Raw genomic sequence first — 60,827 nt, forward strand, 5'->3', positions numbered from 1 at the left:
TTGCCATATAGGTTGACAGCAAGGGAACCCGTATAGTCTTCACGAGCCACCTACGGGCGACTCCTAGTGGATTCTGATGTAGAGTGGAGGACTACTATACAATTCTGTTTTCAAACTCTCTCACTATGTCGCTTTCCTGTTATCAAGAGTGGTCACCTCCAAAGATAAGTCACATGCCAATCCAAACCACCCAACGAATCAAGGGGCACCAAGATTGGCTGGGTTTGGGCATATGAAGGACTTTAGATTGAGCGCACACTATTTGAAACAGAAGAGAAACAAGAAGAGGTTTTCAAAAATTGATTTTTTTTTTTCAGAAAAAGAAGAGAAAATAATAAACTAAAACACTTCGAACTACTTAAAAATCAGAAAAATAAAATGGACTATAATCTCCCCGGCAACGGCGCCAAAAACTTGTTTGAGTTTAAAAATTATACCGCAAGCGTATGGGTCAATCGTAGCTACGGGTCGAACACGAGGAGATATACGCCACTCTATTTAACTAACTTAAAAGTAATGCAAAGTGAACCAAATTAAAATGTTAAATTAAACTAATGAAACTAATGAAAATTAATGCATCTTAACTCATTAGCATCTAACAAAATTAAGGGATTAAGTTGGCGTCCTAACACATGAGCATCTAACCTATCAAACTAACGTAAATTAGAAGGAATAACAAAAATGCAGCCACACTTCATAATCACATAAAAAGAAATAAGGGAATAAAAGTGCATCCACATACACAACCATATAAAAAAAATAAAAGAAATAGAGGGAGAAGAAGAAGAAGATAGAGAGAGATAGAGGAGAGGGAGAATGAGATTGAGAGTTTAGATAGTAAAACCTGGATATGCTTGCATGAATGTAATTGAAAAGCTTAAATACTTGCATAAACTTATCATGGCCTCCTCTTCTAAATCTTCAAGTCTTGTCATCAACTTAAGAACTTAGACTAGAAGGCTTAAAACCTAAACTAGAATTAAGAAATTACAACCCAATTGAAGACTTAAATTGAAATTAAAGTATAAACTAAACCTATTACAACCATTAAATGAAAATAAAAAAGCAAACTAGAACTTAGAAAAGCCAAAAATCACAACTTAGAAAGAGAAGAAGAAAAGAAATTTTACTAAGTGAATGAACTAAAAATTACACTAAAAACTGAATTAAAATTGAACTAGAAACTAACTAAAAACTAAACTAAAAAAACTTAACTTCTTACAACCCAAAGGGCAAGAGGTATTTATAGGGGGAAGAGAGGAGAAGAGAGAAGAGGGAAGTGTAGGAAAAATATTCCCTAAGAAAAGAGAATATTCTCTTCTCCTTCCTCTTTTACAATGCCTTGAATCCTAAGAAAAAAGAAACAAATAGAAAGAAGAAGAAGAGAAGATTGTTTACATAGACCTTCTATTTCTAGAAAAGTAAACTTCCAATTCTAACAAATGCTTCCTTTTCTTTGTAGATATCTTCTCCAAGCAATACAATCAAAGCATCTTTGACTTTTCAACTTTCCATAGGTGAGAGAATATCTTTCAAAATAAATCTATCCCAAGTAGAATTCCAGAAGTGACCTTGAGAAGTTGGTGGAGAGAGAGAGTAAGGGTGATGACTAGGATTCCTTTAAGAATAAATAAAATACCCATTCTGTCCTTCAGAAAACGTGGAGCACGGGGTGCTTATATAGGCCTCACCATTGTGTTCCTTGCAAAAAATCACCCAAAATAGACCCAAATTTCATCCAATTTGGAGTTGGGGAGCCCAAGATATCTCAAGTTGAAGTTGGATTGTCCAGAGCCTTTCAAATGGAATCTTTCGGGTACAGTAAAGTAACTTCTGATAATTTCATTAAGGCTCCTGAATCCAAACTTCCGCTTCACTTTGTCCCCATCCGACTGTCAATAATTATAAATAAACCCCTGTAGACCATTTTCACGCGTCGTTACGGAAACGGCCATAACTTCTTCGTTTCAACTCGGAATTAAGTGCCGTTTGAACCATTACGAAGCTGACTCGATGGGCTATGCATCCATTTACACTTCTAAAAAGCTTAAAAAAATCTCCTTAGCATAATCTCCTCCATTTTCACAATAATTCACCTAAACCCTGAAAAGCACAAGAAAGCACCGAGTAACTCTGTCTAATGTGGTAAAATGTATGCTTTATGTCCTAAGATTTCACAAATAAATGTGCTCATCAGATAAGAAGAAAGAATGAAGGGCATGAGACAATTTTATGTCTTCTCTGTTTTCTTCAAGGAGGTCGCTACCCTCGAAGTAGTATTTTTCCTGTTCTTGATTACCGGACTCTAACAGTCAACTTACCCAACAAATCAACACCACCGCCTCCACTATGGAGTCTTCCACTCTGGGCCGTGGTATGCCCCGTGGAGGTGGGGGTCATGGTCATGTTGGTCATTTTAGTCAATAGGGCAGTCTCTTCTGTAACATCTGCCATTGCACAAACCATTTGGCGACCTCATTCTACTATAGGAATCAGTAGTCTAGCACTAACCCTTCCCCATCCTGCCACTTCTTCCGACCCCAACTCCCTTCGCATACATTATTGTGGTTATAGTGGAATCTCCGTACCGGGGGTTTGATATCCGCCTAGCAGATGGGTCGTCCCTTGGCGACAGGGGCTTGGGGTCATGTCATACATATACTAAAATAAAAGGGGTTGCCACACCTAGGATTCGGGCCTAGGACTCAGTGGGAGTAGCCCCCATCTAGGGTAAGTAGAAAGGGCTACATAATTCTACATGGTCTGGTCAGAGACTCTAGGTAAGTGGTCAAGTTACGAGAGTAGGAAGGTGTTAGTACCCCATCTCGCCTAGTTAGACCGATCTTTCTTCTAGATGCTTCAAACATTCTCTCGTAATGATGTGTCATATACCAATATGAAAGGCTAACTTGTGATACATCTAATATGTGAAAAAAAGCTAAACATGTCATTTTTACAACTAAAAATTACTAGATATACTAAAATGAGTTACTTTAATGGTCTACATTGTGCCAGAAATAAAGAGAAAAGTAAAAAATGAATACCTAAACCAAATTCAACAAATAAAGTAAAACGAAAAGAACGAGATATGCGGAGTATCTCTTGGCTCAAGTGGAGACGGACGAATGAATTGTCTCTCTTTTATCGAACAAAGTAATGGCTATGTGAAATGGATTCAGGTTACTTGGAATTCAGGCAGAGTAACAACTATAAAAAGGGGTTTTGCTACTCAAACTTTGGGAAGAGTGATAGTGTCATGAAGAATTTTGGGAGCATGACACTCGTACCTCGAATAGAGTAACGACGTCTCATGGGACTAATGAGATTAGTGTATCAAGTAGTGCACTTTATATAGCTAGGGGGATTGGTGAAAAAGTAGTATAAAATGGGTAAAAAGTAGGTGAATGGGTGGTTTCAGATCACTCTGGGTGCGAAGAGTAACAGTAGCGCGAATCTTGAAGTAGGGGTGCGATGGAATGTCGGGACGGGTGAAAAATGAACTCATGGATGCTAACAATGATAGAAAATCCTTAGGACATGATTCCCGATGTTGTGGAACTCTTTCCAAGCCTGGGACACGATTCCTATACTCCCTTCAATGCATTGGCACCGCCACTGAAGTGTGGCCATGTTTGAGTGTCGTGTAGCTCAGACACCCCTTTTTGGGGATTTTTGGGGATTTTTGGCCATTGTGGGGGATTTTTGGGCAAGTCCATCTACGAGCGAGGTGTCAATTTTTGTCTGTGTTCAGTTGTCGTCATAGTCGGGGGAGGGTGGAAATTTTCAGCATCTACAATTACCCAACCTACCCATCCCTCAGCCTCCTACCCCACTGCCTACCCGCCTTAACAAAAACCTTAACCAGCTAACTCGTCCACCACTCTCCCTATCCTGGTACCCCGACACAAGAGAAACTCATCATGTAACTCTTGATCTTCAATCCCAATCTACTTTTGAGCCATACACAAATTCCAATCAACTACAGGTTAGCAATAGTTAGGATCTCTCCATTGCAAAAGTTGGCTCTACCTCCTCTTCCTTGCATTCTTTCTTCTGTCCAATGTTTTACATGTTCCTTCTCTTACCAACCCATTACTTTCCATTCAACAGTTTGCTAAGGAAAATAACATATTTTTGTAATTCCATGCTTCTCATGTTTTTTGTTAAGGATTAAACTACCAATTGTAAACTTCTCTCTAGTCCAAGTAATGGAGGTCTCTACACACTCTCCAGCTCCACTTGTCCTTCTCCATCTGCCTATCTTATTGAACAAATCTCCTATGATGGCTGGCATCACCGTCTTGGCCATCCGCATGAACTTGTCCTCCACCACATGTTGTGATCCTCCAATCTTTTATATTCTTCATGCAAGTCTAGTTATTTATGCTTTGCTTGTAGCTTGGCAAAGCTAGTAGTCTATCACTTAATTCTTCCCCTTCCCGTAGTCTTTTTTCCCTAAGATTTAGTCTTTAGTAATGAATGGGGACCCTTTCCTAATCTTTCTTCCAATAAAATAAATATTTTCTTATTCTTTTGAATGATTTTATCAAATTTATTTGGCTCCCCTCCCACAAATTTGATGTATTTCCTACATTTCACAAATTTCTTGTCATGGTTGAGCATCAAGTTTTCATGCCAATTAAAATTATCCATACGGTCTAGGGTGGAGAGTATCGTACTCTGCCTACTTTCTTTTACTCCATTGGCATTCAATTTCTCAAAATCATGCCCCCATACCCATGAGCAACAATGGCTCTATTGAGCGCTGTCACCGCCACATTGTGGAAACAGACCTCACCTTACTTGCTCTTAACACTACCCCTCATCTTTATTCGGATTATGCCTTTGAAGTTGTTGTGTACCTCATCAACCAAATTCGCTCTCCAGTGACCAACATGGTCTCTCATTCCCAACTCTTCCATCACCGTCCTCCTGATTATTCCTTTCTTCACATCTTTGGATGCCTCTATTTTCTATTCATTCATCCATATACCCAACACAAAATGGATTTTCTGTTCGTGGGCAGAAGCGAATCGATTCAAAATCAAGTTCAAAAATTTTTACGCACAAGGATCTCATTGAATACATGAACATCATACTAACCTTGATGGGGATGGAATGGTCACCTAGAACACACAAGTGGCGTGTTCCTCCAAAGGAATGCAGCACAAAGTCACAAACACCGAAGCTTGCTTTGCTCTCCAATGGCCAAAGCTTGAAGTTGAAGAAGGAGACTCTTCTCTTTTCAACTCTCTAAAATTATTAGCAATTGAGAACTAACGATTAGTCCTTAAAATTGACCTAAGCCTTCTCTTTTAAAGAGAATGCTTATTTTGGAGATTACAATCTAACGGTTTAAATTGTCCCAAGTGGTGTGATCCTAAAGGGTAGCCCTTTAAGTTATCCATATTTGTACATAAGAAAATCTCTAAAACAAATTTTTTTAATTGCATAAAAGGACATCTCTATAAAAGACGTAACCTGAAAAACCTCAATCGATAGATGTTTTATTATACTTTCTCCCCACACTACTAACATCCATAATAGACCCCCGCAACCATGGAATAAAATTCACCGTCATGATTCCGATCTACTATAATTAATCATGAGAGTGTCTAGGAATGGCCGAAAAACATTTGAACTATTTTCAAAATAATTTAATTTAATAATAATAAAATAAAATTCTCTTTTGCAAACACTTCGCAAATACCAAGGCCTTGGATTTGACACAATCAAATCAGACAACTCTCTTTTGGATGTTATCCCTATACAGCAATGGAAACCCTATTGAGCATCATGTCTATTACTATTCGGATTGCATACACCGAAGGGTCGATATATAGTCAGTCCTTTCGGTAAACATCAACTATTGACTCATCACAAATGCACACAACACAAATAAAATAGCAAGTAGCTCTCAGGTATGGAAAAAGTAACTACTAGATATTCCCATCGCAGATCAAAACATGGCGGTAAATAATCCAGGAATCACTGTGGATCAATATTCAACACTAGATGTGCCCATATTTATATTTTTGCCTAATCCCTATTGAACGAATGTACAATACGGCAACCATAGAACAGATTGCCCAACTCTGTCCAAAGTTTTGAACAACAAATGGTATAAAGTGGGTAGTTGCACTGAATAACAATTATGACAAGCACATAATATAAATAAATCATTTAATTAATTTAATCAAATTAAATCGGATTTGATGGACACACATCAATATGTAACATATCTAACATTTTTGATTTACACCATGTGCCTTCCTTGGCTATAGTCCCTCCCATACTGGATACCATTTCATGGGCATTACAAGCAAATGTATCTACATCACCCGCCATGTCCATTTTGACGGGTCCATATTCCCCTTACATTCTGCCTCTATTTGTTCCTCGCCCTCCCAACTTACCCTTCTATCTCTCCCTTAGGACATGCCTCCCAACTCCATCTAGCCTTCCCCCTCCCTCCCTCCTTCCCTCCCCCAGTTTTATTTTCCCCTCCTATCACCTCTCCCCCATATCGAGCCCTTATAGTTCTCCCACCCCCTCTCTCTCCCTCCCCACCAACCTCTCCCCTTCCTCCCAAAACCCATCCCATCCTGGACCTCTATTATATTGCCCCTTCCACCACACTATTGGAACCCTCCCCGAATCCTTAAACCGACCCCTTCCACCACCTTACCCAAACCCTCAACCTTGCACCCTCCCCCAACTCATACCATAGTCATGGGTCCTAGGAATCCACCACCTCAAGCACATCTCTTCCATCCCTCTAACCCTCTACACCACCCCCACCCCCACCCTTGAACCTACTTGTTTTCAACAAGCTAATAGGGTCCCTGAGTGGGGCACCGCAATGACTAAAGAATTTAATGCATTAGTGCCGAATAATACTTGGTCTCTTGTTCCCTTCACTCCACACATGAATCTGGTTGTCTGCAAGTGGATATTCACATCAAGTGGAAAGCAAATGGTTCCCTGGAATGGTATAAGACCCGCCTTATGGCTAAGGGGTTTCACCAACAATAGGGGTTAGACTCAACTAATACATTTAGTCCCATCATCAAGCCGACCACAATCTACACCATCCTTTCTCTGGCCATTTCTCAAGGTTGGTCCATTCGACAATTAGATGTGCATAATGCCTTTCTTTATGGCATTGTCACAGAAGAAGCCTACATGTCCCAACCCCCAAATTTTGAGGACCGCACCAAGAAAAATCATGTATGCCACCTTCACAAGTCCCTATATGACCTCAAACAGGCACTCAGGGCCTGGTTCCATTGGCTTTCCCAGTTCCTCATTGCCTCTGCTTTTTAGGCATCCCAAACCGACCCTTTATTGTTTATTATCAAGCAAGGTAACACTACAACATTTGTTCTTGTTTAAGTCAATGATATTCTTATTACAAGTAATTAGGATAGTCAAGTGGCATATCTTCTCAAACAATTGGCTTCATAATTCTCTATAAAGGATCTTGGCCCACTTAGTTTTTTCCTGGGCATGGAGGCTATTTCCCACCTCCACAACTTGCTTCTCTCTCAATCGCGTTATATCAAGGATCTCCTTCAATAGGTAGGTATGGCCGATTGCAAGCCCATCCTCACCCCTATATCAACCACTGCCAAAGTCTCTTCGCTAGGGGTGCCCCTCTTACCGACCCCACTCAATACAGGTCTCTAGTGGGTGCTCTTCAGTATGACTTACCGATCCCGATGTGGCCTACTTTGTTAACAAAGCATGTCAATACATGCAAAATCCAACTGTAGATCATTGGTTTCTTTTAAAGCACATTCTTTGCTACCTTAAGCACACTAACAATCATGGTCTTCTCCTTTAGAAGAGTAATAATCTTAGTCTTCAGGTGGCATTCTCTGGTGCCAACTTGGGGGGGGGGGGGCATTCAATTTTTCTAGATTCCAATCTTATTTCCTGGGCTTCTGAGAAACAGAAGACAGTTGCCCCCTCTTCAATCGAATCTAAGTGCAAGGCCTTGGTTTATGCTTGTGTAGAGCTCACTTGGATCCAGTAACTATTTCAGGAGCTCGGCGTCTCTCTTTCTCTCTCAACCACCGACTCTTTGGTGTGACAACATTGGTGCAACGCATCTATCCGCCAATCTAGTCTTCCATGCAGGCACCAAACATGTGGAGCTTGACTTCCACTCCATTCGTGACAAGGTCACCAAGCGTGAATTTCTTGTCCAATTCATTTGCACTAAAGATCAGCTAGTTGATATCTTTACCAAATGCCTATCTACTACACGGTTTCAATGGTTACAAGACAAGCTGAAGATTCGAAGTCTCAACTCTTTTACTGGAGGGGGTGTATCAACCAAATATCTTGATTCCCGTTCTATATGGAAACTAGATGTTCGAATTTCCATTGTATTGTTGTCCTTATCTATTTAGATATTTTGTATTGTACTGTTTTATTTTCACGAGGATTCTATTATCACATGTAACCTCATCTATTTATACATAGTCGACCAATATTGGAGGTAATGCAATCAATGACAATACAATCTCTTGATCCAACAGGCTACAACCCAAACCAAAGCATTATTTTACCACTTAACTACTCTTTTGGTTAAAACTTGACATGTGAACACAGGACCTTAAGGTGAACAAAATTTCAGCTCTATCGAATCTGCCATGTGTCAGATATTATCTCCGGTCTCTAAACCCAATTTGGATTCTCTATTGCCGAGCTGCCCGGTAGGATCGTGCTGCCCAGACACGACGAGGCATGTAATGACCGCCTTACCCCTGCCCAAGGGCCTTGCCCGAGTGGGAGTAAGGCGGTCATTGCGCGCCTCACCTTGTCTGGGCAGCACGGTCCTGCCGAGTCCCATAAATAAATAAATTAAAAATCTTTAAATTGGGTGAACTCAGCTTTTTTTTAGCACTCTTCAAATTTTCTCACTCAAATTTACAAACGAAAACATACACACAAGTATTAAAACAAAACCAAACAAAAGTGGTGATTACTGATCCAACCTGCAGAAGTCCACTTGGTTCTTCCAGGTTATGGCATTTCATGAACCAACCTCGTTCAACCTCCATGGCCTGATACATGCAACCCAAGAATAAATTGTGGCTTTTGCAGATTTTGAGTTAGCCAATCACAATCCAGATTCTATATTTTCTCTGCTGGCTTAACCTTTGCTATAGGCAGAACCCAACATACTGCCTTCCACAACCGAACTAAGTAACTTGGCAGAAAATCATTTTACCTTCCATAACCGAACTCTTCCTTTGCCCCTTAATTGAACTGAAATGAAAAGTACTCCTTTATGGTCAACTGCCTGTGGATCCAAAGGTTCAGTCAATAGTTTGAAAGAGATGACAATAATTTCAAGACAACAAATAATAAGGGTTTGGTATTCCTTCGGTGAACCCTCAAGATAAGCTTTATATACATGGCCTTATATATTTTTCAGTCTAAATTTTGTGGAATACAACTAGGGCTGCAACCGAGTAGCATTGGGCTGGGCTTTTTAAAACTCAGCCCAATCTTGAGTCCCTTTAACTAGGCTCAGGCCCAGCCCGGTCCTGACTCAGGGCCTGAAAAATCCAACCCTGATCCTGAGTCGGGGTTGGACCGGGCTGACCCAGATTGGCCCTGACCATTGGGAGGGGGAAGGGAGATGCATGGACTGGGCTGGGCTAGGGTGAAAATTATCGAATTTACATAAAATAACACTATAATAAAATATATTATATCATTAATTATTATCTTCATATATAATATATTATATAACTAAATGTGTGACGTTTAAAGTTTATAATATATATATTTTACCGTATAACTTAAAATAGGGGCGGGCCGGGTTTAGCCTGAGGCCTCAACCCTAGACCGGCCCAATCCTGATTTAGGGCCGAAATTTTCAGTCTTGACCCGTTCTCAGAGACAAGCTCTCTCAACCCAGGCCTTGTTCAGGCTCAAAATGAGTTCGGCCCACAGGGCCAAACTTGCACCCCTATCTACTCACTCCATCATCCTAAACTCGTGGGGTAAGTTTCAACCCCAGAACCTTCCACCAAATGGAACACAATCAACATGTCAATCACAGTTAAGATTCATATATATGAGGCTCCATTTGGCTAGATGAACAATTTTGTAAAAATTAAAATATTTAACAAGAAAAGAGCAATAGTAACAATGGGAAATTATAGTGTGTTAGATGATAGATTAAAGTGACGTAAGATACTTCCTTCGCCATAATTTCTGGAAAACTCTAAAAAAAATATATATAAAAAAAATTGATAAACTAAAAGTAGGAATATACAAGAGAGTTAGAGTCGAGGGTCTTCATGGCCAAATTAGAAATTACAGCAGAACACAAAGGATCCCCTATCACACTAAACTTTAAGTCCAAGTCCTGGGTTACAGAGTTGACATACAAAAGGTACCGAATGAGATGCCACGACCAAAGACTAGTAGTTGGAGATGGGAGAAGACCGGAGATCTGCTGATTCGAACACCACACTTCTTTTATCTTCAACCTTAAACCATAGGCATGATCTAGCCCTATACAAATACAAAATAGCTCTGGTTCCAACTTGTGGGAAATACAGTCTATTATTAGTCTATAGTAGTTCGAAAGTTTGCATTTTTTTTTTCCGTAAAGCTTGTCTTGTACTTTCTACCACGTCAATGGATGATTTGATAGCATGATCATTGGATAAACAATTTGGATCCTCTATTGTCGAGCTGCCCGGCAGGATCGTGCTGCCCAGACACGGTGTTGCACGCAATGTCCGCCTTACCCCTACCCAAACGCCTTACCCGAGTGGGGGTACGGCGATCATTGCACACAGCACCGTGTCTGTGCAGCACAGTCCTGCCGGGCAGCTCGGCAGTAGAAGATCTGGATCGTTGGATAAATGGTTATTCCCTGCCTAGATCACTTGCCAAGTCTGGTGGGCTCTCTTATCTTATCTTAAAGAGATATCCATCAAACTTGGATCCTAAAGGATGGCATTGTCAAAATCCCACTCCCTTATATTTACGTTTTAGTTCTACTTTTCACCATTACATCCATGATCCAACCATATGGAACCTAAATTTTTTTTATGTAAGGTGTTGTCATGTAAAGTTAAAACAAGACCACCAAAAAATAGAGTAAAGTAAAGCAAAAAAAGACAGGAAAAAGGTTATATTCAACTAATACTAATAATTACTGTTTAATTATCCTTGTTTTCTTATCCTTTGCCCTGTCTAAGGCTTTGCCTTTCCTTTTAGTTTCTCGCTAATTTAGCTTTGTATCCTGCCTTTTGGCTTTGTTCTCTTTATTATTATTTTTTTTTTATATATTAATTATTCACCCAAAAAATAACTATTTAACAATTCAAATAAAAATTTCAACTACATTCATTGGATTTTGTGAATATTTAAAAAAAAAAAAAAAAAAAAAAAAAAGAAATATTTAAATTCACTTTTTTTAGAGGTGAAGCTCGTGTCGAGAGCTTTCTCATCTGGACCTAAATATTTGTCATGTGGCAGATCCTAATGATCCCTAATCAGTTGTTAAACTTTACTAAAAATAGACTTTGTCAAGTAACAAAATAGATCTTTAAAAAATCAAGACGAAAGGTGTGTGCAGTCAGAGTACCATCGTTTTGCATAGGCATGAATGGGATGCATGAACATACATGCGAGGATAGTTGAATGAATTTTATTATAAAATTTGACAAATGGTTAATCTATACCATGTCCTCTCTATCCAACGACCAAGATGGCCACATCATCTGTCTATTTGGCACAATTTCAACGGGTCGTATTGAGAGGTCCCTCAGTCTTGAACCATGTAAATGTGTTTTTTACTTTTAAAAATAAATGTTACTGTTTTCTAGTGCACCAAACAGATGTCCAGTTGGACATAAGTTGTTGCAATTTAAAGTCAAAATAAAAGCGAAAGCAAAAAAACAAAAACTTTCTAATAAAGCCAACAATAATTGTGTAACTAACTCGAAAACTTTAATAATAATAATAAGGGTAAATTACATGTCAACCCCTGATCTGTGAACAAAACTCAAATCACCCCTTGCTTTTTGAAAATACTCAAATCTCTCCCTGTATTAGACCCCAATATGACAAATTAGTCCCTACCATTAGCTTTATGTTGTTAAATGATGATGTCAGCCAGTTAAATAAATTTAAATCTCTAAACTACCCTTGATATCCAAACATAGATTTTGAAAGGTAGTATTGTAAATTTAATTCTAAAGTTTTAGTACAAGGGTAAAATAGTTCTTTCATACCAATAACTAACAGCTGACTAACACCATTACTGTAGAGGGAGACGGATGAGTATTTTCAAAAACCAGGGGGTGATTGAGTTTCGTTTGAAAACCAGGGGTGACGTGTAATTTACCCTAATAATAATAATTAAACATGCATAGTCTAGGTCTTGTACCAGGTATGACCTCGGACAGAGCCTATTGGAGGTCAAGGATCTATGTAGCTTATCCTATTTAGCTGAGATTCTCCTAACTTGTTGGGCTGTGCCTCTTTCCTCTTACTTTTATCTTTCACTTTTCTTTTGTTTTTACATCATTCATTTGTCATTTCCTAATTTTCACTTCTCATCTCTTTTTCCTTCCCCCTTTTTCTATTTTTTCATTCCTTTATTTTGTATAATCTTCAGTTTTACCTACTTTATTTGTTTGGATCCATGTAGCCGACCCCATTAAATTGGTAAAAGGTTGAGTTTGTTGTTGTTGTAATAGCAATTAAACATTCAACAACATAAATTCAATTTTTTAAAGGAGAAAATGGCAAAGGAAATATTTATCATAGTTTTCAAAGGCTATTTAAATGTTACTATTCTCTGTATTTTTTTTTATTTTTTATTTTTTATTTTTTATTTTTATTTTTTTTTGTGTAAACACTATTTTCTATAATTCAATTGATATTTTCTTCTAAGATATTTTACATGACTTTACAACACATCCTATTAGATGGAGCTTAAGGGTTAAAGGTTGAATAAGCCTTGGAAAGTTGGACTCCCCCAAGGAGGGAGAAAAAAAAAACTAATAAGTTGTTGACATATGATTGAGTTTGATTTTGAATTTTGATAGATGACCATATTGAAAAATAGGTTTAATCATGTGATTTAGATGGATGATGAAATTTAACAGATAAACAATTCATGGGTTACTCTTCCTATCCAACAGTCAGTTCAACTAGGTAACCAAAACTAAGGCTGTGTTTGGTATGCTTTCTTAGGCCTGGTTTGGTATGATTTCTATTTCAATTTTGGATTGATTTCTTGAAATAGTCAATAAATAGATTTTTTATCAAAAAATTGAAATTGTTTTAGTTGTATCAATATGAAATATTTCAAGAATAAAAAAAATCCATTTGATAGTTCAAATTCTAAGAATAGATTCTCTATATTTCTTTGGGAAGGATGGTGGTGGTGGCGGCGGGGTAGTGGTGGTGGTGACGGTGGTGGTAGGGTAGTGGTGACGTGGAAGTAGTGGGGGTGGTGGTGGTGGCGATGGCGATGGCAATGGTGGTAGTGGTGGCGGCGGTGATGGTGATGGCAGGGTAGTGGTGGTGGTAACAGGGTAGTAATGGTGGTAGTGGTGGTGGTGGCGGTGGCAACGGTGGGAGTGCGGCGGTGATGGTGACACCATTAGGAGAAGAAGGGTGGTGTTTTATTTTTAACATGAAATTACTACTTTGCCCAAAAAATTAACCATGTGTTCATTCAAGAGCAAGAGTGTTAAATCAAATGAAATGGAAATTCTGAAACAACTCATCAACTATTTCAAAATTTCTATTTCACTTGATTTCTATTTCATTGAAATAAGGTGCAAAAATCAAACCAAACAATTTCAGAAATAGAAATCACCCCCTGAAATTAAAATAGAAATCATACCAAATCAGGCCTTAGAATAGATTCTAGGTCTAGAACGTGTTATGAAACCTAATCTTTCTCTATTTTCTCACTTTAAAATGCGTTCTAAAATCAAAATCTATTCCGAGAATACATACCAAACACAGCCTAAGATAGTCTCTATCTATGGCAAATATGGTATCAGACAAGAAAAGTAAAAAAGATGAGCAAAGGAAGTTGACTAACCGATGAAGATCTTGTACTAACCGGTGGAGATCTTGTACTGATGTCTTCCCTCATAACTCTCAACTTGTTCTTTGAATTGCTGCCCAGGCTTCAGTAGATCCAGTACTAAGAGACTCTTCACCCCCCATAATGCTTTTGGAAACTCCCTCAATCTAGGACAATAATGGATAACCAAATGTTCAAGGCTCTTCAGTGATGTTGCATCCACTTTCCACTCCTCTATGGACAAACTTACAAGTTGCAAGACCTGAAGTCTTGGAAACCCATTGGCTCCACAAACAATCTCCTCTGTTGTACAAGATTGCCTTAACAACTTGAGGATTTGAAGGTTTTGAAGCTTTCCCAGTATTGGCATTGGATCTTTTACTAGTTCAGTGTCACAGAGAGTGAGTTTTGTGAGGCTTTGTGGTAATACCTTTGGTATAGAATACAATCCAAATCTGTAATCAGTAAGCCTAACCAGCTTCAATTTCTCAAGGCGTTCCAAATTGAACAAGCGAACAATATAACGCCGATGAGCCCATAAATCTCCACATAATCCTAGTTTTGTAAGATTTGGCATGTCAATAAAATCCAAACATTGAAGAATTTTGGGAGATACAGTGCTGAGAGTTTGAAGATTCACTAAAGAAGAGTAAGATGTCTCTTGTCGCGGCAAAAGCAACTCTGTATCACCAACAAAATTTGCATGTCTTAATTCTCTCAACATCCAAAATCCAACTGGTATGTTGCGGATGAAAGAAGATGCTATGTCCAAAGTTTCTAGGCTTGAGAGTTTGAATATGCAGAGAGGTAGACTTTTAAGGGCACTTGTACCTAATCTCAAATACCTTAAATGAATCAGTTTATCAATGTCATCTGGGAGATAATCAACACTTGCACCTTCAAGGTTCAATATTCTGAGTAATTTAAAATTCTTTATATAAAGAAAATTGTTACGATCTATGGAATGCCTGTGAGAATCTATGGTGAAACTCAGAAGAGATCTGACCCTCTTAAGTGGGAATTGAATAGATTCATCATCCATGTACCTGAAAATTCCTGAATTGGTAACAACTCGGCGAATTTTTGTAGATAGGGACAGTGATTCTGAATCTATATCCTTGAAGGTGTCGAAAAGTTTTTCTTTGTGGCCAACAGAGATGCAATAGTCTCGAAGAAGTTGATGAAACTTGATTGTTTTCACCCCGCCGTCAGCTCTTGTTCTGACCACTTGAACAAGGCTCCTATCAACCATCATACACAAGTAGTTCTCTGCCGTAGCCTCCATTGTTTGCTCACCTTCTGCTTTTATCAGCCCTTCTGCAATCCATAACCGAATCAATTGTTTCGAATTGATCTCAAAGTCTTGTGGGAAGACACCGATGTATAGGAAACATGGCTTCAAGTAAGAAGGTAAATCATTATAGCTTAAAGCTAACATGCCTAAGCATCGATTTTGGAGTTTGAGTGTAGTACTTACACGATCAAGCACCACTTGCCACTCAGAAAATGTTCTCTGTTTCTCGGATAATAGACCGCTTAATATGTTGATTGCTAGGGGCAAACCACCACATTGTTCAGAAAATTTTCTCCCAAGTTCTTCCCATTCCGGGGAGCAGCTTTCGCCCGCAAATGCCTTCTTGTGGAATAGCTCCCAACTATCCTCATTGTTGAGAACTGACAGATAGTATGGAGGGTCTATGAGGTTCGGATTGGCTTCCAAAGCGATATTATTCAAACAGGTGGTGAACATTATTCTACTTCCATTGTTATCATCAGGAAAGTGTGGAGCCAAATCCTCCAAGACATCAGTTCTCCATATATCATCCAAGACTATTAAGTACTTCTTGTACTTGAGGAAGTCTGAAAGCATCTTTTCTATTTCCTTCACTTCAATGATCCCTGTAAAAGATTTTACAATCTTCTGCAAAACATTCATGGATGTGCAATCTTGAGAGGTAGAAACCCAAGCATGGCATCTGAACTTACTCTTTACAAGGTTAAAGACTTTCTTGGCCAAAGTAGTCTTACCTAAGCCACCAACTCCGACAATTGGTACGACAGCACGCCGTGTTCCTCCTTCAATCAATCGTGGAACCAGCATTTCAATGTCATTGTGGAATCCGACCACATCAGCATTGTCTGCAACATAGGAACCTTTCCTGTACATGGGCAATGGTGACCCATCAAGATAAGATTCATGGAAAGCAACTTCTGTTGTTTCTTCAGTTCCACCAGACTTCTTGTTAGCATAAATTTCCTCAATTTGTTTTCTGATGGCTTCAAACTTTCTTCCAAAATCATTCTTAGTGAATAATCTATTGAATTTGGAATTCAAACGATCAAAGCCAAATGCACTTTGTCTTGCAACCACCAAGTATTTCTCAATGATGTCCTCAGCTTCATAGGTTAAATCCCTAATTTGGATAACCAATTCCTCTATTGCAACATGTTCTTGATCATCTGCTCTCTCTGCATCTCTGAGGAAAGAACCCATAAGTTTGAGCTGGTCTCCAAGGATCTTGACCTGATCTTCCACTACAAGAAACAAATCTGCTTCTTTCACAATCACTTGGCACAGGCTATCCAAGACATTCAAAGCAATCGAAACTGCCATTTCTGATTGCCTCTAGTTCTGCAAATTGATGTTAAAATTCAATAATTCCTGAAACCCTCTCTTTGTAAAGCTAATTCTTGATCAAACAAAGACTCCATATTGATGTTAAAGGGTTCTAGATTTCTAACCCTTCAAGGGGGTTTTGACTTGAGGAATAATATTTGCCTTTGGCAAGTCATGCCTTTGATGATGTATTCTATGAATAAAGAAAAGGGATTTGAAGACTACTTCAAGGGAAGTTTCACAACCCATGATCCTAAAGTGCCGGTGGCATGTGGGGTTGAGATTTTTCATAATTTAGATGCTACGTGACAACGTGTGAGCCACAATCAAATACAAGTAAGTACCTAAATTGCTCAAAATTAACCAACTCAAACTGAACTGAAGCCATGATTAATACATTCAAAACATGTCCTTGCATGCCAAACCTTAAACCTAAGGGGTCGTGCCTACCAGTAATGTTAGAATTGAAAGCAACAAAACAAAGTCAAAGAAGGTTGGGGAGGTTGGATTTACAACTAAAATCTTAATTTAGGCACTACTTGGTTGAAAGAATATGAGCTGTTTTGTTTACTATTTCCTCCCACTTTAGCTCCAACAATATAGCCACTCCTTATGCCACCAGTGTCAACTTTACTGTTTCTCAGTTGGATGTGATTCACTAACTGTTGAGGGTAAAATGTCTCGTATTTCATCGTTTGGATTTGTGGGTTGATTCCGAAGGGCCGTGGTCTATATCAATATTTCGATAAAATTCATGTATCGGGTTTCGCAATAAATTTGTAGCGAAGGTTCTTTTTCTATAATGTAATCAAAGAGGGGTGTGAGGACAAGCGGTTGTAACCCTATTCTCCATTGATAATGAAACAAAACCCATCTCACCATGAACGTAGGCAATTTTGCTGGATCAAGTAAATCCTTGTGTGTACTGTGTGATTGTTTGTTTGCAATTTTCATTCTTTCATACATCATTATAGACTTCATTTTCTATACTAGCATTACTTTGAAGACTTTGATGAGATCTACAATGGCAGTTTTAGATTGTTTGTAACTGCTCTCAAATCTCCTAAGAACAAAGTGTGATGAGTTCATGATTGATTTGATTTACCATGATTAAAACCATTACTTATCATGACCAATCAAACATGATCAAGTATGATTCAGACTTCTATTTCATGAAAAATGTTATCTTAGCATGATCAGGCATGATCTAAGCTTGATCTATGATTGACCAAGGCCATCATTAAACATGGCCAAGACCATGATCCAGCATGATCAAGCAAGCATCGTTAAAATCATGATCAGATTGGTTTACCATAATCAAACATGGTATAAGCTATGATTTTTGCTTTTTCATTTTTCTTTTTCCTTATTTTTTTTTAAATAAAGAAGTAACTGAAATATGGCCTAATACCTACTTATCATTCTGAAACATCTAAATTCATGTAGGGTAGATATAAAGTCAAAACATGTTTCCTCTAATTTGTCTTCGCCCCGTGACCGAGAATATATTGGAGGAATGCACCCTATTTTGCACTTGGCAATAGCAAGCTCTCATCTTGCCTTGGTAATCCAAGGACTTTCTCCTCAAAAACAGAATACACACGGGGAATGCTAGGATGATGAACCACAAACTTTACTTCTGTAAGTCGTCCGAAAGGAACAATCTAGAGCAGAAAGGGAGCCAAGGCCGAAACCCTTTAAGTCTACACCATTGTAAAACAAAAGAATACAAGTAGAAAGAAAAATAAGTGTAAATTCGGGTATTTGATTGAAGGTCTTCTCTTCTGGTTCCATTCCCTTATTTATATTATCAGTTATAACCGCTGAGCACACTGCCACGTTCTTGTAGATCATGGCTCTAAAACCGGCATGTTGGTTTAGTTATAACCTCCTGGTTCACAATCTTTTGATTGCCTACAATTGGCTGATTGACCGATCATAACCGTTGTCAACCAGTTTCCTTCCTGACTACACGGTCACCTGTCATGACCGATAAGCACCATCTGGACTTTTGGCCGATAAGACTTAAGAATTATGGCCAAGACTTGCTTATCTTTGGATTTTTCACTCAAGCGAGATTTGGGCATAAACAATGCCCCTCGCAATCTTGTGAGGACGATTTCGTTCTGAGTTCCTTGAAGATTGCGCCCGATTGTATTGTATCTCGTTTCAAAAATATCTTCTGAAGCGTCGTACATCCAGGTGATACGTCTCCCTTGGAACGCGCCCTGTATGACACGTGCCAATAGAAATTGATGCTCGAGGCTTTTCACTTATCCTTCTGCTGTTTCCCTAGGTAGCAATCATTCTCCTATTCACCTGGGGATTCTTAAACCCTTTTAAAACCCTCAAAACCCTTTCTTCATCTCATCTTCTTCACATTGTTCTTCCTGAGACGAGAATGAGCTTTCTTCCTCCTTCCTTTCTCCTGTTCAAACTTGTGCTTTTAGGGTCACGATGAGCCAATTCAAGACTGTCGGGGGCAATTCTAAGGCCAGGGGTGGCTCTAAGTCGATTGTCGATCATCTTCACGATAGGCACGCTACCCTGCATCCCGTACTAAACCTAGAGGTATTTACTCCCCGAGATGGTCTTTTGGCTCTGGGTCCCCTCTTTGAGGATCCATCTGCTACTACTTCTCTTTTGCACTTCCCTTCTCATCTTGAAAGCCCTCTCCTCTTTAGGAATGGGACACCTAGTTCCCCTTTGTTGAAGTTGACCGCCATTAAACGGCATTGGGCTTCCCTTTATGATGAATGGAATGACTAGGTGAATAGGGCGTCTGCTGTTAAGGCAGATGTCTAGAGGAAACTCGACATCGATGCCATTCATATGTCAACCATCTTCCAACGTGACACCAACCTTTTGCATGCTGCCCTTCATTTTTGGTTCTGTTCGACCAACTCGTTCCATTTTAGCTTTGGGATGTTGAGCCCCACTCTTTTGAACATCTGCGCCCTTCTCAGCCTCAAACCTGAGGACGAAGAAATAAACAGTGACTCTGATTGCTCCAGGATCGATTGAGGCTTAGATTTCACGAAAAGGGCAAGCTATAATTTTTATATGGCCCATGTTCGTAAACAACAAGGTCCGGTCAATAAACCAAAGAACGTAGCCTTTCCTTTGTCTTGGATCTGTCGCTGCCTCATTTGTACCCGGGCGGACAAGATCACCAAGGCTAACCTCAATCTGGCGAATGCCCTGGCTAGTGACCGACCTATCAACCTTGCTACTTTTGTCCTCTCATCACTTTGTCATGGCTGTAATGACCTTGTCGAGTCTAATTTTACTCGTGGAGGTGGCCCCTTCTAGGTTCTTCATCTATGGTTAAATGCTTATTTTCCTGAATTCGGCTCTCCCCCTCAGACCGATGAATTTCCAGTCGTTACCTTCAAATATCTTTGCATGCAACCCGTTCGGACTCTGGGAGATAGTTTCCACTCATTTTTTGATCTTCGTGAAGACCGTTCACCTGCTACTTTCATCCCATTTCATCATTCCGATAATACCCCTCCTTGGCTAATTAAAGCCATTCACGCCCTAGCTAAACACAAAGATCTTTGGGTTGTGTTCTTGACATGTAGGGACCTCCATTATGGGGTCAATCTTGAGCGTACCAAGAACAATATGTGCAGTACCAAAGATGGGCATTACCCATCTCATCATCTACCCTAGTAAGTCCCCGTGAAATATCATCCTCTAACAGTCTCTCGAGCCTCTCCACTTCTGCCAAGTGTAGGAATGAGGGCCTGTGAAGGAGCGGTGGCAAATCGAGTCTCACCCCTAATGATTTTTGGAGTCGCCACCTAAATGAAGGTCTAAGATTCATAAAAAAATTCTACTTTTCAGAAGAGAAACTCTAATGGATAAAGTTTTGGTCTGCCCAAATCACTAAATAGGTATCAAGGTTACAGGCTGAGAAGGTTTTAAGCACTTAGTCCGCCCGGCCAGAGGCCGGTCTCCTTCTATTTGAAAAAAAATTCCTAATTTCTTACTAATCTTGTGTACTATCATGCTTAGTGAAATGAATGTAAGAAGCTAACCCTAATCTAGATTGCTAAATTAAAAGGCAGAGGAAGCATGTAACCATTATGCTGGACATGGCATAGGTTATACTAAGAGGAAAGTTTGGCCAATTTCCAATTCATGGATCCAAGACCAATGTTTGGCATCCATAAGATTCTCCAGTTTTATTTTCACCAAAAAAAAAAATGATAATGCTAGAAAGCATTTAAACTATACTAAACATGGTTTTTTTTTTTTTTTTTTCAAAAATACATTAAATTTAAGAAGAACCCTAATTAGGCAACAAACCCTAATCAAGGTATTTAACTACTCGGTTAAATATTTTAATTATTTACATTAAATTAAAGTTAATTAACTGAGGGTTGAAGAAAAAAGTGATTTAAGTTAAATTCAATTACTTAAATTAACTAAAAATTAATTAATTATCTACTCATTAATATAACTAAATAATTAAATCAGAGAGAAGAGAGGAATACCAATATTGGCCAAGAGGGCCTCGCAGACTCAATTCTGTGGAGTTTCAACGCTTTCAGTGAATCCGTTTACCAAAAAAAGCGCTTTCAGTGAATCCATAGCAGATTCCCAACCTCGGGGGTAATTTAGGTATTTTTCATATTTTCTAAACTTTTTGGAGCTTTTCTGGATTTTTAAACTGTAATTTTCCATTTTGGGGGTTATTATTTGTAGAACAAATTGGGGGGCATCGCAAGGGGATAGGGCTCCTTTGTTGCGCGGCAAGGCGTTCGACGAACCATCGGACGGCCCTGCTACCCCGGGCACGCAGCCTAACACAAAGCCGGTGTATGGGGCTGCGTGACGGGAGCAACAGGGCTGTCCAATGTGCATCGGATGCCTTGCCGTGCCACTGAGGATCCAGGTCAAGAGGTGGCCTTGCCATGTGGCAGCCCCAGATTTTGAGAGAGAGGGGACGATGTTAGCATTGGGACATGAACACATGACATTTGACCCATACTTGATGGAAATTCCTGTATCATACGATGTTAGTATTCTAATGGATAGTTGGCTCCTCCTAACATTGATCAAACCACCTGAAATAGTTTCACTTTTTACGTGCACCCACCTGGAATTTAAACAACTTACAAATAAGCTCCTACCGTCAAGTGTAAAACATTAGTTGTAGTTAAACTTTTCTAAAATCCTATTTTACCCTTCAGTAATTAACATTGACCCTTTTACCCTTATGAGAGATAACCATAGCCCAAACCCATCTCTCCCAAAACCAACTTTCCATTGTCATCTTCCTCCACCTATCTCTTTCTTCTCCTGCGATCTGAGCACAGTCACCACTGAAAATGTGCAGAAAAAGGTAGGAACTAATGGTGGCCTTGTTCACTTCCACCACAGCCAGACTCGTCAGCATGGTGGTTGCAAGAGCCCTGCAGTTGGGTGTCCCACCCTCACTCTGCAAAACTCCAACCACACGCTGAATGGCACCCTCAGTGACCAAACCCACCTTGTTATCGTCATCTAGACTGAGATTGAGAAGGAGCGAGAGAGCGGCTTCTTGGATTATAGGGAAACCCTCAAAATTCAAGAAGATCGAAATAATCTGAAAAATTAGAGCCGATCGGACTACAAAAGTAAGAAAGGGGAACCAAAAAAAATGACAGTGATAGTTCGATCGACCGTCAAAGGATGGATAGGTCGGCGGCGAACAGAGTGAGATCCAAAATTTTTGAAACCCTAATCCTAGAATCAGAATTACTGAAGGTTAAGAGCCGAAATTGGAATCAATCGGGAGAGGATGATAGAACTTGAGCGAAAACGTGATCTAGTTGATGATCGAAAGAAAGAATCAGTAAGGAATCTAGCTCGAGATTAGATAGATTTAGAAGAAATTGAAAGAAATCTGAAAGGGAAAAAAAAAAAACGAATAGGATAAAGCCAAGGCTCCGCACTGTAGAAGACTGTGCAGAGTCTGGGTTCGTCCGGAGAACCCAGATGCTTCTTGAGTTCCTTTTGCAGTCTGAGTGCGTATTTCTCATTCCTTGTCAGAATCCAACCACCACTGTATGGAAGGTTGATCGAAGGTGTGGCCTAACGATAGAATCACCGGGTCCGACATATCTCCAAGGAAATCGGCCATTTGAAATCGTCTGGGAACTAAGTTGCCATCACTCTCACTGTGTCTCTCTAACCTCTATCTACTTACCGAATAAAGCAAGAGAACAAACAGGTGGAGTTAAGCAGTGGAAGAGAACAGAGGAGAGAGAGAAAGAGAACAAACAACTTTCCCCTTTCTTTCTTTTGTTTTTGTTCTTCTCCAACGTCATAATCTAATGATAATAAGAGTTTAAGAACTGGGTATAGATGATAAAAGAGATTAGACAGGGAGGGAGAGAGAGAGTAAAATGCTTAACGGAACCATGGAGTGCATCAATGCAGAAAAGTTGATAAACCATGAAAGGGGTGAGTACACAGCGGTGGAGAGACTAACCTTCACCGGAGGGTGGTTGGGCTAGGAGATGTCCGCCGGCGATGGTTTGGTCTTCTGCAACTTTTGCCGAAGGTGGTGTGCAGCAAAACCTTAAATCGATTTAGGGATTCTTGGTTTGGAGGAGAAAATGTAAAAAGGGTAAAATGGTAATTGAATTAAGTCATTGATTGGAAAAAGGGTAAAATGGTCTTTTTACTTACAAAACTAACAGTTTACTAACACCGTGAGCCATGTGAGGGTTTTTTGAAATAGTAAAACTAGGGGAGGTGGTTTGATATTGTTTCAAAATACTGGAGCAGGGCATGTAATTTACTCTTTATATAATTTGATTTATGTTTAAGATGGAATACAGATATGATGTATCTCCTTCTTGTACCAAACAAAAAAGATGTATCTCCTTCTTTGCATCTCAACCGTTCAACCTATTCGTTATTGGAACTCTTTTTTTTGCAGGGTTACATCTAGGGCTTACAAATAGTAGGTGAGGGACCGATTCCAATTCAAATCAGATCTGAATTGTCCGGATTCAGTCCGATTTCGATCCGATTAATCCAAGAATCTAAAAAGGCAGAACTTGGGGGAATCTCAGGGTGAATATTACGATTTGGAACTGCAAAATCCGAATCGATCCCTGCCAATTCTCATACGAAGCAACCAATTCCCGCTACAATTCTTGCAAAATTAAGTTGAAACACATAAGATGGATTAGGAAACCTATATCATAGTGACCACAAACATGAAACAGAATCAGAAGTTCGAGGGTGAGCAGCGCTGTCTATCCATTTCCGCCATTACAAACACCATCGCCTGACTGAGAAGCAATCAAGCTTCCCTCCTAATTGTACCCTCCATGAAAAGGATAGGAGGGTAACTGAAATGATTCATGAAATAAAATTCTCCCGTTTAGGTTCTCAAAAGAAAAAAAGTTCGAGAGAGAATTTTCAATCAAATAGAACTGATTGGAGAGCAAGCATCCATTTATTTGTGGTAAGGTTATGTTGTTGTAGACGATTTTCAATGAAGTTAGATCAATTTTGCTTTTAATAGAGTTAGATTATTCATCTCAGTTGGCTGACAGAACTGATTCAAGGGGAAAATATTTAGAAGGATTTTCATTGTTGGAATGCCCCAGAACTCATCATATATTAGAGAACCCAATACATTAATTACAAGCAGTGGGAAAGGAAAATGGTTGTAACCTCCAATTGACCTCTAGCCAGCCAACCCCACTCCCAAAAAAACAAGAAAGAAAAAGCTCATTAATTAGATATGAACTAACTCATTTAATGGAAAAATCACTTCTTTTATAAAATTTAAAACGGATTCAATCTCTAAATTGACTATTCATGTAGATAAATTTCACTAGAGTGAGACCAGCAGTCAATTTCTTCACTGTAATCCTCTGTATCATCCACTGCATAACCTTGTATTGTCCAACTCCTTGCAACCTCAGAATTGTGCTCATTGATTAGAATTTGCAACACCTATAGGACAAATTGATCAGTTAAACTTGAGAATATATATATATATTTTTTTAAGCTCAAATATGTATTTAATGGAAGTTGAGAAGATAATGTATGTACCTCAGTCATCGATGGACGCCATATTGAGGACTGTCTTACACAATAGGAAGCAGTCAGTACTAATCTATCCATTTCATCAATTTCATATTTTCCCTTGAGTTTTGGATCAGCTAGTTCAGCAATGTCCGCAGATTCCATAAGTGGTTTTGCCTGTATACAACCATTTTTTAAGTTTAGTAACCAGTTTAGCTAGAACTTGCATAAGTATAGATGTTAAGGTTAACAAATGTGGATGTCTATCTACTTACCCAAAGGAGAAGACTTTGCCTTGATGAGTCCACAGGTCTCCGGCCAGTTATGATCTCCAAAAGGAGAATTCCAAATGCATAAACATCAGTTTTCTCATCTACAATTCCATGCATGAAGTATTCCGGCGCTAAGTATCCAAATGTACCCTCTATTGGAACAACAGAGTGATGAGTCCATTGTGTAGGAAGCCATTTTGCAAGCCCAAAGTCAGCAATCTGTGGAGATTTGGAACAGAGTAAATTCATACATCTCAAGAAGTAGATTGGTCCAAAAAACTCCTAGAAGAAATATTGTTAGTTGCTTCACCTGTGGTTCAAAGTCTGGCCCAAGAAGAACATTTAAGGCTTTTATGTCTCGATGAATTATTCGGCGCTTACAGCATTTGTGAAGATAGTGCAAACCCCTTGCAACTCCTATTGCAATCTTGTATCTGACTGACCATTCTAGTGACTTGGAGGTGCTACCTGAGAAGGGTTCATGAAAGATAAGTATTATAAATATATAGAACACCTCTAGAACTAGAATTGACAAAGGGAAATGGGTTTAAGGCCTATATTATTTCACCATGCAATGCTTCATCAAGAGTTCCATTTGGAGAGAAGTTGAAGATTAGATGGAGACCATTTTCAATGCAGCAGCCTATCAAAGATGCTGTATTAGGATGGCAGACATGGCCTATAATACCCAATTCAATGAGGAACTCTTCCTCCTTGTCTTCATTCCTTCTGTCCTTTGCTAATCTCTTCACAGCTATTGTTCTCCCATCAGAGAGATCACCTCTATACACTTCGGCAAACCCTCCTTTACCAACCATATTATCTGTCCACCAAATTTTATGTGTTAAGGACTGTTAATCATTAGCTGAGTTCTAAAGAGAGAACCCTGTATGAAAGTATCTGCATCAAGGCCTTCTTTTACCTGGGTGGAAATTATTTGTTGCATTTGAAATCTCTTCATAGCTGAAACACCTCCATGAAGGCTTTTTCTCTTTGTCAGATAAACCATCAAGCTCCCTTTCTATTCCATCCAATGAGGAATGGAAGAATGGAAATAAGAGTTTGATTGTCGATAGGGACCTCCTTATGTAAGAGTGGCGCCGGCGCCTGCAATCTCGAGACCTAGTTGACAAAGGAGGGGACTCAGTGAGGCTAGAGTCCCCAATACTAAAGGAATCTTCCGTGACTTGCAATCCTTCTTCAGGTCCATCAAGAACAGCTGTAGGGGAAGCCTTTCCCCAACTGGTTTCCTTTGAGGAATGATGATTCCCTTGATACTTAGTCTTGTTCGAATAGTTCACTCTCTTCACCTTGAAACGAAAGAGCTTCCAAAGGGGGGGTTTACTCTTGCTGACATGAATATCTTTGTTCAATCCATGTGAGCTCAAACTTGATCTTGAACCTTGGGATCCTGCTATAAGTTACTGTTTAGAACATATATATGGAATTTGTTAAACGAATTTTTCCACAAGGCAATTTTGTTAAACCAACCTTCAGAGGGGATAGACCCTGAATCTGAATCTGAATCTTGATGGGTTTGTCCACGCCTCCCAATTGAAACTACTGAACAACCTTCTGGAGCATGCTCAAAGCAGTACTTCATTACTTTACGTGAGCCCCTGTTTCATAGAAAAATCAGTTATAAAAAGATTCAACTAGTGAACAAATAGTATCAGAGATAAAGGCATTCTTAGAACCTCTGTAATTGGTTCCGGGAGCCACCAACAAGAAGAAAGTCAGCTCCAATGGATTTGGCTTCCTCAATTAAACCTTTCCCAATACTAGAACTATACCCTACTCTTGCTTCCAGATGCACCTGAGAACAGAAGATCAAGGAGACATTAAGTTCAATGATCTCAAAACAGGTTCATTTGTCACATTTTGGACTTTTAAAGTACCTGCTTAAATTGGCAAATCTCAGTGAATTCTCCAAGCATAGATATAACAAAGGCCTTTGCTCGACGCAATCGGGTGTGTCGCTTCTTTGACATCTTGCCCACTGTTAGTCATGAAAGATTTGTGACCAAACTCCCTAAGATTAGTTATTCATCTCAAATTTATATGAAGAAACAGAGAACAAACCAAAATAACCGTTATGAACTGTCATTTTCATTGACAAAAACCATTGCTTCAACAAGATTATGAGACCCATTCAAAGCATACCAAACTGAGACAATATTTTCAGTTAGTGGTCAGAAGTTTGGATTTCACTGTCTAAATAGTATAATTACTAACCAAGGATATGAACGGCGACAACGCTGTCTTTTGGACGAACAACAAGTCCAATTGCCCATAAGAGAAGAGCTTTGCTAACTTCTGCATCAAGGGGAAGGGCAATGAGTATCTTATTAGCAGGAACAGGAGTAGCCATTGCCCCTGCTGAATCAGAAAGATACTGGATCTGACTTGAATTCATGCAGGAAATCCTGGTTCTGTGGTTGATGGGTTATTGTCAACAATGTGAACTGAGAAGCTAATATGTAGGGGAAATGTATAATGATTAAGGCCCAGATAAAGGACGGTTGGAGGAATTGCCAACTTTTAGCTTCCATTAAAACTCTTTCTTGTGTAAGAAGCATTAGGAAGCTTTAACAGTGGCAAGGGAATGACATGGTGATTGGTTGTATAGAGTGCTTGTTTTGCTTGGGCTTTTTTTTTTTTCCTTCTTTTTATCAAACTTTTAACATATTTGGGGTTACAATTAAGTGTCAAGGTTAGGTGCTTTGGGGAAGAAGCAAAGGTAATGGAAGCTGTATTTGATATTGTCTTGCTTTGGAAGCTAAAAAAAAACTCAACATTCAAAGTGAATGTCCATAGTCTCATATGCACTTAGTGTTGGTAAGAGGATGGCTCCTTGCCACTCAAAAACAGGGCTGACTCCACAGCATTGGAACCTTTTCTATGGGTAAGACCTGAGATGTTAATGGTGAGTGCATTTGTAAGTTTGAGGAGAGAGAAAGAGGCAGCTTCCACGTGTCTCATAAGCATTGGTATGGGAGCCACAATCTAAGTTTCTACCTGGGACAAAAGTCATCATAATAGAACCAACCCAGGTATCAAACCATTGGGAAGCCAATTCTAGGGAAGCCATTGCATATATACGTATTCCATGGCACATCTCCAGGCGAAGTGGGATTTTCCGTGGTTCTACATTACCCCCATTTGAGTTTTGGAGTCTTAGCTATTCTATACCAGTCTAAACCAGATTGGATGACATCCAACCCGGTTCAAATGTTCATATATATGTATGCTAGAAAATTTGTGATTATACAATGATGTTCATATCTGGGTTGATTGGCAAAGAGACTTTTCACTCTTTCCTTATATTGTTCAATGATGGTTATTGCACATAAAAAATCCCTAAATAATCCAAAAAAAAAAATCAAGTTGCTTCAATAACAAGAGGGCATCAAACACATGTGGTAAAAGTTTTCAAAAACCCCTGGTCCATGGGCTATAGGTTGAGAGACAGGTTACAAGGGTATACAGCACGGCACGCAGAAATGAAGACTAACACACTCAGAGAGAGAGAGAGAGAGTACAGGTCATTCTGTACCTAACCTACATGTTCTCCAAATGGGCTATGGGCCTGAAGAGGGTCCATAGCCACCTGTATGGGCTTTGAGAATAAGAATGATCCAGATAATGAAAGTTGGTAGTTAGTGGAAATTACTATTCCTCGTTCAGTGGGCCCACTGCAACCAATAAAGAGTAAGATCATATCAGCATTAATGAAGAAATGGTGGTGTCAGGTTATACGTGGGACCCTGATTTTAAGAATCCTAAAAATCAAAATGCAACAAACCCCACTATTTTATCATCATACTCTCATCATTACCTTTTCGTAGTGGTCTTAGTGGTCTGTTACCTAACTGCCGATTTCGTGACACATGGATGTAGAATAAGCAAGGCAATTTATGGTGGTGTGTGTGTCCGTGTAGGGATAGTGGAATACACACGCACAGAGTGAGAGAGATCCGACTGTTGGTAGCTCGGTTCGCTCTAGCTGAGTTCGGTTCCTCTGCACGTATCAACAGGTGAACGTACATGTGAGAGCCAACTATCTGTCTTATTTTTGCCATTTACAAAGGGAGGAGGAGTTTTTATGGAAACAAAATTAAAATGTGATTGACTTTGAGATGTACTTTCACCTGTTGGTATGTGTAGATAATCCATTCTAGCTATAGCATTACTCTTCTTTTGGAGTTTTGCTCATCTGCACGGGTGCACGTACATGTGAGAGGCAACCATTTGTCCAATTTTTGCCACTTACAAGGGGTGGAGGGATAATTATGAAAATAAAATAAACATTTGATTAGCTCTGAGATGTACGTTGACCTGCACGTACATGTGCAGATGATTCATGTTCCTTTTTCTCTCAAGCAACATCTCTGGTTTTTGCACTCATAGGGACTGTTTGTTTGTTTTTTTGTCGTCCTGTTTAATTTTTAAGCGGTTTTAAATGTTACGTTTCAAACAAAGTTTTTTTGTTGTTCCCATTTAATTAACTATGGTCTCACCACCACCACCATCACCATCACCCCCGCCCCGCTCCCCCCTACCCCCACCCCTTCTCCCATTGCCACCATCACCATCCTCTCCTAAAGAAATATAAAGAATCTATTCTGAAAAATTGAACTACCAAATAGACTTCTTATTCTTGAAATTTTTCAGATTAATGCAATCAAACAATTTCAATTTCTTGACCAAACCTATTTATTGACTATTTCATGAAAATCAACCTAAAATTGAAATAGAAATTATACCAAATCAGGCCTAAGTTCTCACCACATTTATTTTCAACAACGCTCTACTAATAAGCATTGGATCGAAAATGTGCGAATCAACATTAAAGATGGAAGCTTTGTGGTGACTTAGCGGCTCTACAAGTGGCTCGGGAGGACAAAATAAAAGAATGGATCATTATCACATACAGTTTTAAGTAGTAAATCTCTTGAAAAAAAAAACAGGAGGATTACAATGGATTACCAGGACGGGTAGGAAAATTATCCTCTCCAATTCCCTAGAGCTCGGCCATGCTAGGTGGAGATGCCGACATGTGGCAACTCCGACATCCAATGGTCCAAGTTCATTGACTATGTTGAGCTTTAACCGTTGGATGTCCAAGCTACCACATGTCGACATCTCCACCTCGCATTGCCGCACTGACCTACGCCAAGCATCCCCATACCTACAGACCAATCAAACAAGAAGCTCAGCGCCTCAGCTGCATTAGTCACCCACCAACCTTGCTCTTCGGCAACAACTCTTTCTAATTGTAGAATGGCTTACTCTAATTTTTTTTTTTTATGGGAAAGCAAACACTACCTGGTTGTGTGCTGCGCACGGCTCCTACACCTAGAAACAGGGCCCTACAAATGACTGCAGCACCCAAAGGGATTTCCGCCTTTCCATGAGACAGCGATCATTCCGCCTTTCCATGGTTCTTTCTCCCCTTTATTTTGTAAATCGGACTGGACTGCAATCAACCCAATACTCCATTTTCTTCATCAAAATAAAAAATAAATCACTCCATTCAACAAACAAGCAAATCCGCCTTTTCAAAAAATGATATGATGCAAATGAAGGACCTGCATAGGGTTCAAAGGAACCATATATCCCTTCAACAATTTAAAGTGAATATAGGCCAATTACAATGTTCACTAAATGATATATCGACGAACCTAGGAAGAATTCAGTAGGACAAAATTAGGAAATCCACATTAAAATAAAGAAATCAACTTCTAAACCATCCTACTTAAAAGCGTTTAACTAACCATAAACAAAAATGAGTAACTCAAAAATTGGTGCTGCTGTTAAGAACTGAAGAACACCAAGCTACCAGTCTTAACTCATATAATTCGCATTCTGCTCAAAATCATACGAGACCACTTCCTCCGTTACATCCAACACTTCTTCTACTTCAACTTCTTTCGCCTCATACTCTTCTTCCTCATCACTTGCTTCCCCATCCCTCAATAACTGTCGTATCTCCTCCTCTTCTTCATGGAACTTCTTCCATTCCTGGACCCAACGATCCCATTCCTCTTGAAGCATCTTTCGTTTTTCCCGATCTTGTTCACTCAAGAGCAATGAGACATCCTGGTCCTCTGCTTCGTACTTCTTGCTGTACTTCTTCAGGTTCTTTGCTATCTCTTCCTCTTTCTCTGGACTTAAGAAGGATGGCGGCCTTGGGCGCCACAAAAACTAAACAACAAAGGGGGGAAAAAAAGAAATTAATAACTAGAATGCAGAAAGTAGAAATGTCACAATTATAAATTTAGCAGTTGGACACAGGAAGAGGAGGGTGGGGGTGGGGGGGGGGGGGTCGTTGAAATTAACCTGTAACATGGATTATATCAACAATATGCTGACAACTTCATACAATAGCCACACATGTACTCACAATACCAAATTTGTAGGCAAGGCATATAATAAACAGAATATACACATGAAGTCTTGAAAGATATTTAACTCTGATATTCATTACTCTACCTGATAGAAATGGTCCTTCGAAATCCGATATAGCAGCTTTCCATTGAAGGACCAAATATTAAACCCATTCTCCATTTCATGAACTGAAGTAACAGATGTTGCAACATATCTACGGTAAGCAAAAGAGAGTTAACGATTATGACAGGGGAAAAAAGAATGAAATGGAACAGAATATTCCTGTAAACTTCAAATTAAGAGACTAGCAAAATATGATCAGTTTGTCTCAACTTTCAAAAACAATGCAAAACAATGTGGTGAAAGTAAATGAAATACATCATTCCTGAGACTTTAGATATGATCAGTTTCTTTCAAATTTCAGGAAATAAATTAATATTTTATTAAGAAAAAATCATTGCAAGGTTGAGATTTGTAATACTTCCAAGTATAGAAAACAACGAGGAGCCCCTGTAATACCTTCCCGTTGGATCCCATTCTATGTCAGTTGCCATGAAATGCTCTCCTGTTGCCATTGTCTCAAGCTCGTCAACATTATAGAATTCCAACTGTCCATTGAAACCTTTCAACCCTGCAAGGATAATGAAGCGTCCAGCAGGAGACCAGTAAAGAGCATTAGCCTGTTTGCCTTTAAGAGTAGTGAGCTTTGAGACACGTCCTGAGTGGTGAGCACTTCGCATAGAGTAGAAGCTTATGTCAGGCTTGGGGCCGTCTCCGTGGATAACAGCAAACCTATGCCCTTTGGGCTCCCAGGCAAAGGCAACAATTTTGTCACTCTTATTTTCGAGTTCCAAAACCTCAATGGGTATGTCCCTTTCCTTTATGCGGAAAAGCTCAAAGCCAGTATATGTGCTTTTTTTGGTTTTAGTGTATCGGTCAACCTTAACAGCAAGGTAGTCCCCATTACTTTGCCAGTACATTTTGCAATCACTAACACTGAAAAGATTTTTCTGCCTCAGTTCTTCCTTGCTAGGAATTTGGACAAGGCTGACCTGTGAATGGAAAATAAAAGAGGAAAAGTAAATCAACATGACAAAAAGAACCATGTCTCTTCAAACGATATTGTCTACTCACCCTAGCAGGTTGGTTCCCACCACCTAGCTCTGGAACAAAGAGTGCCAATATGGGATCTGTGGGTGACCAACAGAAATCCATTACATTTTCAATCTTCAAGGACTTCTTGTCAATAAGAGTGAAAGTCTCTGTTTCATAGACAGAGATCACATTTTTCCCAATTCTAGCAAAATATTTATCCTCTTTCCCGCCTCCCCACCTGCAAGAATAATCTATAAGAGTCTAGGAGAGATTTTCAGCTTCACCATGTTCACATATACAAATGTATAAAATAAATCACCTAAAGACAGGCCATGACACTCCAGAGACACCCCCGGTGCCACCAGTTGCGAACTCATCTGCACTTCCCTTGAAATCTCTCATGACTTTTCCAGTTCTCACATCAAAGATGTTCAAGACAACCCTCTACATTTAAAAAAAAAACATGTTAGCATGCCAGAAGTACAGCTACATGAAAATAATTAATATGATTCCAAAGAATGAATGCTCACATGAGTATCACGAGGATTGCTTGGTTCATGGCTGCTATATGTAACCAAATATTTCTCCCCAGGAGAGAAATCAATGAGCTTAACCTGCATTCGATTCCATTGAAGAAATACTATTAAGTGAAAGACAAGCTAGCCACCAAGTGGGCAACTGGAAAGATAAACAGTAGGTCACCTGGGGATGAGCATAACGCATGAGACGGTTAAAGGTAGCGGCACCTCCCCAAACGGCGGCACCCTGCCTATGCACTGTAGCCAAGTATGTCCCAAGTGGGGCCCATTGAACAAAACTTTCAGTCCAATACTGCCAATAAAGCCAGATATAATCAGTCATATAGCTGCTTAAAGCTATTATGTGTAGATAAAAGGCATGATCTTAAAAAACATTAAAAAAAATTATCTAGCAGTGTACTTCCAAATACTTGCACGAGAAGGAGAAAGGAGTAAGAGTGAGAGGGTTCCTCGGTACAACTAGACAGAGGAAAGACAGCATCATAGGGCATCATTGCTACAATCACTTCGATATTTTTTGGGCGAGCAGGGAGACATTATGATGCAGGTAATCACATAAATGGGCTTACTTTATGTATGTATTGGGCCTTTGATTCCATGTGTTTTCATTGTAATGAGCCACTTTAATGTGCCTAAAATGTGGTTACAAGGTAGGCATAAGGGATTAGGCTTAGTAGTAGCTTATTTTCACTCCTAGTTCAAATAGGAATAGTTAGTTATTAGTTGTGTTTTTAATTTCAGCAACAGCGGTTGAGAGGAAATCAGCTTTGTTTGCAAAGCTCCAACTCATAGCAAGAGAGGTATTACGGCTTAATCTATTGGGGTTGAGGTCGCCCAGTGCATGTGGCTTAAGATTTAAGAAGGAATGATCGAGCATAGTTCACAACCATGGGGAACTGTTGTGAACAAGAATAGGGGATGGATAAAAGGAGAAACCAGAAAAGAATGACAGAAAAAACCGTGGGGAACTGTTGTGAACCAGAACAGGGGATGGATAAAAGGAGAAACCAGAAAAAAACCCTCTGTCGAGTGTCAACTCTCTCTTGCTCTGTCTCTGTGTGTGTGTGTGAGTGAGAAAGAAGAACTTTAGTTTACGATAGAGTTGCTTGCTGGAAGACTGGGAGGAGAAGAATAAGAAGAAAAAGTGAAGAACTGAAGAAGAAGAACTACCAAATAAACAATTACTTACCAGAGCCGATGAAGGAGGCCACTGGACTTCTGGAGAGAACTGCCGGAGCTCGAAGAGGTGAAGAAGTAGCGTCTCTTCCTTCTAACAACTCTCTCGGTCTCTCCTTCTCTATTGAGACTGAGTCTTTTCGATTTCTAATTTTCTATTAGGGATTTAGGGTATAGGCATTATTAGTCAATTGTTTTTTGTTTTTTTTTGTTAATGTGTATTGCAGGTTTAACTTTTCAAGTTACACCTCCAATACACATTAAGATAAAAGCATCATCTTTTAAAAGGTTAAAAAAAATAATAATTATAAAAAATTAAAGTCTTTACACTTGATCAATAATATCGGCCGAAATGGCCATATATCATGGTATGGCGTCCATGTCGGTGAATGGAGGCCATATCGGTCGATATGCTAACATATACCATATCGTTGGTCGATATGTATATTATTTTAGCGATATGACGCCATGGCGGCACCATGACAACTATGGCGATAGTGGGTGAGATTCCCTTCAGCCTGAGATAGGTTTTCTCTTCCCCTTTCTCTGTTGTACCGCCAGTTTCCGTTTGTGATTGAATCCTGATTTTAATCTATGGTTGCTGTTGGTGTTTGATCTCACCTTTCAAGAGGATTGATTGTTCTCTGACTACATATTCGATTTTCCTCATATCAGGTAGGATCAAATCAGAGCTAATTTCAGTTTTATCAAACCTCCAGATGCTCTGTTTTCTTGCCCTATTTCAGTATATAGTAACCTGCTGATAACTCCTGATTCTATAATTTATTTTCTCAAACTATGGGGTTTAAAGGTCATCCCAAGAGGTCAGCTCGACTTGGGTTTGGACTGGTTCTGATCAGTTGTTTGGTTGATACTTAAAAATCTCTTTTCCTCAGTTTTCTCTATTTCAGGATTGAGGTTTTCAAATTAATTTTAATCCAGCATATGGATTGTTTTAATATCTTAGGGCTTTGATTTCAACTCCTAAGTTTGATCCAAATGTCAAACCATTCCGTTGGTCGGATTGAATTTAATTTCAGTTTTACTGTTTCTAAGATCTAAAACCGTAAGAACATTGTTTTCTAAATTGCCTCGAAACCACTCATCGGATCATTCCCATCTTTTGAAGGGTTCTCACCCTTCCTATTGGCTATTGTTTCTTAGAGTTTGGTGTTATTTTGAGATGTTTGAGTTTTCAGTTAATATTAGGGTTTCTACCTGAGTGGAGTTTTGTCTTGGGATCCTGTCTGGGAGGGTTCTTAATGTAGTCCTAGATTGGTAGAGGACCAACTAGGAGTCAATCAACCAGGATATGTTATGAACAGGTGAATCGGCTAGGTAAAAAATTAGGTTTTTGGTGAAATTAGGGTTAGGTTGATGTATGGGTTATGTCAAGTTGAGGTAGAGGAGTATAACAATGAAGGTCCTGAGATGTTCTGATGGTTGAAAGTGTGAAAACTTGAATGGGCAGCAGGTTAGGGTTAGGCTTCTGGATTATTGAAAATAGAAATATAGTGGGATTCTAGGGTTTAGGATGGTCAGTTTGGGCTAGGGTTTGGATCGAGTTTCCCTTATGGTGAGAGGAGAGTTCGATCCAAAAAGGAGGGATTTTGCTGGCTGGTTTGGTCTGGGCAGAAATTAAGTATTGAGAAAAGTGAAAACAAAAAGGGGAAAAGTTAGGGTTTTTTGGTTTAGAGGCTTAGGAGAAGAAAGGTTAGAGTTGGGATGAATCAAACTCATTGTTGTTGCAGAATTCCCTTGGCAGTAGCTTGTTTGATTGAGAAACTTGAATAAAAGTTGAATCTTTAACTAGAACTTGAGGGAGAGCTTCAAAAGAACAACACAGGCTTCACACCGCACGGTATCGATTGGATCAAACACTAATCCCACCAACGAACCACCCGGGCTTCCCACCGCAAGGTGTCAATTGGATCAAACACCAATCCCACCAGCCTTGATCAGACACAAGACAAAAATCTTCATTGGAGAAGAAGAGCAGCAAAAGTTTTTCATTAATATCAAAATCCGTGTCCAATACTTGCCCCCCCTTACAACCTTATATAAAATATTCAAAAATAGACTCCTACACTAAAAAGGAAAGACCTAACCAATCCTTAACCTATTAGGTAACTTAAACTGATTAGGAAACTAAAATAGACTCAAAACAGAATCCTAATCCAGCCCCACCAAGCACTTAAAAGAAAACTACTAAAATCACTTAAATTGAACCATTGGTTCAACCGGTTCAATTTATGAACAAAACACCAAAATAAAACTGAGTATGGACTAAACCAACTAATCCCGTATGCAACCCTATTACCCATACTTTAGGTCCATAAAAGTAACCTATTACATTGGAGAACCATGGGATCAAAGGCCCAATATGTATATAACCCAACCCTAGACTTACTCCTAACAAAACAAACCAATTTCAGTGATGAATCTGCATCAGTTCTAGAGTTCATCCTACCTACCCCTCCATCACATTGTAGCGGGGGATAACTTGTTGCTTCCGGCAGTAACAACCCCACACCTCTGTTGCTACGCATAAAGGATGGCAGGGTTAGAACCATGAATGAGTTTGAATGGGTTGTCTATTAAGATAAGGTAATCAACTATAGTTGAACTTGGCCAAAAAAAACCCCAGCAGATTGTGCATCGGATAGGTTTTAATGGGTTTTAATGTTTTTTTACAGGCAGAAAATACACAACAAGACAAAATTATGTAAAACGTCTCCAAAATCTAAAAGTAGGCAATCTTCCCAGACATATTAAGTACCTCCACACTACTGAAGTTCTATTTGGTGAGAACAAGAATTTTGTTAGGAAAATAACTTACACCCCGACGGTAAACAAGTTCTGGCTTTAGTTGTCTGGGATCATTCCATAACACCTCAGTGTCTGATCCGGCACGAATTACGAACTGATCTCGGGCTTTTTCATCTGTAAGCCATTGTTGAAGATTTTCCTGCACCAAGAACATAATATAGTAAATATTCACTCTCCATTTAAAAAAAAAAAAGGGGGGGTAAACAAAAAGAGAGAGAGATAATGAAGTTTTCAGATAGAATAACAGAGCATGCCCAAAGACATTGTTTACATTATTCATAATAATCATGTACATGTAGTTGGGCACATTCACAGGAATGTAAATCAGAAAATTCCTTCTCAAGTCCTAAACTATGTTTTCTGCTTCTCTTTTACAAGGGAGAGGTGGGCAGAGAGACATCAATAAAAAAGTATACACTTTGTATTACTATCAAGCTTAATACAAAGTTGAGTCGCTCAGAATCAATCTCAATTTCAAATCTTAATGGAAATATGCTTGCTGAAAATTTGGGCATGGAACATAATAAGCATAAACATGACGGGGATGAAATTAAGAAACAGAAGATTAAAGGGTTACCCCGGGTGCATATGGTTTTATCTCAGGAGGAGCCCATTCATCTGGAACTTTCATAAACCTGTCAAAGTCATCAAACAAGTTCACAGCAAATATGTGTGCCTTGTCCAACTTGTATCCATGTGTCTTCTCCTTGGCAAGCTCAGCCTCCTGCAACAGCAATAAAAAGATGGATACCGTTGATGTATTAAACATGCACACAGAAATAAAACTCTCCTCCACAGAGTATCCAATAAATGTTCATCAAAGAGATCAACAGGATTTCAGTATGTGCATTACAATCACATATTTTCTTTGTTGGGAATAGGGGTGAATAAAACAACTACGGCAGACTACCCTAATAATTCTACCCAAGCACTATCAACCAAAAAGCACCCTGTTACCACTTGAAATCATACATCAGCATATGGTTAACCATTTTGACCCCTAGTCCCAAGTCAAGTCCAAGGACTGCTGGACATCCTGTTGCCCCAATTCGGGCAATAACAGTATCCTTGATGCCTAAATACATGACTCCAAAAAGAAATTTGTTTTTCTGTTTTTAAGTTTTTAACATGTCAATATAAAATCTGCTTTTCAATCAATAAGAGTAAGTGATCATTGAATTCATCTAGGTCCATATCATAAATTTTTTTTATTTTTTTTATTTTTTTTTTTTTGGGGGGGGGGAGGGGGGGAGGGGGTGTAAAACGGTAGGTACAACAATCACAAAAAATGATTTCTCTGGGATTGCACATGCAGATTAATAGCCAAGTAAGAAGTGATGCATGATACATTATTTATTCAACTTCCGGAGGAAGAAAACCACCCATGTACATCATGAACAGGATCTTATCCGTAAATCCATGAAAAACTGGTTTTTTTTCTTTCAAATTCACAGTTAGCTTAGTTCACTAATCTACAAGCTTCTCAAATATTTAAATGCAGAATCCCGAAGAAAATGAAAACTTTTTAATACCTGAGGAGTATTGAACTCAATAAAGCAGTAACCTAATGTCTTGTTGGTATCGGGATTGAGAGGCATCCAAAGCCCATCATCCTTAATAACACCAATTTGACTGTATATTTTCCGGACAACTCCTTCAAGCTTCTCGAATTTCTCCGGTGGAACAACCGGGAGATTATCAACTACAATAATATTCCCAAAACCAGTTTCGAATTCTTGGGTATCCTCATTGAGAATATCTTCATCATCATCACTACAGAGAGAAAAAGAGGAAAGCATACAATTACTCAAATAAAAAAAGTTCAAAACAAAAACTCTATAGCTAGGGTAAGGACCAAAGTTATTTACCTCTTTATACCAAAATCTTCGCCATGAGGCAGCTTTATAGCTTCTAAATCCACAGTGGAGAGATCAATTTCAAGACGCATAGCTTTCGCTTCGATGTCCGCCATAGAAACTAGGGTTGCCATATTTTCTGTACAGAAAAATCAGTCAAACTAAGATCGGTTAGAAAGAGAGGTCACTGTCAGTGTGCGTCGCCGCCCCGGGAGAAAGAAAAGCTAGGGCTCTCCGGCTGTGAAGTGAAGAGAGAACAAGCGAAGGGAGAAGCCCAACTATAGTTTTTTTGGGTTTTTCGGATAAAATATATTAGGCTCCGGTTGGTTGTAAAGGGAATTAAAAGGCAAGAGAAGGAAAATTTTCACACTTAAAAAAGGAATTTTCATAATCATTACCCCATCCAACACCACCATGTGACAATATCAATAATTCCATATTATTCCATATTTGGTTATTAAATTCCACTTTACTATGCATCTAATTATCTTTGATTTTATATGTAAAACATAGTTGTCATGGCGTCCTGGCGTTGGGGGAAAGGGCATATCGAGATCCACCATGGTATATGTATAAATATCGAGCGATATGGCTTCCATGGCGTCGCCATGGACGCCATACCACAATATATGGGTATGTCGACTGATATTTGAACATTTAATGTATAAAAGTCAGGTTTATATATATATATATATATATATATTTTAAATGATTTAATAACTTAGATGCTTTTTCGTTAATGTGTATTGGAGGTGTAACTTGAAAAGTTACACCTGCAATACACATTATGATAAAACTTAAAAATATTAAACATAATAACTTATACCCTAATGGGGGAAATAGAAATCGCAAAGGGAAAATCGAGAGGAGAGGGATCGTGACTCAGAGACGGTAACTTCCTCGCTTCCGCAACTCTCGAGTCTCGCGACCTTCGAACAAGTTCGAACTTCTCCAGTTCTCCGGCAATCTCCAGGACTCCAACTCTCCAAGTAAGTAAATTTTATTTTTTTTTTTAATTTGGATCTTCTTCCTCCTCCCAGGCAGACCTCGTCTTCTTCTTCTTAACTTCTTCTTCTTCAGCTCTTCTCCTCCCAGCCTCCGGTAGCGATTACAGCCAGTAGTATCGTTTTTTTAATTATTTTTTCTCTTGCCTTGCTTCCTTCTCCCAGGCAGACCTCTTCTTCTTCTTCTTAACTTCTTCTTCTTCATTCTTCTCCTCCGCCTCAAGATGATTACGCAGTTGTATCATTTTTATTTTTATTTTTGCTCTTGCCTTGCACATGACCACATTTACACACACGAGAGACAGGGAGAGAGTCGAGAGACGAGGGGGATTTATTTGATTAGTAGTCCTCGACTCCTCTTGGTTTTTATTTTCTTTTTCTTTTTCTTCTTTGCTTGTACGATCACAGAGACAGGGGACATAGTCGAGAGACAGAGGGGGAGGGATTTATTCCATCAGTCTTGTAACCATAGTCCTCTCGGTTTTTTTTTTTTTCTTTTTCTTCTTCTTGCCTTGCAACTAGCTTGCTTACGATCCTGGACCTTGGGACTTCTTACCTTGCATTTTTTTCCTTCTTCTTGCCCCGCACAGTGCACACATACACACAATGTCACACACAGAGACAGGGAGAGAGTCGAGAGACAGAAGGGGGGAGGAATTTATTACAGCTGAACTATCTCTGTTTTTTGTTTTTTTTTTTTTGCCTTTTTCTTGCCTTGTAGTTGCAGGGTTGCACAGTCACAGAGACGGTGTTTGTTTTTTATTTTTTCTTCTTCTTACCTTGCACACAGGCACACAGCCACAGGCCCACACATACACAGTTACACTTACACACACAGAGACAGGGAGAGAGTCGAGAGACAAGGGGGGGAGGGATTTAATAGTTATTACAACCAAGTAGTCCATCACTATTCACCGATTTCACTCACCCTCGATCCACAGACTCACGTGTCACACACACAACAAAGAACAAGCACATATTCAACTCCATAATTTCAGTTTTTTTTTCCCCCTCCATCCATTAATGTTAATCTACTAAAAACCAGTACTTAACTTTTGTGTTTTGACTGTTTCCCATCCTAGTTCAGCTTAATGTTAATATGCTAAAAACCAGTTTAATTGTTTTTTTTTTTTTTGTTTTGTTACCTTTGTAGTCTACTAGTGTCTTTCACTCAACTAATGGATGGTTCTACACCAATTAGTAGTGGGGGTGGATATGGAGACGTTATTAAGTGTACCAAGACGAATGATTCTATTTCTCAAGTGATGAGGGAAGCTCTAAATAAAAAAAAGAAGAAACAAATTACAGAAGTATTGGATGATGATGATGGTGATGATGATGCTGTAGAAGTTGGAGGGCAAATACAATCAAAAGATACATTCGAAGGACAATCCCAGACTCCTACAGCTGCTAGGGTGGCTCCTAGCTCTGGGACAATTGCTAAGAAAAGAAAGGTTACTCAGCCTCAAGTAAGGGGTCCCATGGATACTCATGTTAGACGGACTCCTGAGCAAGTAGTCAATGAGAGGCATAATAGTAGTTCTACTCAAACTACTATAGAGAACCGTTTTAGGACACCAGAACAAAAAGCCAGAGTTGATTATCACATTGCTAAGTGGATGTATCAACAAGGTATCCCATTCAATGCTATTAAGGCAAGGACCTTTGAGGTGATGTGCGAGTCTATTGCACAATATGGTTCTGGATATATTCCACATTCATATCATCAAGTGAGAGTGCCATTGTTAAGAAATGTTGTGAATGAAACTGCAGAGATGAAGAAAAAATATGAAGAGTATTGGAAGCAGTATAGGTGCACTCTTATGTCTGATGGATGGACGGATAAACGGGGAAGGCACTTAATTAATTTTTTCGTTAACCGTCTAAAGGGGACTTATTTCATGGGATCTGTTGATGCATCTGGTATGGTTCAAAGTGCACAAATGCTATTTGAATTGCTTGATAGCAAAATTGATGAGATTGGTGAGGATTATGTCATTCAAGTTGTGACTGACAATGCTTCAAACTATAAGTTGGCTGGTAAAATGCTTATGGAAAATAGAAGAAAGCTATATTGGACTCCTTGTGCAGCCCATTGTTTAGACCTGATGTTGGAGGATATAGGTGGTCTGAAAGACTTTAAGAATGTGATAGGTAAGGCAAAAAAAAATAACCACCTTCATCTACAGGCACACACGTCTTCTTGATGCAATGAGGAAAAGAACTGGACAAAAGGATCTTGTGAGAGCTACAATTACTAGATTTGCAACTGCTTGTTTGACATGTCAGAGTTTGGTTAAGCATAAGGATGCATTAAAGCATTTGTTTATTTCTGATGAGTGGAAGGGTTCCAATTTGTCAAAGACAGAGGTTGGAAAGAAAGTGGAAGAAACGGTGTTTGTTGTACCATTTTGGAACACTGTGGAAGATTTTATTAGAGCATCGAAGCCACTTATTGTTGTTTTGAGGATTGTTGATGGTGATGAGAGGCCTGCTATGACTGAGGTTTATGTTGCTATGGAAGAGGCAAAAAAGAAAATCTGTGAACATTTAGCACATAAAGAACGGCTGTGGAAGAAAATTATAAATATCATTGACAGGCGTTGGGAGTGTCAGATAGAACGTCCATTGTATGGAGCCACACTATTTCTTAATCCCGGAAAATTTTTTATGTTCAAGGAAAGTGAAGATGGCGAACTGATTGTCAATCTACACATCTCATTGATTGATGTCATGACCAGACTGGTGGATGACCCTGCTATACAAGACAAGATAACTTTGCAAATTGATGATTATAGATTTTCAAAGGGTTCTTTTGGGAGGGATATGGCGATTAGACAACGGACAACCATAAATCCTAGTAACTTAGTATTTTTAGTTTGTACCTACTTTGTATGCTACTATGTCTATGATGTATTACTATTAATTCAGTTTTTTTATTATATTTTAATAGTTACTTGGTGGAGTACAAATGGAGGTCGTGCTTTTGAGCTTTCAAAGCTTGCACGACGCATATTAGGCCTCTGTTGCTCTTCTTCTAGTTGCGAGCACAACTGGAGCACATTTGAGTTTGTAAGTATTAACTTACATGATTACATTTACATTTAATTTATTTTTTAGACTTTTTTTTCTTTTACTTTTGTTATGTCTTTTATTGAAAAATGACTTTTTTGTTCTCTCTTGTTTATGAATTCAGATTCATACCAAGAAGAGGAATAGACTGGAACATTCTCGTTTGAATGATCTAGTCTATGTTCAATACAATAGCCGCCTCCAAGAAAGGTTTCAACAAAGACGTGAGCTGGAAGGCAAAAACAAAAAATATGATCCACTAATTCTTGATGAGCTGGATTGGTCTAGTGAGTGGATGGTTACCTAGCCAGTGAAAGATTTAGTCCATCCCAATGATGATCTCACATGGGATGATGTTGGTAGAGCAATGGGGGCATCGATTGAAGCCCCCATCCGACCAAGGAGAACTCAAGCATCAACCTCTAGAGTCAATGTGACATATTCACGCCGTGGACATGGTAGAGGGAGAGGTAGCTCAAGGATGGCAAATGTTCAGGATGACTCTGAACCAGATGAAGACGAGGAAGAAGAGGAAGATGATGTGAATGACAACGAGAATGTCGTAGATGACTATGATGGTGTCGAAGAGCCACGACAAGAAAATCTGCCAAATGCAGATCTTTTAGATGAATATGATAATTAATTAGTTTTGGACCTTTTGGATATTGTGGATTGTTTAAACTTTGAAGTTTGAAGATTAGTTAAAGACTTAAGGCTATCTATATTTGGTATTTTGGTTGATTACTTGACTTTAAATTTTGATCTTTGATTACTATTATACTATATACAGTTATCTATCTTAAATTATTTTTTTGCTTTTGAATACATAATTTCCTCTCCTCTTTCATCAAATTCATATATATTAATATATACCTATTACTTTGTTCAGATTGCTTTACTCCAAATCACACACACTGAAGAAAGACTATTGCTATCAAGCTTCAGTAAACAGGTTAGCCACTTAGCCTATCATTTGATTTTTACTATTGCTTTCAATTATTTGATAGGCTAAACTATATTTTCATACTTTCATATACACTAATGGATATTACACTTTCATGAATTAAACCATAGTATATTAGTAGTAGTGTAGTACACTTTCATGTTGATTTTTGATGTTATAGGACATATATTATAGCATACTAAATGACATTAAAAATAGAGAAAATAAAAAATAAAACATAGTCGACATGCTCGCCATGTCGATATATCGACGTGACACCCCTCCACAGACTTGGATTGCCGTGACGCCGTGACAACTATGATGTAAAATAAATATTACATGTAAAATATATATTTACTATATATGGTAAGAAATTGAAGTAGTTTATACAATCACATGAGGTAATGATTACAAAAGTTTCTTTCTTAGGTTTAAAAAATTTCCCTTCCCTTCCCTATAATTCCCTTTGCAACCAAACTGAGTCTTAAGGGTTGGGGATCTCTAGTTTGTCCCCCCATAGTTAGTAAGTTTGGTACGTGTTTAATACGATCACTTTGTAAGCAAAAATACGGACATATATGCACTATTTGACAGACATGCACCACTGTTGTTCCTAGAATATGTGTATCTTATTGTTCCTAGAAAATGTGTATCATTTCAATAGATGCACTCACTATTTTGAACATTGCAATGTACCTCCTCTCTAGTTCTCAAATTATTGGAGCCACAAAAGCTAATGGAACCTCAGAAACATTCTGACTAACTACCACACGAGGAAAGTTGAGACATCACATGTAAACTAAAACCCACAAATTTCGGTCCAGAACAAAGACGGTAACCATTAAAGTTATCCTTAGGTTGGCAAAGATCAAACAAAAGGTTAGGAATAAAGCAGTTACACTCAAATTTATTTCAAAAGAAGTATTAGTTTGCTTCAACCTAAGTTGCGTTTCCTGTCAACTTTTCAACCAAAACACTAACTTATCAGAAATCTAATGAAGGCAAAGTGACATAATTATAGGATAACAGTTTAATGAAAGGGAAAATTGGGGGGTTGTCAGTGAGAGCGAGAGCGAGAGAGGGACAGCCAAAGAAGAACATTAACTAAATTAAACCCTATGAAAGCTTTAAAAATAATCTTAATTGAGAGATTTTTCTTCAAGGAATTTAACATCAACGACTTCAGAAGTTCAGAAATAATGCGTAAGTAGAAAAAATAAAGGATGAAAGAAGGAAGAGGCTTTGGTACCTCAATTCACTCGATGAGGAGGGGAGAATTACAAAATATCAGAATGGAAACGGAGAAGAAGAAGAGGAACAGAGTGTGTGTCTGCCGCTGTAATCTCCTTGGAACAGTGTGTTCCCGCCGCAGCAATTAATAGGGAATGGAGATGGTGAAGAGGAAGGAGGCAGGAGGATATTGATTGCCGGCCGCCACTGAACTTAAACGGAGACGGAGAAGTTGAGGGGACAGCCGCTAGGGTTCCAAAACCAAGAGTTGGGGAGTTTTTCGCTCTTGCGATCGGGAAGGCGAGGGTTTTTGTGTATTTTTGTTGTTTTACTTATTTAGGGGAAAAAGAACACTAACCGGTTGCGTGGTTAGCATGGTTATTGCGCATAGAAACACAAACCAATGCCTGTGTGAAAAGATCGTTCAGCCCCCAGTAAAGTCAAAAATCGCATCCAAAGCAATGCCTTTGTGCACATTTTCATTGATTGCCGCATTGATGTAGAGATTACAGCGTTCTCTTGCCATATTTTTTTAGGTCAAATGTTCTCTATGCTAGGGGCATAGGTTGCGCCCAGACACATGGGGTGGGCAAAATGCCCACTTTGCCCCCTGAAATGCCAGGCCCATGTGTCTTAGTGCAAGCTGCGCTACGGCACATAGAACATCAGCCCATTTTTTTATAAACGTTTTGAATTTTTTAACATAAATAAACTTTAAGTTAAAATGTATAATACGTATGGCCAAATGTTCTTTGTGCTAAGGGCACAGGCTGCGCCCAGACACATTGAAGTGGGTGAAATGACCACCCTGCCCCCTGAATGGTAGGCCCATGGGTGCAGGCTACGCTACGGCACAGAGAACATCAGCCCAATATGTATTTATACAATTATTAATATGGTATCCATTAAAAACATAATTTTTACTGTATATATATACAATAATATATATTTTTAATGGAACATTTGAATACGTGTATTAACTAATTAAGGCCCCCATATATGAATCTTTTGGGTAATAGCTTTGACCGTAGGATCTGAACTCATGAATCTTATGTGTCGATTTAGAATAAAATAGTAAGGTACATGATTTATAAAATATGGGAAAAAGATCTCTACTTGGTGGTGTTTCCTATGCTCTCTCATAGGGCACCATGAGATGACGCCTTTGCCCCTTGGGTAGATACCTAAGCGTGCTCACCCATTGGCCCAGACGCTTGTGTAGATACCATGCAACCAAGTAGAGATCTCTTGTCCATAAAATATATTTTTAGGTTACTTCTTATCTTCGTATTTGATGTAGGTCAAGCTCACATAATAAAGAAAGGAGAAATTGAAAAACAAAACGAAAAATATTTTACTAATGAGAACAAATTCACACAATAGATGGGGACTCACTCAACTCTCAAAGGAATTTGAAGTTCATACATAAAAATAAGATTCAAAAGCTACTCCACATGGAATCATATTACATATATAAAGAGGAAGATAAAAAAAAAAAAAGAGTAGGAGCTGTTGGAGGAGATAGACATTGGATCATTGGGCATTAATTGTCAATGTTCAAAAAAGTGACTTCAAACTGAAGTTTGAAAAGGTGACATCTTTAGAGGTTGCCTTCTGGAAGAGGATAGTAGCGCTTATTGCCTTTACCCAAGAAATAGGCATTTGGGGATCTTAGGGTCAAGTTTAGTCCGGGCAGACTTATTAACATTGACATAACAGACACACCCAAACACCTTTGGGGGGGGGGGGGAAGAGAGAAAGCAGAAGTTTGAGGAGACAAGGTTTCCTAAGGGGATTTGAAACCCAGGAGTTTAATGGGCATGCGGTTGATTAAGAAGATAGCAACAAGAAAGGCATCAAACCAAAAAGTCTTAGGGACATGCATGCTAAATAGTAGACTCCAAGTGACTTCCAACAAATGATGATTTTTTTCACTCATCTACCCCATTTTGTTGGGGTTTGTTAACACAAGCATGGAGAAGGATAATGCCAATACCGGCGAAAAATTTTTTTGGAGTCCACCAAACATGTACTCCCCCTTTTATCAAAATGAACAATTTTAATTTTAATTTCAAATTGAATACAGATCATCTGATAGAAATTTTTGAAGGCATTATACAAATCACTTTTATGCTTCATCAAAAAAAGTCCAGGTGGACTGGGAATATTCATCAACAAATGAAACAAAATAACGATAATCAAATAAAGAAGTAGTGGGAGCAGGTTCTCAAACATCAGATGCACAATATGAAAAGGAATAGTGGATTATTTGTTAAAAGTTTATGTATTAGGGGTACTTTAATCATTAGTTTATTGTAAGTCATATTTGGTTATAATTTTTTCTTTTGTTATTTTTACATTTGACCTCCCTAGGGAGGCATATATAATTCCATGAATATTAGTAATGAATCAAATAGGTGAGAGAAGCCCTCAAGCTACTAACCATGATTTTCCCTCTCATCTCTTCTTCGTCTTCCTTTCCAAACTCTCACACACTGTTTCTTGTTAGAATCGATCCATACCTAGTTTCCAACTTAGTATCAAAGCTGGTTTGAGGGTTGACCAAGCTCATCTTTGCTTCAGCACCTCTCTTTGGGACCCTAAAAAGGTAGAGGGTTCCACTAGGCTATACAATGTAAGATATTATACATAGAAGATTCAATGGAGGTATATCTTCCAAACTAAGCCCTAATGGAGAAGCTTTTTGGGATTGTTGAAGTGGATTGAAGCCCTAGCAAGTCTGCCAAGTTTACCGTCAGCCTTGCCTTGTTCCTCTCGTTTTCTCTAATCCCATCACCATTTAGAGTGGGGCCAACACTATTAGAATTGCCCATGGGTGTACTTTCAAACCCCTAAGGACTTGGTTGGTGATATGGAGGGGTTGAAGAGTGCAGCTCATTTCTTTGCATCCTCATAGGTACCGCCAAATGGATTTTTTTATTCTTAAAATATTTCATATTGATACAACCACAACAATTTGGAGCCCGCTTGATAACCTTACGAGAAACAGTTTCTGGTGTTTTTCTGTTCTAAGAAACAAAAAAACACCTAAAAATTGCTTGATAACGAAGTGTTTTTTTGTGACTGTTTTTGGAAACATAAATCAAACCAAAATGGAAAAAAAATAAAATCCATGTGATCAACACAAACAAGACCTATTTATTTTCATAAATTAAAAAATAAAAAGAGCAAGAAGAAAGGCAAAGAATGACAAAATTTACGAATACAAAGGAAAAACCTGGATTAAATTCCTCTGCAATTCCTTCATCTTGTGGAGCCTTACAATTTGGGCCTAAGAGCTTGACACGTGGGAGATGCTTCATCCAACGGTGCGCGCTCGATTGACCCAAAATTTTATTTTTTTCTTTCTTCTTGAGCTTGGCACCGTTGGATGCCGCATCTTCCATGTGTCGAGCTCTCAAGCCCGAACTGCAAGGCACCACATGATTGAGGCACTGTAGTGGATTTTACTTGATAGCTATCTATTTACAAAGGGATGTAGTTTTATGTCTAAGAGTGTGACCTACACCAGCACTCTCATGTGTCTATCTCTCTCCTTCTCAAAACAAAGGGGCAAAAGTGTCTTTTTATATGGGAAGGAGAGATAGACTCACGGGAGTGCTAGTATAGGCCACACTCCCGGATAGAGTTCTTTTTCCCATAAAACAATGACGAACATCCGAACCTTCAATCTCAAAGCCCATACATAAGGAGAATACTAAACAACAAAGAGGCAAACAAGGCCAAAAACTATGGGGTTTCTGTAACCTAATTTATTATTTCTTAAAAAAAAAAAAACCCATTTTATGATAGGATACTATTAAATATACGGGTATATGGGTCACTTAATAATTTTAGATTTTGAATAGGATCCTTTATGTTTTGCAGTAATTTCTAATTTGGCCATAAAGGCCCTGGACTCCAACTCTCTTGTATATTCCTCTTTTTAATTTATAAAATTTTCTTCCCATCAAAAAAATTGTAAAATTCTATCCCAAAAAAAGATCCATTATAGATGATAAAAGTTTAGCCGATTTTAAACTTTAAAACCAATCCCTTTAGTTTCAACCAACATCTCGTCCAAGGAGTTGCAGTTATTTTTTTTTTGGGAAACTTTCATGGACACCCCCTGTAAGTATCCAATATGTCATAAACTTACCAAACTTGGTCAAAATAGCACAGACTGCCCCTATTTTATGAAGATATTTGAACTTAATCCACTCCGGTAGGCTTTTAGGGTTAAGTTGCTGTTAGTTTTATCATAATGGCCAAATTACCCTTAGAAGGGATACATGTACCATAATATCCCTTAAGGGTAAAACCCTCTTTTACCCAAAAAAACAAAACACATCATCGTTTTACCATCGTTGGGCTGAAGGAAGAAGACGGTAGAACTGTGTAGTACAGTGAGCTTTGACGCCATTGCTGGACCCATCTCCATGCTCGGAAGACGAAGATTGAAAAACACCAACACCGGTATGTTTTTCCCCCTTCAATCCCTTCTATTGTTTTAATCTTCTTGAAAAGATTCTAATATCTAGGGTTTTGAATATGCATGAAACCACAAGCATTCGAGCTTGATCGTCGGTGAAATCCGTAACCTATTCGTTTCACCTTTTTCTTATCCGTGTGCAATATTCTATTGAGGTAATTTTTTACCGTCTTTTAACATTAGGTTGAGGTAATATTCCATGAATGTGAAGGGAGTTGAAGTCATTTTGAACAGAATTTACTCATTTATGTTGTTTCTTGTCCATTAGAGCTCATTTATGCAAATTTGTGGGCTAGATTGTTTGGCTCAGGTCACATCCATAGCTTTAGTGGGTTATGCTCATGAGTAACAAAATTAGTTTATTGTGGAAGAAAACGTAAAGACCCATAATGAAATATCAACAAAACAGAGACTGCAAAGAGGGATTTTTTCAACTTCATTATGATTGACCAGTTGGTACTGTCTGGTTCTCAAAACTATGATTCTTCTTCTTCTTTTTCCCCTCAAATTTTTTTTCAATCTAATCTCTACTGGAAACAAACAAAAAAACCTATATACTTAATCTGTCAAACATACTTTCCAACAAGTCCTAATTTGCCAAAATACAATCTATAATAAGCTTTGTCAGTATTGTAGTACAGAATTCTATAATGTCACAATTCATATATATTTCATCCCTATCCATTGCCTAGAGATACTCCCACCCTTCAACCCCTATTCATAGCTTAAGATGTTAATTTAACTTTAATTACTTTATCTACCAGTAGAGATTAGATTGAAAAAAGAGAGACTCAGAGAGGGTGGGGGTACCCTAACACTAACCCTAACCCTAAATTAATAAATTTCTTTCCCCCAGATTTTATAGGGTTCGAAGCCCAATTCTATTTCTTCCCTTACCACCATGGCCCCCATAACATGATACTCATCTTGCTTTATAGCCCAAAACCCTAGACAGTTAAAAGGGGCTAAACCCTCATCAAGGGCTTCTCAAAAAAAGTTACTTTCTTGTTGTGATTAACTTTTAGTTTGGGGGAAAGGCCTACTTTAGGTGGAGAATTCGGAGAAATGGAGGAAGTGATAAGCCCAAGACATTCTTTTCTTCAATTAAAAACCAATGGGGGTGGATTTAGGGTGGTGGTGGGTTTGAACCCTTATGACATAAGGTGTTCTCCTTGTCATTGGTCCATGTCCTTGGTGTTAAGGCATAACATGCCCTATACACTAGGGGCTTTGAACCAGTTTTACTCTCCATTAACTATTGAAAATTGTGTAGAAATTTTGAAGTATTCATATCCATATATTACTTTTGGACCACATTGGCTACTTGGCATGCAATGATTGCATATAAGAAGGGTTCTTATATTAACCATTTCACTTGAATTTAAGGATGAGATGATAGTTACTTGGTAATATTTTAGGTGTGATTGACCAGTTGGTACTGTCTGGCATTCAAAGAGAGAAGTCTAACTCCAACCAAAATACCTGATAGTTACTCCATCTGTCCAAATTTGGTGGGTCTCTTCTCTATCCCCCAAAATTAACCTATCTATCCATTTCATCATAAATGGTAAAACCCAGATAGAGTGATGACAACAAAGTCTAACTCCAATCATGTTTGTTCTATTTCAAAGTCTTAGACCATCTTATTCTTAAAAAAGACCATAATATTGTTTAACCATCAACAGCTCTAACATTGAGCCTTCAGTCAACAAAATTAGTAAAAGACATGAACCTGTAGAACAAGAAGGAAGGGGGGGATCCATCAGCAGTGCAAATAAGTGAATGAATGTTTTCAAAGGCTACAGATTCATTGTGCAAGATTTGAATTATTGAAAAGTTATAGGACAAGAAGAATAAGATTAAGCTTAAGTCAAATTGTAAAACTCAACAATAAACAACATCAGGAATTTTGTTGCAGCTAAAATATCATTACAAACTTCACATAACAGTCACAGTTTGAAATATAAGCATTCCATTATATTTCATACTTGGACTTTGTACTTCTTGTTGGTATCACATAAAGTTTTCATTTTATTTATCTAAAATAGAATAAATGTGATTAGAGTTGTTAATATCTTGAAGAATATGATTCATTCATGTTGTGGTCTTGTCCCTATTTTGTACCCTACAAACAGCATGATTCTTGACCTATTAGTTAATATATGAGTGAACCTTACCACTGTCTCCCTTTCTTTCGTTTATGTACATCTATATGTGTTCAAGGTTAATGCTACTTTCACTGATTCTTGCTAATTGTTCTTAACTTTCTTTTTATATTTTTCCTATTGTCTTTGTTTCTTTTCTGTGTGCTGTTTCAGAGTATAAGAAATGAGTACAACATAGTGGACAAGGTTGATATATTATTATGAAGGGAGAACAAGTGAAAAGTTAGTAGACCCAGACAAGTATGGGTACCTGGATATGGTGTCAGATATATACAACACGGTTGTCAGGGATGATGCACCGGTGGGGTATGATATCAATTTCTTTATTAAATGTATATTACCGGACCCTTCAGAAGATATGGACATTGCCTCTGACCGGAATATGTTGACAATGTTTAGATTGTCTAAGGATGTGGATGTGGTCAAATTCTTTGTATATGATATGGAAGTTGGCTCAAACCCCACAGAAATGTATAAGGTCAATGGTTTTCTAGGTAAAGTGGTTCCAAGAACAAGAGATCTAAGGGGTACAGCTGGATCTAGTAGGGCTGGGAAACGTCCTATTAGAAGGGGTGGTGGTAATTCTGGTGGTAGGGCTTGTGCTAGTGATATTGATGAGAGGATTATATGAGACTCATTTATGCCAGCTACTATCCCTGTTGAAGAAGAATCTGATTTTGGATATGATGATGAGGATATAGATTCTGAATATAGTGGAGAGTTAGAAATTGACAATTCAAGTGATGATACATCAAATGACAATGATGAGGCATTTACTGATGAAGGGAATGAAGGGATTGAAGGTTTGAATATAGATGAGGAGTTGAATGACAACTTGGATAAGTGGGACATGATAGATGATAACATAGGTATTGTTGATGGAGGTAAAGATTGTAACTTACATTCAGTGTTTGAAAATATCAAACAATTCAGATCTGCCCTTCAAGAATTTGCAATAAAATGTGGCTTTAATATTTTGAGATTGAATAATGAGAGGAAGAGGGTCAGAGTCATATGTGCTTCTGATGGGTGCCCATGGAGGGTACTTACAACCGTATCTTATAATTCCAATGCAACATCTGGTTGGATAGCAAAAGTACTTTCAGCTAGGCTTAGAGAAGAGCCTGATATAAGTATTAAGAGTATGATGACATCCATACAAGAACAATTTGGAGTTGTAGTACATAAGCTACAGTGTTATAGAGCAAAACAGATTGCCAAGGGAGAGCATTCATGTAACCATATAGCTGCATACTTTAAATTGCCAGCATATTGTGAGATGTTATTAAACAAAAATCTTGGTTCAGTAGTTTTGTTGCATCCAAAAGTAAAGCATGACTTCAATGAAGACCCAACTTTTCAGAGATTGTTTATTTGTTTGGATGCTTGTAAAAAGGGGTTTGTGAGTGGATGTAGACTTTTATAGGTCTAGATGGATGTCATCTGAGGGAAAGATATGGTGGAATTATATTGTCTGCTGTCTCTGTTGATGGAAACAATTGCTTGTTTCCTCTTGCATTTGCTATTGTTGAAGTAGGGAACACAGCAACTTGTGAATTTTTTTTACACAATCTAGCTAATGCACTTCAGGATTCTATGGATTACATGAACCTAACATTTATGACAAACAAGCAGAATGTATGTTTTTCAAAGCCTACCTTTCTTTTTTATATTTAATCTTACATTACATATACAACTGAGTATTACATACTCTAAATTGTTTTATATCTTTGTCTTTTGTAGGGTCTTATAAATGCTATCAGCAGTATATTTTCAGATGCTCACTACAGAATTTACTGTAGGCATCTCTACAGTAATTTCAAAGCCTCCTTTCCTGGATTGTTATTGAAGTCACTATTTTGGAAAGCAACACAAGCAAGCTCCACATGGGTTTATGAGAGAGCAATTGAAAAGATGAAAGACACTAATATGGAAGCACATGATTGATTGCTGAGGAATCTCCCTAGTACATGGTCCAGACATGCTTTTGACACTGGGGCAAAATGTGATCATGTTACTAATAACATGACAGAGTCTTTCAATAATTGAATAAGGCCAATGAGAAACAAGACTATTTTAAGCCTAATTGATGATATTAGGGCAAAATTGATGATTAGACTGCGGAAAAAGTATATCTTTGTTTGCTCTGTTAAAGGGAATGTAACACCATCTGTGAAGAAGAAGCTGAAATTGATTGTGAGTGATGCAAGGTTTTGTCACACCCAATTTGCTGGAGAAAATCAGTATAAAGTCACCGATGGAAGTACAAGATTTACAGTCAATTTGAGCACTAAACATTGTGATTGTGGAGTTTAGAGGATTTCATGAATCCCTTGTAAGCATGCAGCAATATGCATTCGAGAGCAGAGGAGAGAACCGGAAGATTTATGTGACTTCTATTACAGTGTAGATAAACTCCAGCTTGCATAGAAGGAGATAATTTCACCTATGTCAGATCTGAAACAATTCCCAGTTAATACATATATTCTAAATGGTGTTCTCTAACCTCCTAAATTGAAGAGGCCGCCAGGTAGACCTCAAAGAAAAAGGAAACGGAAATCGGGTGAGCCTGACCGTACAGAGTTTAGGAGAAAAAATCAGTCTGTTAGATGTGGTCATTGCAAAGAAGTGGGCCATAATAGTAGGGGTTGCCAATAGGGACCAACAGCTAGTCAAATCATTGATCAAGAAATCCTAATTTTTTTGTATTTTCATTCAAATAAATCTAGCTATGGATTTGATTGATAACTTGGTAAAACCTTTTTGTAGATAAGCCAAAGGAGTGCCACTGTGAATGCCTCTCAAAGAGTGACCAGGTCTCAAGCCTCTGCTGTAATTTCTATGACTGATCAAGCCAAGAAAAGAGCAAGAATGGCAGCCAGGAATGAAAGGAAAAAGGCAAAAGCTAGGAGAATGGGGGAAGGTTCAGCTGGTGCTACATGATACAGCCCAAGGAGAGGACGAGATGAAATTTCTTTTTGGTTTTTTTTGTTAAACATGGTGGTTGTAAATAGGTTAAAAAGGAAATATTTTCATAGGTGAAACTTTTTTGGGACCCAACTTTTTTTGTGTTGATGGGAATAGGTTCAGATCTACACTTTTAGGGAAAGAACATAGTGATTGTAAATAGATTCAGTAGATGTACACTCTTCCATTCAGCAAACAATGAGGGAGAACAATCTTGTTTGAACTGGTTTATAACTAAACAAAATTTCTATCTTTTGTTGATTAATGTATGGTTTTGTAAGATTTTTTCATGTGTGGTTGTATCACAATGAAAATTGCAGGTCAATGACAAGCAAGGAGACCTACATGGACTATGGTCTAAGTCTTTTTCAGCCAAGCAAGGAGACCTACATGGACTGGCAAATAATTAAAGAAGAGAAAAGGCAGATCAAGTTTCACTTGAACAGCAGAGTCATGGAAAATATTCCTCACCCATGGAATCGAAAATGGCTTCTTCTTAAGGACATGAGTCCTTGTAGAAGTTCATCACAAGGCCTGGATCTTCCTCATTCTATGCAAAAGCAGGATTGAGAGATACAGCAGAGAAGGAGAACAGAGCAAAGAACACGGAAGTAGAAAAACCCAGAAGGAACAATTGGGTTTAAATGGTTCTGTGCATATGATCTGAATCACATGGATAAGGTTATCTATCTGATAGGCTCCCTGTTTCAGTATCCAAGGAGAACTTAAAAAAAGTAAAAGTGTTTCTTGGTCTGAGATTCCTTGCTGACACTTTTATTGATTTAAGGCTTATACATATACCAAGACAGTGGGCCGATGAGATTCCTGTTTTTAACTTTAATTTAACTTTCTCTTCTCTTTTTTTTTTAATTACTCTAACAGTCTTTCTTTCTCTGATTCTGTAGACCAGACAGTGAAAAGCTTGTGAGGATACTATTTATACCTCTTCAATTGCTTTCAAGACCTTGATATCACATGACACCATGTGCCGAGTGATGTGAAATGTGGTCCTCTCTAATCACAAATGTATAGAGCTAGGATAATGGTCCATCTCTTTCAGGTTTCAATTCCAATCCCACCCACCCTCCAATTTTAATCTCACTAAATTCCCTAACTTCTTTGAGGGAATATTTGTTTTCAAAAGTGAAGAAAATGCATAGAGTCTTATTCCAGGGTAGATCTAAAATGATTACCCTTGGGTTGAGTATTCTGATTCTCAAGATTAATTCTACAAGGAAGCACTTCCTAGGTGATTCTTTAGTTATTTCTAGTGAATCTGGAATCAAAATCGTTACCAAACATGTCCAACTACTATAAAACCACTTCGACACTGACACCCTAATTATCTCTTTTTATTACTCTGACACAGTCTGACTACTTACTTTCACATTGCTGTCTCATTGATTTTTCATGTACAAATTTCATCATTTTTAATTCTTACAACAATGGTAGTTAACCACTAACCAAGTACTCGAGTAGGGACTCCCAATCTTCAAATCATTATGATGAAGGTGGTTGGCCCCACCTACTCAAGTACATTGGGTCCCTTCTCTTATATATTTATTCAGATGCATCACCCTTAGTTCTTCCCCTAAAGCTGACTCTTGGTTATGGTCTGCCTCTTTGAATGAATGTTTCTCTATCAAGGCGCCATGTTTGTGCTATTACTTGTTAGTATTCCAGTTATTTTTATCTGAGCAAACACAAAACCTATTCTTCTGGCCTGGGTAACATAGGTGCAGCATTTGCAAATTTCATCTCATATTGTCAGATCTAAAGCTAATCCATATTCTCCCCAAAGGCAGACACAAAATCCATATCAATACATAAAGGAGCATTGTTTGTCCCAAAAAAAGTATCATTAAAAAAACTTTAAAAATTATAATTACCGCTTTAAAAGCAATACAACTATCACAGCAACCAAGACTATTAGACTATTAATCCTACATAGTAGTTTTTCTTCCAACTTCTCCATCCGCTTTAGTGTATTCTTTGTCTTGCGGATGTCTTCCTTAATACTTTGTAAGTCTGGAATTCTTTTAACTACATCTGTTTGTGGGTTGTCACTGGGCACAGTCATTGCTCTTGGCCCTTGTATGGGTTCACACCAAGAGAAAAAATTACAGCCACCTTCTCCAGGATACTCTGTGCAACATTGGTATAGCCTGCTCAGGTTGTCTAAAGACTGTGAAATTCTTACTGCTGCTCTTCTTCTACAAAAATACCTCAAGTTCACATACATCAAGTAACCCTCATTGTTGTTATTCATACTTATATTTGACATTGTTTATCTGCAAAATAAATAAAATAAATTGGACAACAATAAAGTTGGACGACAATAGTATTCTTTTCATAGTATTCTTTAAAGTTGGACAGTAATGGGGTCTTTAAATTAATTTTTTCAAATAAAAGATCATTGTCATCAAGTAAAGAAGCTTCCTCCCTGTTCCATGCAATCCTCTTGGTATTGCACTTAAAATTAAGATGATTAAGAATAATGTAAGAGGGAAGAGATACAGATATGGAAGAAGACTGTCTGCCTCAGAAAGACCTCTTTAATTTGACATTTTAAGATGAATTATAGCCATCGAAGCTGCCTGATCCTTTCACTTCAGAACATTGAGGTTTTGCATCAGCTGCATATGAATAGCTTGGAGGCCAGGGGGAGGGGAGAGGAAGTCTACTGGAGAGAATTGTACAATAACACATACTCATATACCAATACATGAAGACAAAGTCAGGGTGCATAATAAAATTCATGGTGTTAACAACTAGGATGTTGGAGAATGTGTGACTAAAACACCAAATAGGCATAGTAATTCATCTTTTTTAATTATTAGAGATTGAAAGAGCTGAAAAAATAATTGTTTATTTATTAGAAAAGAAAACATATCCCATGGCCATCCCTTGAAGTTTCTCTAACCATTGTTCCAATTGAACAGAATCCATCAAAATTTCTATGCATTCCATGCCTTTTCCTGCTGCATCTTCAAGTCTAATCAAATGAAACAAGTTTTTCATCATTCTTCCATATGAGGACAGATGCCCACCCAGCCTCTTTTGTTAATTCCATGAAACTACCATTGGTGATAAGAAGTGTATGACCATCTGTTGGTTTTAAATGGACCAGTTCATCCAAATAGGAGGAAAAAGGTTATGAGTTAGGATGTTGATCAAAATTCAAAGGAGAGCCACTTCAAGAGGATCAAAGCAAATAAGAATCTTTAAGCCATAGAATGGCTAGGATTTCTCTGTTCTTCACCCCATCCCCTCCCCCCACCCTTTTACAGATATGCCCCCTTGTTTTAGTTGCTTAGGAACCATGTTGTTCAATGACAGTTCATAAGTTCATACTTGTGTGAACCTTTGAATAATTGATTTCACTACAAAAGAACAAGTGTGACCATAGTCATAGTAAGCTTTTTTCACTCTGTGGTTGAGGTTCTCACAGTTCTCTTCTCATCACATACTCTCACTTCACAAGTTTCTCATGGCCTTCACCATGAGCCAGAAGGATTCATCTTTACAGTTTTTAGGTAAACAAAAATGATCCCTCACTATACAAGAGCTAGCCAATAAATATTGATACTGTGAACTAAATTCCTACTACATCCAGATGAGGTGAACCAAGCCTTTAGCCACCAAAACCGTGTTAACAGTGTTGTGAAACCCGATAGAATGAACGAAACATATTATACAATACAGAAAAAATAATCTGGTCACTTGGAAGTAAGGTGAAAAAGAGAAGGGGAATCTACAGTTATGGCTTCTTGTGTATGTTTAACACTAAACATCAAAATGATTAGATTATTATGCAATACAAATGGACATACAATAATCCACAACACAAAAACCTTGATTGAACAGTTTAATGGAACCCTAGGTCAATAGTTCACTTACAATTTTTTGTTTTGCTTTTCTGCAGATGGATGATGATGTGTTGCTGCAAGCAATGGTCGCCGGAGAAGAAATCGTAGGACTTTATTCTTGACAAAGCTGGAAGAAATCGCCGGAGATGAAATCGCCCACGGTGGTTCCGTTCTTCGCGCTCCAACGGGAAGAATCTGGTCTTGCCCTAATAATTTTTCCCTAAAAATTACTAAGAGGGTAAAATCGACATTTTCTACTTTGGGTGATACTATGAGGGTAAAATTGACATTTTAGCTTGGGGGTTAACCCTGCTTAACGTCAGGGGGAAAGTTGCCATTTTGACCAAGTTTGGTAAGTTTATGACATATTGGATACTTACAGGGGGTGCCCGTGAAATATTCCCTTATTTTTTTGTTTTTTGATAGTAATAACTTGGAATCAAAACCTTATTCTCCCAAGACAGTATATTACAAGAGGTCTCTCTGGTTAATGACCCATTCCACCTTCACACTGAGGATCGTATCGTTTGGCATATTACATCATCAAGAATTTTTTCAGTGGCATCGGCATATTCACTGGCGATTGACAAGGGTACACATCCAACTGATAAGGCGTGCCTTAGAGTTTGGCATCTCCCAATGGCTCCCAAGATACAACATTTGATTTGGAAAACTCTCCACCAGAAACTCTATCTCGCAGATCTTCTTAATCTCACAGGATTTAACCAAAATCCATTATGCCATATTTGTCAGGATCAGTCGCAAACAGCCTCACATTTGTTCTTCTGGTGTGACAGAGTATGGAATATATGGCGACAAGTGGGCTTGCTACATCTCTTCAACACAGAGGACATTCGCTCTGGAATTATCTCGGCCTTACACAGTCCACATAAGACCAATAGCGATAACTGGAGTCAAGTTTCTCTCTTTTGTGGTATTATCTGGCAAATCTGGATAGCATACTGGGATCTTGTCTTTCGACAGGTCCCTTTCAACCCTGTGGCTATTACCCTCAGAGCAATTGTGATTGCTAGGGATCAAGAGAAGAACTTCACTGAGCCTACGAGGCGAGAAGTAAGATTGGTTCAATGGCACCCACCAGCATCACCTTTTTTGAAATTTAATGTGGATGGAGTAAGTCAAGGCGATTCAGAACAACACTTTGGAAATGCCTTGGAAGATACACTCTATCATTCAGGATTGCAGAGTTTTAGCTACTTGTATTAATCATATCAGCTATGTTCATACTCTTCGTGAAGCTAATTCAGTAGCGGACAAACTTGCCAACCTAGGAGCCTCCTCCCAGAATAGCCATGTCTGGATTGATTCCACACCCGCAGAATGTAACCTCCCTCTCTTCTCTGACTCGTCTGGAACGTTGTTCCATCGTTAATAAAGTCTTTTTATCAAAAAAAAAAAAAATCACTCTGGTTGACGAAACACTAGAGTTAATATAGAAAGGAAATATACTATCTTGAGATAAATGGAAAGACGATATCACCAACAATAGAAAGATTAGAATAGGAAGTTGCACACGATAGAAGGTCCCAAGGATAGAAAGTGTGATCGCCAAGATTGAGAGCTGAGGTGACCGAGATCTTCAGTTAATAGATAGTTAGGAGTTGCAGAACTTATTCACTCTTAACATCTTACCAATGGGGAAGATGGAGTTGCTGCGGGAGGGCAACATTCCTATCGACTTCGACCTTCAGGTAGTCTCTCTCTCTCTTGCTTCACGTGTTCTGATTCTTTCTGTGTCAATCTCTTGTTTCATTCACCGACTCTCGCTCTCTTTTTCTATAGCTCGATTCCGGCGTCCGGGGAAGCCATTCTCTCTCTCTCTCTTTCAGATGTTTTCGGAAGACAAATAGGTTTCTGTTTTGAAATTTATGGTTGTTCTTTTGTTCTATTAGATATATAGTCGATAACTATGTTTACAATTCCTCACGAACCATGAAAAGAAGCTGCTCAAGGAGCATTGTATTTCCTGCAGGTTGTACACTCGAGACCCTTGCCATTTTATTTGTTTTTTTTTTTCGTGTTCAGGAATTCGAAAGTTGAAACTCGGGAAGTTCAAAACTCCGGAAGGTAAGTGACATCGTCTCCAAGGCTCCAACACATGAGCAGGAAATCCTCATATCGTCTCTTCTCTTCTCCTCTAACTGATTGTGGACTGTAAGTTCTT

At 38.5% G+C, this 60,827-nt stretch overlaps 5 protein-coding genes across 6 annotated transcripts; 2 read left to right on the forward strand and 3 right to left on the reverse strand.

Annotated features, from left to right (window-relative positions):
* Positions 1-9,253: 9,253 nt before the first annotated feature.
* LOC122659220 (probable disease resistance protein At1g58602) lies at positions 9,254-16,700 on the reverse strand. The gene is made up of 2 exons (XM_043854357.1): positions 14,102-16,700; positions 9,254-9,313 (listed from the first exon to the last, which is right to left on the reverse strand). Exon 1 carries the CDS (start codon positions 16,698-16,700, stop codon positions 14,118-14,120), a length of 2,583 nt encoding a protein of 860 aa, XP_043710292.1. The 3' UTR covers positions 9,254-9,313; positions 14,102-14,117.
* A 7,601-nt stretch (positions 16,701-24,301) lies between these two features.
* Positions 24,302-27,537, reverse strand: LOC122658431 (probable receptor-like serine/threonine-protein kinase At5g57670). 2 transcript variants are annotated; one of them, XM_043853392.1, is made up of 10 exons: positions 27,251-27,537; positions 26,914-27,014; positions 26,713-26,831; positions 26,507-26,634; positions 25,938-26,429; positions 25,584-25,838; positions 25,326-25,483; positions 25,019-25,234; positions 24,771-24,920; positions 24,302-24,671 (listed from the first exon to the last, which is right to left on the reverse strand). In XM_043853392.1, exons 1-10 carry the CDS (start codon positions 27,429-27,431, stop codon positions 24,528-24,530), a joined length of 1,944 nt encoding a protein of 647 aa, XP_043709327.1. In that variant the 5' UTR covers positions 27,432-27,537; the 3' UTR covers positions 24,302-24,527. The 2 variants fall into 2 exon arrangements, with proteins under 2 accessions (XP_043709327.1, XP_043709328.1); XM_043853393.1 differs by having other exon boundaries at positions 25,938-26,426; positions 27,251-27,534.
* A 3,123-nt stretch (positions 27,538-30,660) lies between these two features.
* On the reverse strand, positions 30,661-39,046 carry LOC122658430 (eukaryotic translation initiation factor 3 subunit B-like). The gene is made up of 11 exons (XM_043853391.1): positions 38,913-39,046; positions 38,577-38,817; positions 37,622-37,768; positions 37,055-37,183; positions 33,203-33,331; positions 33,031-33,114; positions 32,820-32,944; positions 32,540-32,738; positions 31,925-32,457; positions 31,511-31,619; positions 30,661-31,222 (listed from the first exon to the last, which is right to left on the reverse strand). The coding sequence occupies exons 1-11, from the start codon at positions 39,032-39,034 to the stop codon at positions 30,863-30,865; spliced, it is 2,178 nt and encodes a 725-aa protein (XP_043709326.1). The 5' UTR covers positions 39,035-39,046; the 3' UTR covers positions 30,661-30,862.
* Positions 39,047-41,385: 2,339 nt separating this feature from the next.
* Positions 41,386-43,283, forward strand: LOC122659222. Its single transcript, XM_043854358.1, has 4 exons — positions 41,386-42,051; positions 42,194-42,764; positions 42,858-42,976; positions 43,101-43,283. The coding sequence occupies exons 1-4, from the start codon at positions 41,386-41,388 to the stop codon at positions 43,281-43,283; spliced, it is 1,539 nt and encodes a 512-aa protein (XP_043710293.1).
* Positions 43,284-52,446: 9,163 nt separating this feature from the next.
* Positions 52,447-53,753, forward strand: LOC122659223. Its single transcript, XM_043854359.1, has 3 exons — positions 52,447-53,080; positions 53,233-53,444; positions 53,550-53,753. The coding sequence occupies exons 1-3, from the start codon at positions 52,447-52,449 to the stop codon at positions 53,751-53,753; spliced, it is 1,050 nt and encodes a 349-aa protein (XP_043710294.1).
* Positions 53,754-60,827: the final 7,074 nt, after the last annotated feature.

Source organism: Telopea speciosissima, chromosome 4 (assembly GCF_018873765.1).
Source record: "Telopea speciosissima isolate NSW1024214 ecotype Mountain lineage chromosome 4, Tspe_v1, whole genome shotgun sequence".
NCBI classification, from domain to species: Eukaryota; Viridiplantae; Streptophyta; class Magnoliopsida; order Proteales; family Proteaceae; genus Telopea; species Telopea speciosissima.

What these genes read in the sequence shown, in the direction of transcription:
- LOC122658430 (XM_043853391.1), bottom strand. Translation starts at nt 39,034, where the DNA reads ATGGCAACCCTAGTTTCTATGGCGGACATCGAAGCGAAAGCTATGCGT. An exon ending in TGCGTTATGCTCATCCCCAG is followed by an intron (nt 33,115 to 33,202) that starts GTGACCTACTGT and finishes AATCGAATGCAG; the next exon opens with GTTAAGCTCATTGATTTCTC. An exon ending in GTGTCATGGCCTGTCTTTAG is followed by an intron (nt 32,739 to 32,819) that starts GTGATTTATTTT and finishes TTATTCTTGCAG; the next exon opens with GTGGGGAGGCGGGAAAGAGG.
- LOC122659223 (XM_043854359.1), top strand. Translation starts at nt 52,447, where the DNA reads ATGCCAGCTACTATCCCTGTTGAAGAAGAATCTGATTTTGGATATGAT. An exon ending in CTTTAAATTGCCAGCATATT is followed by an intron (nt 53,081 to 53,232) that starts GTGAGATGTTAT and finishes AGACTTTTATAG; the next exon opens with GTCTAGATGGATGTCATCTG. An exon ending in TTATGACAAACAAGCAGAAT is followed by an intron (nt 53,445 to 53,549) that starts GTATGTTTTTCA and finishes TGTCTTTTGTAG; the next exon opens with GGTCTTATAAATGCTATCAG.
- LOC122659220 (XM_043854357.1), bottom strand. Translation starts at nt 16,700, where the DNA reads ATGGCAGTTTCGATTGCTTTGAATGTCTTGGATAGCCTGTGCCAAGTG.
- LOC122659222 (XM_043854358.1), top strand. Translation starts at nt 41,386, where the DNA reads ATGGATACTCATGTTAGACGGACTCCTGAGCAAGTAGTCAATGAGAGG. An exon ending in ACGGACAACCATAAATCCTA is followed by an intron (nt 42,765 to 42,857) that starts GTAACTTAGTAT and finishes ATATTTTAATAG; the next exon opens with TTACTTGGTGGAGTACAAAT. An exon ending in ACTGGAGCACATTTGAGTTT is followed by an intron (nt 42,977 to 43,100) that starts GTAAGTATTAAC and finishes TTATGAATTCAG; the next exon opens with ATTCATACCAAGAAGAGGAA.
- LOC122658431 (XM_043853392.1), bottom strand. Translation starts at nt 27,431, where the DNA reads ATGAATTCAAGTCAGATCCAGTATCTTTCTGATTCAGCAGGGGCAATG. An exon ending in TGTCGCCGTTCATATCCTTG is followed by an intron (nt 27,015 to 27,250) that starts GTTAGTAATTAT and finishes CATGACTAACAG; the next exon opens with TGGGCAAGATGTCAAAGAAG. An exon ending in GGCGTCCATCGATGACTGAG is followed by an intron (nt 24,672 to 24,770) that starts GTACATACATTA and finishes TTTGTCCTATAG; the next exon opens with GTGTTGCAAATTCTAATCAA.